The sequence below is a fragment of the Nelumbo lutea genome, chromosome 1 (genome assembly GCF_056320005.1).
Source record: "Nelumbo lutea isolate HS-2025 chromosome 1, American lotus-T2T, whole genome shotgun sequence".
NCBI classification, from domain to species: Eukaryota; Viridiplantae; Streptophyta; class Magnoliopsida; order Proteales; family Nelumbonaceae; genus Nelumbo; species Nelumbo lutea.
Genome location: NC_142684.1, coordinates 213,752,427 through 213,824,515, shown reverse-complemented (window position 1 = coordinate 213,824,515; position 72,089 = coordinate 213,752,427). Strand labels below are relative to the sequence as shown.

Below are 72,089 nucleotides of genomic sequence, written 5' to 3'. Positions count from 1 at the left end.
GGCTGTAGAATTCTCTCTTCTTGATTTCAGCACTAAAGAGGATCTGATGTGTTTCTTGTTGGTCTCTCTCCAGGCTGCCGCCCCCTCCTTCTTTTTTGTTAACATAAAAGATCCGCTCCTAATCCCATTAGGAGGTGCTTATCCAAATCATATTTGGATCAGCCTTCTCTTCTAGTGATAAGGACAAACCCTTATTTTATATGCAGATTAGATTAGCTTTATCCTAATCCCATTAGGAGGTTTCTAGATCTGAATCACATTCAGATCTGGACTCTCTAAGTGGATAGGATTAAGACCCTATCCTATCTGCTAATCGATCTCAGAATTCTCCCCTTTTATTAACTAAATAATTAGCCCAGTTCGAAATGGGTTTTAGGCGCATTAAGCTTATGTGCTCACTCAACCTTCCTAATTGCTGCCCAGTTGGGCTTCTTTGTATGGTGTGGGACCCAAGCATTGATCTGCACATTAGCCACATGGGTTCGGCCCAGCCTTTGTTACAAGGCCTGGTCGAATACACCGTTAAAGACAGTACACCCCCTGAAACCCATCAAATGGGCTCTATGGACCCAACACTTACCCTAAGTGGTCCCTGGGCCAAGTCACCTTGTAACACCTAGGGACTGTGGGCAGATGCAAGATTAGCCCATCAGGTATTATCCTCAATGGTCTTAAACTTAACCTCTCAGCCCTTAATGATCATACACTGCCCGACAAGAGAGGACCTCTCCCTCGGCTACAAGGAACAGTGTTGCACTCTCCACTTATATGGATCCTGGGAATTAAAACCTTTTGCAAACATTTTAGAAATCATAATATATATACTTTTATATCTCATATAAAATATACTTTGCAAAACAAATCTCAACGGTTGAAATCGACTGCCGGTAGTCTTGGTTTCCAACAGTGAGAGCGCATCCCCGATCATTACCTTTGTCCGACAAAGGGGCTGATCCTGTCACTATGATCACCCACTCAAATGAATTCTTGGATTGTCCCAACATACCCAGGTTTTGACCCCTGCTAAGGATCTCACTGATTGGTACATCAAAGACAGATCGATCTGACACCTAGTGCAGTATCATAATCGAGTCTAGGGGTCGGGTGTAACTTTCCAGTTTTACCCATCAATCTCCAAGGTCCAGGGCAATACTGGAAATCTGGTCCAGTTCAAAGATTCAATTAATTCCACACTGTATGTGCCTGGGGTCTCACCCCGGTAGCTGAGACAAGCCACCTCAACCGATTTGATGGCACCACAGTGTGAGCCTTGTTAGGATAGGTCTCCCAAGACCGACCCACTGGCTGTGGACTTTTTAAACTAACACGAGTCTCAATAAGTGTCCAGTTTAAGGGTATTACATAGAAACATACCAAGGGAACATGAATCAAATATGCACTTTTATTCATTTACAATAAACTCATAAAGTACATCAATTTTGATTGAAGCTAAGGGCATACAAAACTGTCTAACAATAGGTACCCAATACTTTGGTGGTAGTGACAAATAGACACCTGAACTTTAAATTTCAACACTTGAGTACCCTGAACACTGAAAATTAGATACTTGGGTCCATCCATTAGTATTTCATCAATTAAACATTAAATAATGCAAAAAATACCCTTCCAATGTATTTTTTGCAATCAATCTATAGTGTAAAATCATCACTACGGAATGTTGTCATTGGAAAATTTGAATATGTTATTTTCTATCTATGTGAGAACATCATCATGGGAAGATGTTCAACTATTTCACAATGTTCTCAGAAAAACATGAGAAGACTATTTTTGGCATTATATAATATTTAACTGATGGAATACCAGGTGAAGGAAAGTGGGTATTTTTTAAAGTTCAAGGTACTTAGTTGTCACTACCCCGATGTAGAGGGTACCTATCTGTAAGTTACCCAATTTTAAAAGAGCAATTGTCACTAAACAAGGTTCTCTCGATGTTCGATGTTGAGACATAGGATCGAATTCTACTTCCACCAGGGTTTGGAGTTATGGGTTTTAGGGACGAGCAAGCCCCTCTCCCAAGTAGCCCCATGCAAATAATAATAATAATAATAATAATAATAATAATAATTGTTGTTGTTGTTGTATGTTGTTAGGACTATTTAGATCAAATGCAATGCAACACTTGTTATAATTAATTATCATAAATTTTTTAATTGTTTACTAGATATAAAGCACCTATTAGTCTATTACATATCAGTTGTTTTGTTGAAGCTTAGGTCTATCTAATTTTGGGTTGATCATACAAAATTTCATTCCTTATAAGAAGTTCTAGACCATTACCAATTTTTCCTTTTTCTTTCTTTGACTCCATGGGGCTACAAAGTGAATAGGGGTAGACCATCCCACAAAACCCATAACTGTTAGACAGTTTTGTATGCCCTTAGCTTCAATCAAGATGATGTACTTTATGAGTTTATTGTAAATGAATAAAAGTGCATATTTGATTCATGTTCCCTTGGTATGTTTCTGTGTAATATCTTTAAACTGGAAACATAATGAGACTCGTGTTAGTTTAGAATGTTCACAGCCAGTGGGTCGGTCTGGGGCGACCTATCCTGACAAGGCCGACACTGTGGTGCCACCAAGTCGGTTGGGGTGGCTTGTCTCAGCTATCGGGGTGAGACCCTAGGCACATACAGTGTAGGATTAATTGAATCTTTGAACGGGCCCAGATTTCCAATATTGCCCTGGACCTTTGAGATTGGTGGGCAAAACTGGAAAGTTACACCCAACTCCTAGACTCGATTATGATACTGCACTAGGTGTCGGATTGGGCTATTTTTGATGTACCAACAGTGAGATCCTTAGCGGGGGTCAAAACCTGGGTATGTTGGGACAGTCTGAGAATTCACCTGAGTGGGTGATCATAGTGACAGGATTAGCCCCTTTGTCGGACAAAAGTAATGATCGGGGATGCACTCTCCCTGTTGGAAACCAAGACTACTGGCAGTCGATTTCAATCATTGAGATTTGTTTTTGCAAAATATATTTTATATGAGATATATAAAAGTATATATATTATGGTTTTGAAATGATTTGCAAAAGGTTTTAATTCCCGGGATCCATATAAGTAGAGAGTGCAACACTGTTCCTTGCAGCCGAGGGAGAAGTCCTCTCTAGTCGGGCAGTGTATGATCATTATGGGCTAAGAGGTTAAGTGTAAGACCATTGAGGATAATACCTGATGGGCTAATTTTGCTTCTGCCCACAGTCCCTGGGTGTTACAAGGTGGCTTGGCCCAGGGACTGCTTAGGGTAAGTGTTGGGCCCATAGAACCCATCTGATGGGTTTCAGGGGGTGCATTGTCCATAATAGTGTATTCGGCCAGGCCTTGTAACAATGGCTGGGAGAAGGCGTTCTACCCAATTTGCGCAGATATGGGTTTTGGGAAATTTGTTCCCAAAATTGATGGGCAAATAATCTGAAATTAATTTTATATAAATCTGATTATTGTTTAAAATAGTTCTATATGATTTTCTTGATTTATGGGCTGTTCGTACAAGAGGAGATCGAATTCTTGGTTTGCGCAGGGAGAACTACAAGATTCGCAGTTTGTTAAATTTATTTATTACATTTGGTCAATAAATAATTTTTTTTTTAATTTTTAGACTCAATGTATTGGCATTCGATCTGATGTAATTATTAAAAGAAATAGGATTTCTATTTAATTTTATTTTGGATCGAAGATGGCATCGCAGAAAGGGAGATTTCGCAGAAAGGGAGATTTCGCCGAGAAGGAGATTTCGCAGATAGGACATTCGCTATCTGCAATTTGCAGTTTATGAAACTGCAATTTGTGATCTAACCTCTGTTTTGCAGGATGGAGTGTGCGAACAACCCTGATTAACTGATTCTTGATTTTGTTTTATCAGTTATTTAATTTCATATTATTTTCTTGAATTAAAGCTTTAATTAAAAATCAAACCCTAGGCCCATTCAAACCAAGATTGGTTCAAACTGTTTGGACCAAATCTAGGGTTTAATCAAGGCTGAAAGTCAGCCTTAATTTTCCCACTAATGGGCCTGAGGATTGATATTTAATTCAATGGTTAATTCGGCCCAACCTGTAAAAATCCAGTTTTAAATAGTTAAAACTGCTAAAAGCCCACTTCAAAGGATAAAGCTATATGGGCCAAACTGGGTAACCCTAATTCAGCCCATATACCTAGATAATATTAATGGTTAATATTATGAATTTTTAATGGGCTTCCAATGGGCCTTATAGATAATTAATTGATTGGATCAATTTATCCCTACATGAGATGTATGGATATATGATGTGCTGCGTACATGGGCCATAAGTGCTTGGCCCATGCTCATTCGACAGTGGCTCTTGCTCACACCATGGCTGAATGCACATCATTGCCATGGTGTCCCTTTTGGTCATTGGATGACCTCCCTCAGTGGTGGTCCCCACACCTCATCTGACTTTAAGGCCCATCGAAATCTGACCTTATGAAAGTCAGTGAGAGCCACTTTGGTTTGACCTAAATCAAACTAGGGCATAATAATTGTTCCCTCCAGCTAATATGAGTGCATGTGATAGGGAGATTCATATAATGAACTCTCTAAAGGCCTTCCATCATTAGCATGATGATGGGTCCTTTAGTAATGAGGAAACGCACCAGAAAATGGGCTATCCATTTGCTGTTGGGCTTGTCTGAGTGTTTCATAAGATGATAGGGGCATCATAGACTGATGTGGGAGGGGCTTCACCAGAAAATGGGAACTCTCTCACGGTACCTTGGCGTTCACGAATATGATGGGTAAGCACTCACTGGACAGAAAGGTTTACCTGAAAATGGCTCTGAACCTTGTCTGACAGAGGCCAAAGGGAAAACTCATATGATGAGTGGATATGATCCTGTACAGAAAGGTGGTGGGGTTATGCAGCTGAAACAGTTGCCTCCATGCATCCTATGTGATTTCCCACATTTCCAGAGACAACTCGTAGTCTCCGTCACTGAGAAAGGAGGGAAATCTCAGAGATGAATAAATGGAAATGGATCATAGATTAAAATCCAAATCTATGAAATGAACATGAATCAAATTAGGTTGTGGACTGATGTTTGCTCTTTTATCAGAAAATGGCAACGGATCATTTGCAAAGCTTGTTGATGACAACAAGCATAAGGGCCCAAACTATGCTGACTGGTACAGGAACCTTATGTTCGTCCTAGCTTCTGAAAGCTAGACAAAGTGGCAAAGAAACCTACCCCGGAGCGTTCGGGTGACATGGCTTCTGAGGCCCGAAGGAGAGACTATCAGGAATGGGAGGAGAAAAACTCCCATGCCCAGTGTTACATCATTGCCTCCTTGGACAACCCAATATAGAGGTAGTTCGATCAGATTGAACTCACCAAGGACATATTGGTCAGTCTCAGGATGATGTATGAAGAGCAGAATCGTTCTACTCAACAGAAGGTCATGAAACAGTTCATGACCGCACAAATGTCCAAGGGCCAACGAGTTCACAACCATTGTCTTCGGATGATGGGATAAATCTATGAATTGGAGGATCTTGGATCCGGTTGGACCTTGCGACCCAGATTGTTGCTATCCTTAATGTTAGACAATTTTGTATGCCCTTAGCTTCAATCAAAATGATGTACTTTATGAGTTTATTGTAAATGAATAAAAGTGCATATTTGATTCATGTTCCCTTGGAATGTTTCTGTGTGATACCCTTAAACTGGATACTATATGAGACTTGTGTTAGTTTAGAATGTTCACAGCTAGTGGGTAGGTCTGGGGAGACCTATCCTGACAAGGCTGACACTGTGGTGCCACCAAGTCGGATAGGGTGGCTTGTCTCAGCTACCAGGGTGAGACCCTAGGCACACACAGTGTGGGATTAATTGAATCTTTGAACTGGACCAGATTTCCAGTATTGCCCTGGACCTTGGAGATTGATGGGCAAAACTGGAAAGTTACACCTGACCCCTAGACTCGATTATGATACTGCACTAGGTGTCGGATTGGGCTGTCTTTGATGTACCAATCAGTGAGATCCTTAGCGGGGGTCAAAACTTGGGTATGTTGGGACAGTCTGAGAAATCATCTGAGTAGGTGATCATAGTGACAGGATTAGCCCCTTTGTCGGACAAAGGTAATGATCAGGGATGCACTCTCACTAATGGAAACCAAGACTGTCGATAGCCGATTTCAATTGTTGTGATTTGTTTTGCAAAATATATTTTATTTGAGATATAAAAGTATATATATTATCATTTTGAAATGTTTGCAAAAAGGTTTGAATTCCCAGGATCCATATATGAGAGAGTGCAACATTATTCCTTGCAGCCGAGGGAGAGGTCCTCTCTTGTTGGGTAGTGTATGATCAATATGGACTGAGAGGTTAAGTGTAAGGCCATTGAGGATAATACCTGATGGGCTAATCTTGTATCTGCCCACAGTCCCTCGGTGTTACAAGGTGACTTGGCCCAGGGACCACTTAGAGTAAGTGTTGGGCCCATAGAGCCCATCTGATGGGTTTCAGGTGGTGCACTGTCCATAACAGTGTATTCGGCTAGGCCTTGTAATAAAGGCTGGGCTGAACCCATGTGGCTGATGTGTAGATCAATGTTTGGGTCCCACGACATACAAGGAAGCCCGACTGGGCAGCAGTTTGGAAGGCTTAATGAATACATAACCCTAAATGGGCCTTAAGCCCATTTCGAACTTGGCTAATTTGATTAGTCTTTAAGGGGCGAATTCTGAGATAAGATCAATTGGTAGGATTGGGCCCACACCCTATCCACTCAGAGAGTCCAATATCTAAATAAGATTTAGATTTGAAAACTTCCTAATTAGATTAGGAGCTGGCTGATCTAATCTATAGATAAGATAAGGATTATCCCTTATCTTAAAGGGACATCTAATCCATATATGATTTGGGTTAGCAACTCCTAATGGGATCATGAGCTGATCCTTTTAAGTCTATAAAAGGAAGAGGGGGCAGCTGCCTTTAGACAACATCCAACAGACTGAAGTCTTGTCTTTGGAGCTGAGATCACAGAGGAGAGAATTCTACACCCTATAAATACTCTCTAGCCGCCTCCTTCCTGCAGCCGCCGCCTATAGCCGTTCGATCTCCATTGCTTGGGAGAAATCAAGATTGGATCTTGATTCCAATCTTTTGGAGAAAAGATTGGTAGGAGTTGTATTCACAAGTCATCCAGGAGATTCTTGGGAAGAATCAAGTTCTTAGGAAGGACACTGTTGATTCTGCTCCACCTTGCATTGCGCCATCTTCAGTGGGAGCAGATTTAGGTTTCTATCTTGGACGTGAACACCTCCATTGAGAGATACTATTTCTCTGTATCAGGTATTATCTCTCTCTCCTCCTTTTGGTTCAGATCTAGTTCAGTTTGTGGTTCAAGAATGATCCTTGAAAATAAGATTTTCTAAATAGGGAATTCAATTCCCAGTTGAAGGGAAAGAAAAATTTTTGAAATTTGCCCCCTTTATTCCATAATCTTGGGCGTCCATATGATGGATTTCCTTTCCCTTCAGTTGTATCAGAGCCATGGTTCAAATCTTGAACCATTCTGTTTCAGATCTGAACCTGCGCAAATAGGGAGAAGGCGTTCTACCCAATTTCCGCAGATATGGGTTTTGGGAAATTTGTTCCCAAAACAGATAGGAAAATAATCTGAAATTAATTTTAAATAAATCTGATTACTATTTAGAATAGTTCTTTATAATTTTCTTGATTTATGGGCTGTTCATACAAGAGGAGGTCGAAATCTTGGTTTGCGTAGGGAGAACTACAAGATTTGCAGTTTATTGAATTTATTTATTACATTTGGTCTGTAATTTTTTTTTTATTTTTAGACTGAATGTATAGGCATTCGATCTGATGTAATAATTAATAGAAATAGAATTTCTATTTATTTTTAATTCAATGCGACCTGTTTTCCTTTCAGATCTAGAAACCTCCTAATAAGATTAGGATAAAGCTAATCTAATCTGCAGATAAGATAAGGGTTTATCCTTATCATTAGAAGAGAAGGCTGATCCAAATATGATTTGGATAAGCACCTCCTAATGGGATTAGGAGCTGATCTTTTCAAGTTAACAAAAGGAAGGAGGAGGCGGCAGCCTTGAGAGAGACCAAGAAACACATTAGATCCTCTTTAGTGCTGAAATCAAGAAGAGAGAATTCTGCACCCTGCGAATACTCTCTTGCCGCCTCCCTGCTCTTGCCGCCCTGTTTGCCAATTCGATCTCTAGCTGTGGGAGAAGTCAAGATTGGATCTTGACATCAGTTCTTTGAGAAAGGATTGGAAAGGGAAGCTGTGCTCATGTTCCATCCTGTTGTTTCTTGTGAAGGACAGAGTTCTTGGGGAAGAACACTGCTGATTCTGCTCCATCCTGCACTGCGCCATCTTCAGTGGGAGCAGTCTTTGGATCCTTCCTTGGGCATGAACACCTTCGTTGGGAGATATTACTTCTCCGTATCAGGTATCTTTCTCTCCCATTCCTTTTGGTTCAAATCTGGTTCAGTTTAAAGGTTCAAAATTTATCATTGAAAATATGATTTTCTAAATAGGGAATGTGATTCCCAGTTGAAGGGAGAGAAAATTTTTGAAATTTGCCCCTTATTCCGCAATCTTTGGGCGTGCATGTGATGGATCTCTCAACCCTTCAGTGAGGTTGAAGGAAGATTCTTCCGTGGTGGTTTTCTCCATGGTTCGGTAAGCCCATAGAACACTAGGTAGCTTGTTTGCCCACAATCCTTTAGCTCGGTCTTGACGTGCCTTCAGTCCGTGGAGGATAGCTCTGTTTGTGACTTCTGCTTGACCATTTGCTTGAGGGTGTGCAACTGAAGTGAAATTCTATCAGATCCCCATGTCTTGGCACCAGTTCTAGAATTTGATGTCCTCGAACTACTTGTCGTTGTTAGAAATTAGTACTTGGGTAGCCTGAAGCGGCACACAATGTTTTTCCAAAAGAAGTTTTGGACGTTCCGAGTTGTGATCGTTACAAGAGGCTCAACTTCTACCCACTCGGTGAAGTAATCCACTGCTACTACTAAGAACTTTCTCTGGCCTGCCGCTGCCGGGAACGGTCCAAGTATGTCGATGCCCCATTGTGCAAAAGGCCACGGGCTAGTGAGATACTTGAGGTTGGCAGCAAGTTGGTGGTGGATATTGACATGCTTCTGGCATTTGTCACATTTTTTTACGAGCTCGATGGCATCTGCCTTCATTGTTGGCAAATAATACCCCTGTCGTAGTGCTTTTTGGGCAAGGGCCCGGCCTTCCAAGTGTCTGCCGCACAAACCCGCATGAGTGTCACGGAGTACGAGCTTGGCTTCGATAGGTCGCAAGCAACATAGGTAGGGGAGCGTGTAGGATCTCTAGTACAACTATTTGTCTATCATGATGTATTTGGCTGCCTGGCGCTCTACCCTTCTGGCCGCATTGCGATCTGTAGGGAGGGTCCCATGTAGCAAGAAGCTCACGAGTGGGTCAATCCAACTCGGCTCTGCTTGAACGACAAGAGCGACCTCCTCTGCCCCCCCGAGAATGCTAGGCCGAGGCAGGTCCTCTATGTACATGGTTGTCATGGTGATATCGCTGGTGCTGGCTAACCGGGACAAGGCATCAGCCTCAGCATTCTCCAACCTCGAGATTTGCCTGATTAAATGTGACTAGAAGTTGAGCAGAGCTTCTCTTACTTTGGCTAAGTAAACAATCATGGTTGGTTCGTGAGCTTCATAATCTCCTGTGACTTGGTTGACTATGAGCTGGGAATCGCTGTAGATGACGATGTGCTTGGCTTTTACTTCTTTGGCTAAAGCTAGTCCAGCTATCAACGCTTCGTATTTCGCTTCGTTGTTGGATGCCGGAAACTTGAAGCGTAGTGCGTACTCTAATTTCATGCCACTTGGGTCATATAGAACTATTCCGGCTCCGTTGCCCTACTGGTTCGAGGAGCCATCTACATGAAGGATCCAGGGCTCCTCATCCCAATTCACGCTTGGCCTAAATAGGAGAGACGCCACACTGGCTGCTACCTCACGAGGCCTAGACTCAACTGGCTTGGGAGCTCCGGGCTCACCCGGACTGGGGGCTTCGTGCTTAATCAGCCTGGGGACTTCGGAGCTGAAAGTGCCTTAATAGCAGTTTGTGGCCTGTATCAGAGATCGTACTCGCTGAGCTCAACTGCCCACTTCGTCAGTCGACCAGAGACCTCGGGCTTAAGTAAGGCTTGCCTCAGAGGTTTGTCGGTGAGGACGATAACAGTATGAGCCTGGAAGTACGGATGGAGCTTTCGAGTTGTGATAACCAGTGCGTAGGCTAGCTTCTCTATCTCTAGATATCACGTCTCTACTCCCTACAATACTTTACTAACAAAATAGATGGGTCGTTGGACCTGATCTACTTCCTTTATTAGTACCGAGCTGACCACTTTGTCACTTGCCGAGAGGTACAGCTCTAAAATATCGCCCTCTTCAGGCTGGGTTAATATTGGCACACTAGCGAGGTATTTCTTGAGCTCATCAAACGCGAGCTGGCAGTCTTGGGTCCATTCGAACCCTTTGCTTTTAATTGCCTTAAAGAAGGGCAGACAGCGGTCCGTCGACTTGGACATAAAGCGGCTTAGGGTGGCTACATGGCCATTCAACCTCTGAACCTCCTTCAACTTTCAGAGTGGTCTCATATCTAAGATGGCCTTAATCTTATTCGGGTTGGCCTCAATGCCGCGCTGGTTAACGATGTACCCTAGGAATTTACCCGAGGTGACAATTTCATGTTAAATTGTCACAGAATTTGAAAGATAGAATGCAAGTCTTGTATTAATTCGGCCGCCGGGTCCATCCTGATTTGGTTATAGCCTGAATAGGCATCTAAAAAACTCAGCAACTCGTGCCCTGAGGTCGCGACCACCAGGCGGTTGATTCTGAAATCAGAATGACAATTGTTTCTTCCATGGGTGCAACTCATTCTTAGCCTTGCTCCGTAGGTCGCTCCAGCTTGAGGCTGTCAATCACCTTGGTCTTTCCCTTGAGGGCGGCGACATAGCACTTGTGAGACTCAAGTTGGTCGCCCCGCGCTACCCCTACTCCGAAGTCTATAGGGAACTTCATTGCCAAATGATAAGTGGAGACCACCGCCCGTAGGACATGGGTGTTCGGCCGACCTATTATGGAGTTGTACGGGGAGGGGGTCGTGACCACCAAGAAATCTTGGTTGAGTCTGACTATGTTGGGCCATGTGCCGACTTCCACAGGTACTGTTATTTTCCCGAAGGGCCTGACTTCTTCTCCGCTGAAGCCCACTAGGGGAGTATTAGCAGGCTTCAAGTGACTTCCTTGCAACTGAAGCTGGTCGAGCACGACTTTGAAGAGGATGTCTGCTGAGCTACCTGAGTCAACGAGGATGCGCCTGAGCTTGAAATCATTGATCCTTACTTTTACGACAAGTGCGTCATCGTGGGGGGAGTGAACCCCGCGCGCATCGTCATCCTTAAAGAAGTTTGGTTCCTCTGTCTTTGGCTGCTTAGGAGGATTCTGCTCTTCTTTGGCAGCTTCGCAAACTGATGTCCAAGCTACCGCCGAGGTACAGCCTGCAATGATCGAGCCTCTAACTATCATGTGGATGGTGCCCCGAACTTGCCTCTCTTCCGGAGACTGCCTTTGTGACTGCTCTGCCGGCTTGCTGTTGGACTCGGGAGCATCTTTACCGTGCTCCCCTTGCCGACCTGTTTTATTATTATTATTATTGTTATTCTGTACAAAATTCCTTAGATATCCGCGACGAATGTGTTCCTTTATCTCGTCGCGGAGATTCTTACAGTTCTCGGTACTATGACCGTGGTCTCTATGAAAACTACAATACAAATTTTTATTCCTTTTATTAGGATTCCCCCTCAAGCGGGGCAGCCACTTCACATACGGGGCATCCTTGATTGCCATCAGGATTTTGGCCCACTTCGCGTTTAGTGGGGTGTAATCAGTTCGGCCTGCTACAGGAGCTCGAAACAACTGACTCAGCTTTGCCCCCCGAGCTACATCCTTCTTCTTTCGGCTGTCCCCTTGGCTGGAAGGTTCTCCTTCTCTCTTTCTCTTCTCGGGTGCGCTCTCGCCCTTCTGGTTGATCTCTTCTTCTGTGGCTATGAACCTGTCCGCAAGCTTGAGGAATTCAGTTATGGTCACCGGCATAATCATTTGGGTTGAACAACCCATCATATTTATCGAGAGGGGGGAGCTTGAAGTCCTTGGGCATTGGAACAGCTAGGAGCTCGGGAGAGAGCGGGGAAGGAACAGAAAGGAGGGGAGCTTTAACTTCACCCGAGCTTACCTCTTCCCTGCCTTTGAGCTCGGGCAGGTTGTGGGTGGTAGTTCGGTGAGCTTGGCGGCGGCGTCTTTGTTTCTTGGCGGGCTCCGCATTGGTGCTGCTCACCTCTGTGCTGTCAAGAATAGTTTGCATAGGAAGCAGCTCGGGCTACTGGTGATGGCTACAGACAGAGGAGTTCTGCTTAGAGTCTGCAGCCAGGATCTCGAACCGGTTCTCTAGAAGAGGGGCTTCAAACTTTGATTGCTGGGGTGATGTAGACCTGGCGAGCTGGGGTCCTCCCGACCTCACTGCCCGTGGCGAGACCGGAGTGACTGGTCTTTCCTTCTGCCGCGGGAGGAGGCTTGGCTCTTAGGGGGGTTCTGGGAAGCTTCTTCTTGGAGAGAAGGGTGTTCATCCTGGTGGTGAGACCTAGCTTGTCGTGAGGCCGGGTGCCGGTGTGGGAGTTGAGGCTGAGGCTGAGGCAGCTGAGGGAACTGCTGCTGATAGTGATATTGAGAGATTTGGTGTAGCACTTGCTACTGGTAGAGCAAGAACTGATGAAACCGCTGCATCTGGGTTTGCATGGCTTGCATGGACTGCACCAGGTTGTCGAGTTGGCTCTGGCTTGTCGTTGGAGGGACAACAGTTGGTTCAGCAAAGGTTGTCTCAATAGAGGGAGGAAGGGGAACACTCACAGGGACTCCGTCCACCAAAAGGGGAATGGTGAACTGCCTAATGTAGACCACGGGAAGTGATTGCATTTACCAAATTTTAGGGCAGGAAACAACAATGGTTAGAAACTTTAGGTGAGGTTTCAGCAATCTACCTTAAATAAAAATCCCATTATTCATTCAATGCGACTAGGGGTGGATTTGAGCCGAGCCAAGCCGAATAGTACCAGGCTCGAGCTCAGCTCAAGACTATTCTACAAGGCTTAAGCTCGAGCTCGAGCTCAGTTTGAGCCAGAACCTTGAGCTCGAGCTTGGCTCGAGTCAAAAGGTTATAAACTCGAGCTTGGCTCAGCTCGGCTCGACTCATTTTATATTTTATAAAAATATTTTATTATAAATTTTATAAATAGTTTATTATAAAAATATATAGAAAAAATATTTTATAAAAATAAAATTATAATATAAAATTTTTTATTTTATATTTAAGAAATTAAGAATTATATTAATTATTAATTATAATCTTTTTATTAGATATATTATATATTAAATATAAAATATATATATATATATATATATATATATATATATATATATATATATATATATTTCGAGTCGGCTTGCGAGCCGAGCTCTAGTAGGCTCGAACTCAGCTGAAACCGAGTTGAGCCAAGGTTTTCAGGAGCCGAGCTCAAGCAACTTGTGAAAAGCTCAACTCGTTACCACCCCTAAATGTGACAACCAATTAATGGAGAACACTTGGGTTTTGATGAGATTATTTTTTTAAGATAAATAAGAAGAAATTTTATAGAATAAACATACGCTAAAAATCCAAAGTGAAACTCCAGGCCTATATGAACCACAACAGCCCAACCAACCCACATCACTTCCTTACCCTAAACCAATAAGCACACACACACACACACACAAAATGACTTTCCAAAATAAACAAACAACATTTCCAACTTAAAACAACCTTCATATCGCTTCTAAACTCCCCTTCCTCTCCTTCCCCTTTCTCTAGTGCTTCTATTTAGGACAATTGTACACAAAATAGGAAGACACATATATACAATATCATTTACTAAATATTAAATATACTTTGGCCTTTGGACACTTTCAATTACCATCCACGTTGAGAAATTGTAGTCATTAATTTCAGTCTTTAATAGTTTTTCTCAATCACGGTATAAAATACTTGCTTTCTCCTTATTTATACTTTAGATAATGTCTAATATGAAAGTGACCAAGTAATTCAGTTACCAACTTAATATTCAATACACATGAAGCAATTATGGTCTTTGATTTAAATCTTTAAATGTTTTATTAAACATGTGAAGAGTAATTGTAGTCTTTAATTTCATTCTTTTTATCTGTTTTCTTAAACATGTGAAATACTTCTTTTACCCTTATTTATACTTGAAAAATATTAATTAAAAGGGAAATTTTTGTCCAACCAAAATTTCAGAAATATTATGTGAACATTTGTACATTTTATATTAGTATAGATTCTCACATGATACAAATCCAGTAAGATAGACCATTGTTTATGTTGATTTTTCTTTGTATGCTTGAATCCAAGCACCAAGGTGTCAAGTGGCATCCTACTTGCATGAACTGGGGCACTTGGGTTTGACTTCACAAGCTAGAAAAAAATGTCTATTGAGCAAGAAGCAACAAAACTACAGAACTACACAAAAATACTACCAAGTAGGAGTGGCATCCTACATCCTACTTAACCTGACTAGTGAGCCTTTTCCATACATTTACATACACAGCTATAAATAATACTACCAAATAGCAACAAAACTAAAGAAAACACATGAGAACAAGTTTGCATTATTGCAGTAGATAATTTAATTCCAACAATAAAGAAAAATAGAGCAGGAAAACACATCAGAATCTCACCAGTCACGAATGCAATGTGTAGCTTAGTTTAGCGGTCTACAGGCCAACACCCACTACTTGATTCCTACCAACACCCGAATTACCCATGTTTCCACGAAAAACTTCAGAAAAAAACCACCTACACTCACAATAAGTATCGTTAACCATTAGAGAGAATGACTGTTCAGCCCATAATCAGAATTTCTAAGCCCAAAATACAATTAAGGTGGATGCTAGCCTCGTAATTGATGCTAAATTAGGGCCGAGCAATATGTATAAAATGGGTTTTTTGACATTAGGATGTTTAATATAGCTCTGGAATCTGCATGTGCATGTCAAAGTTTGTGTCTAGATGTTGCCAATGCCGTTCTTTCAGGCTTGCACTTTTTAATTTGTTTTAAGTGATTTTTTGGCATCTATGGTCATCAATTCCACTCACCTGATTTTTCAAAAACCGGTGATTTGTCAAAAGTCACCCATTTTGGTTATTTGAGTCATTTTACTCTTTGGCAGCCGATATTTTAAAAATCATTTTTGATAATGTTTGGTATTGATTATCAAGAGTGATAATTTTTCTTTGAAATTATTATCTCATGTACTGCACAATCATGATTTAGATAAAATCTAATTGTGTAAACAGTATATCCACCTCTAATAGTTTAAATTACATATAACAGTATTTTTAATTTTATAAAAAAATTTAGTGAGGGAAAGTTGTTTAGATGGACAAAATTGTCCTCTTAATAATGACATTTTGTGATTAAAATCGTCAATGTCTTATTTATCTAAAAAATAAAAAAGCATGAATAAATATTTGGGAAAATTCTCATAGGTACCATGTACTTTAGGCCGAGTGCCAATTTAGTATCCAAACTTTAAAACACGTCAATCTAGTACCCAAAATTTCATTTTGTGACAATTTAGTACCCGGCGTTAATTCACCGTCAGTTAGAAGACAAAAAGATTTAAATACCCTTCAACTATTTTGAGTAATGCATGAATTCTTTATTGAAATTAAAGATATGACTAATATATAATATTAAAGATATGTGTATTAAAAGATCAAGACTATTTAGTAAGTATCCTAGTCAATCATAGTCTACCAAGTTGTTAAATGAAAGATTTTAAGTGCATAAAGACCAAAAGATTCAATTTGAAGCTCCTTGATTTTCAGCCATTTTGGGCTTTGATGTGTGGCTCACTGTGACACTAGCAAGTGCACTAGCCGTTCAAGTAATAAAGTAGTGAGTGAAGTATCGTTTTCACGAGGATTTAGGAAACAAGTATCAATACTAAATTGAGTACTTCTTATCTGATTAACAAATAAATCAAAACTTTAATGAAATATAAAAATCCTAAATTAAAATCTATCTAAATCATTGGTCCAATTGCCTTCAAATCAGGTTAGAAGAGTAACAGTAAATTTCAATCTCAGAATTCAGCAATCTATCAATTTGGATCATTTGAATAAATCATAATTGAGCCTTGGTTGGTGAAACCCCAAGGTCATGAATAGCCTCTCTCAAGCGCATGTTCATCCTATGCATGAGTGACAATTCTTCTATCTCTAACAAGAATCTAATCCCCATGCATGCATTTCTTCAAACACTTCTAAGGCATCAATTCAAAATTGATTTGATCACCAACTGAATTGTGCAAGTTAGCTCTAATCTTGCATCCAATTCAGTTCTTGAATAGTATATCTAAATTCCTAGAGTCTATCTCAAGCACTCTAGGAATTCCAAGCTTTAGATCCATTCGGCCAATCTCAAAATTACAGATCTGAATTCTCTTTCAAGCAATTCAGATCTTGCAATCTCAGATCTGAGTTTTGAAGGTTAGTTGGCCGAATTAATCTACAATAACACCCTTATTCAAGAAACTCCAAATACAATTCATGACCATTCGAATGAATAAAAAAGAATTAGATTGCTAAACTGAAATTTCACAAGCTGAAATACATCAAGGAAGAATGGAAGAAGGAGAAAGAAGAAAGAAAATATAACAAAGAAACAGAATTCAAATTAAAGGAGAATTAAACTACAACTAAGTTATTATAAAGGATCTTTGAATCACAAACCCCCAATTTCAAACTCACCTTCTCTTCTAACTTGCTTGTCTTGAACTTCCTTCAGCCCTTCTTCTTCTTCTTCCTTGCGCCTAACCTTCTTCTCTTCTCTTCTCTCAAGGTGGCCGAACCTCTAAGAGTGGGAGAGCCTTCCTCTCAAGCAATTGAACACCTCTCCCCCCTCCTAGAGGCCTCCTTATATATTTTTCAAGGGGGCTCTTGCCCCTTCTTGAAGCCTCTAGAATGGGGTGTATTACACCCCTTTCTTGAGCTTTCAAGAGCTCTCTTGAAAGCCTCCTAAGGGCTGCTATTTGGGCTGCACTTAGGCTCTCTCTTAGCACATGATAGCTATACATTGAGCTGCTCTTTTGGGTTGAGAATGGGCCTTCCTTGCTGGGCTGAATTCTACTCTTAGCTAGGCTTTCTTTTCTTGGGTTTTCTCAAGGAATCCACTTGCTCTTCTTGGGCCGAAGTGCTCTCTCTTACTTCCACAACCGGGCTGGGCTGGATTTGGTCTTTTTGAACCTTCTTTTCTTGCCTTTTACCATAATTTTCTTGGATTAATTACCCATGAAACTTATTCTTAGCATTAAGCTAAATTAAAGCAAAAATTAATAAAACCGGCATAAAAATCCATGCTAAAGTTCTCAAGTTTTATGGGACATGAGTCTTTTTGGTTTCCCAACTTTCATTGTCAAATATAAAAAGACCCTCTTGTGGTATAGCAATCTTTGAAAAGCTCGAAAGATCTTCTAAAAGGACTTGCCAAATAGACCCTAAGTCTTCATTTATAATTACCCCAAGGGAATCAAATCTATTATGATGTGGACAATGTTTTCGAACCATTGTTAACCCACACGATTAGACCGTTCGGACCGGAAACTATTCAGACGACCAGTTCCGTTTTACTCCAAACCAGTCTTTGGTAAAAAATCATTGAATTAGTCTATGAACCATTGACCTGGATGGTTTGACTATTGAACTATTCAACCTAGAGAACGGTTTGTAGTATATTACATTGACAAGTTAGAGTAAGAATGGAAAGAGAAGAAGGTCTCTCAGATCTGAAATCTTTAGAGAGAGATTAGTTGAGGGATGTGTGAGATAGTAAAAAAGATTTGAGAGATCTCACATTTAGAGATCTGGGAGAGCAGTTTAGAGTCTAGATGAAAGATTTGAGAGAGAGAGAGAGAAAGAGAGTGAAATATCAGACTGAGAGAAATCTCAGATCTACTTTCATTGCCGCCGCTATTGTCGTCGTAGTTCGCCATCGCCATCGCCATTGTTGTCACCACTACAACCTGCAAGTGACCTCCTCCTCCTTTTCATTCTTCTTCTTCTTCTTCTTCTTCTTCTCTCTCTCTCTCTCTCTCTCCCTCTCTCTCTTTTCTCTCTTCTAAACTCTGTTAGCCATCGAGAGCTTCTCACATCTCTCTCATTCTTAAATAGTTAAACCTTTTTTCTCTTGTATTTATATGCATCTTACCCTAATATTCCCATCTAATGAGTAAGATGGCATATCACCAATTACAATATTTAAATCGTTCAAACCATTTGACCCGGATGGTCTAACCATTGACCCGGAAACTAGTGGCCAGTACGGTTCTGTTTCTAGGTCGGTTTTTAAAACCTTGGATGTGGATGGGGTTTTTAGTTCTTTACAAGTATCTTAAGACTTTTTAAAAGCCCTTTAGTGATCCTTTGTAGTGTTTCTTTTATATTTGTTTTGTAAACTAATAAAAGAAGAAAAATGACTTAATTAGGTTTGGATCAAATTATCCTTAATTGGGTTCCCGGTCATGTTTGGATTCAACCAAACCCATGCCTACACAACCCACCAATAGTGATGATCATGAGTCAAGTTAGGTTTCTACAAGTAGTTAATAGCCTTGAGGCCTACCTAGGCCTAACAAAATGTTCGAGATTGGTCCTGGGCCAAGCATCTAGGCTTGCCCATATGAATATACAGGATCTGTATTTTAAAACAAATAAAGTATTAGCCTAATTTTATAATCAAATTACAGAAAATAAGCTTCAAGAAATTCCAAAAAATATATTTAAGTTTATTTTGTTTATAATAATATATTATACTATATATATTCGGTAAAATACTATGCCATATATGAAAGATACTATACAATTACCGCAAAACATTAAGATACTATACAAATAAATAAACATTATAGATATATTATAGTATATATTATAAATACGCATACAACTTCTGGGATGGGTTAGGTTTGTTGGACATAGGGTTTAGTTGGCCTGAGCCCAACATGTATTATGTGCAGGTTTGATATGAGTTTGATCTAGACCAAGCTTGAGAGAAATTTGATTTCCTTGGCCCAAGAATTTGCAAGACAAGAAGGTCGGGCTGATCATTAATGATTATCCCTACCTATCAACATCCTAAACCCACGTTTGTAAATTTAAGCACATCCCTAAAATTAGAGTGAATAGTATGAGTCCCTAAAAACAAATAAAAATTGAAATGGGTCATTGTAATGTATCGTATATAGAAAATGGATACTTTTTTTTTTTTGAAATCTAACCATTAAATGCTTAGCACAACTAATTGAAAAAAGGTAAATTTTTTGTTTGGTAATTGCAATCACCACCCCTGTAACTTTCTAACATAGTTGCAAGTACATCCCCTATTAGAATCCTGTAATAAGAGGCATGAAAATGTCAAAAATACCCATGTAAGTACTTTTTACAAAATGTTTGTTATTCCAATTTTCTATTGATGAACTTACAATTTATCTATAATTTTTGAGGACTTTAGCATGGATTTTTATGCCGGTTTTATTAATTTTTGCCTTAATTTAGCTTAATGCTAAGAATAAGTTCAGGGATAATCAATCCAAGAAAAGGAAGGAAAAAGGCAAGAAAAGAAGGTTCAAAAAGACCAATTTCAGTCTAGCCCGGTCGTGGAAGCAAGAGAGAGCACTTCGGCCCAAAAAGAGCAAGTGAATTCCTTGAGAAAACCCAAGAAAATAAAGCCTAAGCTATGAGGAGAATTCGGCCCAGCAAGGAAGGCCCATTTTTAGCCCAAATAACAGCCTAGAGTGTAGCCCACATGAGCTCAAAAGCAAGCTAAGTTGTAGCCCAAATAGCAGCCCAAAGGGAGCTAGGGGCGGCAACTTCTAGGAGTTTCTTGAAGAGAAGGAGGGAGCACTCTAGAAGGTTCATGAGGGGTGTAATACACCCCATTCTAGAGGCTTCAAGAAGGGGCAAGAGCCCCTTGAAAAACTATATAAGGTGGCCTCTAGGAGGGGAGAAAGTTGTTCAATTGCTTGAGAGAAAGGCTCTCCCACTCTTAGAGGTTCAGCCACCTTGAGAGAAGAGAAGAGAAGAGAAGAAGGCTAGGCGCAAGGAAGAAGAAGAAGAAGGGCTGAAGGAAGTTCAAGACAAGCATGCTAGAAGAAGAAGGTGAGTTCGAATTGAGGGTTTGTGATTCAAAGATTTTTTGTAATAAATCATTTGTAGTTTCATTCTCTTTTGATTTGAATTCAGTTTCTTAGTTATATGTTCTTTCTTCTTTCTCCTTGTTTCCATTCTTCCTTGATGTATTTCAGCTTGTAAAATTTCAGTTCAGCAATCTAATTCTTTTTGATTCATTCAAATGGTCATGCATTGTACTTGAAGTTTCTTGAATAAGGGTGTGATTGTAGAGCAATTCGGCCAACTAACCTTCAAAACTCAGATCTGAATTCTCAGATCTGAGATTGCAAGATCTGAATTGCTTGAAAGAGAATTCAGATCTGCAATTTTCAGATTGGGCGAATTAATCTACAGCTTGGAATTCCTAGAGTGCTTGAGAGAGACTCTAGGAATTCAGATCTACTATTCAAGAACTGATTTGAGTGCAAGGTTAGAGATAACTTGCACAATTCAGTTGGTGATCAATTCAGATTTGAATTGATGCCTTAGAAGTGTTTGAAGAAATGCATGCATGGGGATTAGATTCTTGCTAGAGATAGAAGAACCGTCACTCATGCATAGGATGAACATGCGCTTGAGAGAGGCTGTTCATGACCTTGGGGTTTCACCAAACCAAGGCTCAATCATGATTTATTCGAATGATCCAAATTGATAGATTGCTGAATTCTGAGATTGACATTTACTGCTTACTCTTCTAACCTGAATTGAAGGCAATTGGACCAATGATTTAGATAGATTTTAATTTAGGATTCCTTAGCTTTCATTAGAGTTTTGATTTATTTGTTGATCAGATAAGAAGTGCTCAATTTAGTATTGGTAATTGTTTCCTAAATCCTCGTGGGAACGATACTTCACTCACTACTTTATTACTTGAACGGCTAGTGCACTTGCTAGTGTCACAATGAGCCACACATCATGTTTTTGGCGCCGTTGCCGGGGATTTATAGAAGCAATATTAGGAAACATTGAGCATTCTTAATCTGATCTCATTCAGCATTGCATTCATAGTTGGGTTAATTTGCTAACTTTTTCATTTCAACTTGGACTGCAACTGCTGTACTACTGTAGTTATGTTTCTTCTTTCTTAAGTAGATTACTTTCTTTTTCTGGTTTCAGTTTCATTTTAATTAAGGCATATTTGATTTTTATTCAATCTTGGTGTTGTTCCCTTCAAAATTAAAAAAAAAAAAAAATTCACATAAACATGAGTGTTGCAGATCTGAGTTGCATTCGGCACTCAGATCAGCAGATTTCAGATCTGTAGCACTCAGCCGAAAAGAGTTGCTTGTGTTTCAGATTTTTTTTCCTTTCTTTCATTACAAAAAGAAAAAAAAACAAATGAAAAAAAAAAAAGGGGAGATCTTTTGAACAACCAGAGGAGCAATTGAGAATTCGGATAAGAACTCATATCTGAGTTCAGATCTGAATTCTGCTATTGCAGATCTGCAACAGTTCAGATCTGAGTTCCTCTGAACTCAGACCTGAACTGATGAAATTTTGAGGGGAATTGGGTGTCATCACCACCCCAATTCACCCTAGGGCACTTCTGCTATTCCCCAAAAACAATTTGGTAGCAATAACTGAAGGTAAGGCAATTGAGATTTCAGATCCGAACTCAGACTTGAGTTCAGACCTGAACTCTGCTATAGCAGAACTGCAATACTCAGAAAAAAAAATTATCTGTTCTCAGCCCTTTATTATTCTTTTCTTTCATTGCAAAAAGAAAAAAAAAATATATTTAGATAGTGAAAAAAAAAGAGAGAGAAAGAACCATGGAAACCAAGGATTCGGATCAGAACTCAGATCTGAGTTCAGATCTGAGTTCTGCTGTAGCAGATCTGCAACAGTTCAGATCTGAGTTCTCTTGAACTCAGACCTGAACTGATGTAAATTTAAAGGATAATTGGGGGTTATCTTCACCCCAATACACCCTACAAAAAAAAATCTGCTATCTCCCAAAAACAATTGGATAGTCATGGTCAAAGAAATTCGGATCTGCAATCACCTAGAATTGAACTGGGGTTGTGAACAGAGCAGGATACAGGGCATACTTTGCTGTATTAAATAACTTGTACTCCGATCTATCTAAGCTGATTTGGTTGAAGAAAAGTATATTTAATCTGAGAATTTTTTTTATGCCTCAAGAGATTTCATGAAAAGTGGCACTTCCACACCATTTTTCTATTAGAGTTCAGACCTATAGCAGGGCTACTATAGCAGACCTGCTACAGCAAGACTGAACTAGGGCAGGTTTTGAACAGGTTTGTATTACAATTAACATTACTAAATTGGCATTGTGAATTGTCCTGGGCTGATCTTTGAAATTTTTTTTTTTTTTCAAGATAGATAGCTCTGATTTCAGCTGTGCATGAATAGAAAGTCTAGCAGATCTGAATGGGTGTGTGCAGCCGTGTGTACTACATTCCAATAAGTGTATACTCCATCAAGGGCTACATTGATGGAGCCATGTTTCTTCTCTTGATACTTGATTGTTCCATCCTTAGTTTCAGTTTTAATGTAGCTTATGCAAATCAAATTTCTCTTCTTCTTTTGGTTCTAAAAAAAAAATATATATATATATATAAATAAATAAATAAATAAATCTCAAAATGAGTTCAGATCTGAATTGCATTCATCAATCAAACCTGCACTCATCCAAAAAGATTTTGGTTGCATTGCTGTATTTTGTTTTAGTTTTCTTCCTTTAAAAAAAAAAAAAAGAAAAGAAAAGAAAAATAGAAAAAGAAAAGAAAAAGAAAATAAGATCCCAGCAGCCACACCATGGTGAATACAGGTCTGATTTCAGATCTTTTTACTATTGATTGATTTCGGTTTTGTGCAGATCTGTATACATCATGTTTCATTGCTAATATCAGTAGGTTATCCTGCTGAATTGCTCAGTTTTAGTATGGCTACTCCATCTGGTGTTTGGTGATGCATAGCTCATCAAAACAGTGGGCTCAGATCTGATATTTAGTAGCCTTCCAATATGGAAATCAGACCTGAGCACAATTGTACTGTTATCAGCAGCTGCTATTATATTTATTGTTGTTATCAGTGGCTTCTGAGATTTCAGAGCTGATCTCAATTTTGTGTAGAACTGATGTCTGAATTGCTATCAATCCTTTGTACATTGACTTTAGTTTAGTGTATTGACCTTCAGTAGCACAGAAGAGCCTTTTAATATGAAACTCAGACCTGAACACAATCACTGCTGATCCGCACTTGGCTGTCCTCAGTAGCTGCTAAGATTTCATAACTGTATATTACTGTTCTCAGTAGCTACTGAGATTTCAGCTCTCAGCAGTTTAGATCTGTGTAATTAAATCCCGTCCCTGATTTCAGCAATATAAAGAAGTGGAATTTGTAAACTGTTGTTCTACTCAGAGATTGCTGAATTCAGACCTGTTTGTAAATTGCTACAGAATTTTGTATATTGAATAAGATGTTGATATGCTTTTAGTTAGCTGCATTTATTTATTTTAGGATGTAGGTTTGTATATTCCAATACTTCACTTTACATTTTCAGTTGTAATAGGATTAGTTATTTATTTTCTTTTGTGAATATTGGCCTTTTTATTGCTTTGACCTTTACAGTTTATGACAAGCAGACCTGAACTGGAAGAGATCCTTTACGACCCGGAGATTGAACGGACTCTCCGTGTCCGTTTGAGAGCTGCTAAGCAAGTCAGACAAGAAGCACAAGAAATGGCTGAACAAAGAACTATGATGGATTATGCCAAGCCTACCCTCACCGGGACTGTCTCCAGCATTATCAGGCCAACTATTGCTGCCAATAACTTCAAAATTAAACCGGCCATAATCCAAATGATACAAAATACGGTTCAGTTTTGTGGTATGGCCCATGAGGATCCGAATGCCCATATTGCTAACTTCTTGGAAATCTGTGACACCTTCAAACACAATGGGGTAAGTGATGATGCCATCCGGCTGAGGTTATTCCCATTTTCTTTGAAGGATAAAGCCAAAGCTTGGTTGAACTCATTACCGGCAGGATCTATAGCCACATGGGACGAAATGGCCAGTCGTTTTCTCTCTAAATATTTTCCCCCTTCTAAAACTGCTAAAATGAGGAATGACATCACTATTTTTTTCCAGCAAGAGGGGGAATCTCTCTATGAGTCCTGGGAACGTTACAAGGAGATACTAAGGAGGGTTCCTCACCATGGCCTTCCGATTTGGCTGCAGGTGCAAACATTTTATAATGGTTTGACCGATTCAAACAAGACCATCTTAGATGCAGCAGCTGGGGGCTCCATAAACAATAAGACTCCCGAGGTTGCCCATGCACTCATCGAGGAGATGGCAGCCAATAACTACCAATGGCATTCAGAAAGGACACCAGTTAGAAAGCAGCATGGCCTTCATAATGTGGATACATACACAGCTCTCTCTGCACAAATAGGAGCACTTAGCAAAAAATTTGATGAGATGCAGATGGCAGCTATGCATGTACAGTATGATAAGTGTGGGGGAGGCCATGATAGCACTGAATTCCAAGTTGGCAGTCAGACTTTTCAGTCCACAGAACAAGTAGACTTTGTTGGCAACTTTACAAGACATCTAGGAAATCAGTACCATCATGCCCATAACCCCGGATGGAGAGGCCACCTGAATTAGCATGCACCTAAGCCTTTCCACCAAAACTTCTATCAGCCGGAACCGAAATCTAACTTGGAGGAGCTGATGACCAAGTTCATAGCTAGTGCGGAAAATAGATTTCAGAAAAACGAAACATCGATAAGGAACTTGGAAACTCAGGTTGGGCAGCTGGCACAAATGATTTCAGAAAGGGCTCCGGGTACCTTACCTAGTAACACCATGGTAAACCCAAGGGAACAAGATGCTGTTGGGAGAATTCCCAATTCAGATACTTAGTCATAAACTGTCTTACTTGCTTTTTGTTTTTATTTTTCATAGCATTTAAGTTTAGTTAGTTTTTCTTAGAATTTAATTGAATAAAGATACTGATCTCCTCTTCTAGTTTGCAAGTGATTTCTAGCAGAAGAAGTTTTCCACCGACAACATATTGCAGAATTTAAGAATGATCTTCAGGGAAGTCCTCTAAATACCTTCTATTACTTGATGATGCTCTTGCTAGTTTTATTGTTACTGCCTAACACTACGAACATTGAGGACAATGTTCATCTTAAGTGTGGGGGAGTGAGCCCGAGGCTAGGGTATGGGGGCTGAAACCATGCACCCCAACACACATATGCAGGCAATGACATAACCAAAAAAAAAAAAAAAAAAAAGACTTGAACCCCTCAAGTTCATTACTATTTATTTGATGATTTTTTTTAAGAAGGAATTCAATGAGTTGAGGGAGACTGATGTACTTGTTAAGATTTTATTCTTGTGAATGACCCAATTTGATATATGCATGAGAAAAGGGGAGCTGAATATGCCTTTCAGCATGACTAGCCCTAACTTCCTTCATGTGTATGGAAGCCCTTGATTTCATTGTTAATGGTTAAGAGAGCTAGTGCACATCTGAAGTGCTAATTCTTGAGGTTCAATAATTGCAAAGAAGGACAAAAGCCCAAATTGACTCCGCTATTTTGAGTTGAATAGTAAAACTAGCAGCTCAGAACATGAGTCCTACCTCAAGTAAGTGACCAGTGTGAGATGGAGCATAAGATAAACTCACACCAAAAAAAAAAAAAAAAAAAGAAGAAAAGAAAAGAGAGAGAAAAGTGTGTGAGATGGAGCATAAAATGCACTCACACCAAAAAAAAAAAAAAAAAAAAAAAGAAAGAAAGAAAAGGGTGAGATGGAGCATAAGATGCACTCACCCTTAGAAATAAGTAATTGTGGTGACAACCGAGGTTCAAAGGGGCACTCTAAAGTTGAACTCTCATTGAGATTTAGTTACAGATGTGAAACTTAGTGAAATTTGATTATTAACCTTGACAATTAAGGAGCTGATTTATATATGAATTAGGAGTGAAGGCTAGACTATGATGAAATTCATATTCTCCTTTCCTCGGATCTGATACATATCTCAAATGGTAATTTACAAGAATAAGAGTTGAGCACTTACAAAAGTTCCCCGACTACTCAATGCATTTCTATCTTAAAAAGTTCACTAGGTAAATGGTGAGAACAGAAGGGGGGAATGTTAAGTTATGGCTGATGTCTTTGCTTGAGGACAAGCAAAAGCTTAAGTGTGGGGGTATTTGATGAACTTACAATTTATCTATAATTTTTGAGGACTTTAGCATGGATTTTTATGCCGGTTTTATTAATTTTTGCCTTAATTTAGCTTAATGTGAAGAATAAGTTCAGGGATAATCAATCCAAGAAAAGGAAGGAAAAAGGCAAGAAAAGAAGGTTCAAAAAGACCAATTTCAGTCCAGCCCGGTCGTGGAAGCAAGAGAGAGCACTTCGGCCCAAAAAGAGCAAGTGAATTCCTTGAGAAAACCCAAGAAAATAAAGCCTAAGCTATGAGGAGAATTCGGCCCAGCAAGGAAGGCCCATTTTTAGCCCAAATAACAGCCTAGAGTGTAGCCCACATGAGCTCAAAAGCAAGCTAAGTTGTAGCCCAAATAGCAGCCCAAAGGGAGCTAGGGGCGGCAACTCCTAGATGTTTCTTGAAGAGAAGGAGGGAGCACTCTAGAAGGTTCATGAGGGGTGTAATACACCCCATTCTAGAGGCTTCAAGAAGGGGCAAGAGCCCCCTTGAAAAACTATATAAGGTGGCCTCTAGGAGGGGAGAAAGTTGTTCAATTGCTTGAGAGGAAGGCTCTCCCACTCTTAGAGGTTCGGCCACCTTGAGAGAAGAGAAGAGAAGAAGGCTAGGCGCAAAGAAGAAGAAGAAGAAGGGCTGAAGGAAGTTCAAGACAAGCAAGCTAGAAGAGAAGGTGAGTTCAAATTGAGGGTTTGTGATTCAAAGATCTTTTGTAATAAATCATTTGTAGTTTCATTCTCTTTTGATTTGAATTCAGTTTCTTTGTATATTTTCTTTTTCTTTCTTCTTTCTCCTTGTTTCCATTCTTCCTTGATGTATTTCAGCTTGTAAAATTCCAGTTCAGCAATCTAATTCTTTTTGATTCATTCAAATGGTCATGCATTGTACTTGAAGTTTCTTGAATAAGGGTGTGATTGTAGAGTAATTCGGCCAACTAACCTTCAAAACTCAGATCTGAATTCTCAGATCTGAGATTGCAAGATCTGAATTGCTTGAAAGAGAATTCAGATCTGCAATTTTCAGATTGGGCGAATTAATCTACTGCTTGGAATTCCTAGAGTGCTTGAGAGAGACTCTAGGAATTCAGATCTACTATTCAAGAACTGAATTGAGTGCAAGGTTAGAGATAACTTGCACAATTCAGTTGGTGATCAATTCAGATTTGAATTGATGGCTTAGAAGTGTTTGGAGAAATGCATGCATGGGGATTAGATTCTTGCTAGAGATAGAAGAACCGTCACTCATGCATAGGATGAACATGCGCTTGAGAGAGGCTGTTCATGACCTTGGGGTTTCACCAAACCAAGGCTCAATCATGATTTATTCGAATGATCCAAATTGATAGATTGCTGAATTCTGAGATTGACATTTACTGCTTACTCTTCTAACCTGAATTGAAGGCAATTGGACCAATGATTTAGATAGATTTTAATTTAGGATTTCTTAGCTTTCATTAGAGTTTTGATTTATTTGTTGATCAGATAAGAAGTGCTCAATTTAGTATTGGTAATTGTTTCTTAAATCCTCGTGGGAACGATACTTCACTCACTACTTTATTACTTGAACGGCTAGTGCACTTGCTAGTGTCACAATGAGCCACACATCATCTATCCACATCAATTGCTATTCCAAATTCTTCCAATCTCATTTTAGAAATTGATTTATTTTCCCAATTTTCCCTTCATGTCAATCACTAAAAGGTAAAGCTACAACTTTTTTTGTTCATAAAGTTTTTATACACACACACACACACACACACACACACATATATTCGTAAAATCCATCCTCAATTGTAACTGCATGCATTGGTATTTTGAACATTTTTGTGTCTGTTCTTCGATGGTTCGAACAGGGGATCTACTTACAACTATGTTAGAAAGTTCACGAGAAGTGATTGCATTTACCAACTTTTAGGGCAGGTAACAACAATGGTTAGAAACTTTAGGTGAGGTTTCAGCAATCTACCATAAATAAAAATCCCATTATTCATTCAATGAGACTAGGGGTGGATTCAAGCCGAGCCGAGCCGAATAGTACCAGGCTTGAGCTCAGCTCAAGACTATTCTACAAGGCTTGAGCTCGAGCTCGAGCTCGGTTTGAGCCAGAACCTTGAGCTCGAGCTTGGCTTGAGTCAAAAGTTCATAAGCTCGAGCTTGGCTTAGCTCGACTCGGCTCATTTTATATTTTATTATATATTTTATAAATAGTTTATTATAAAAATATATAGAAAATATATTTTATAAAAATAAAAATTATAATATAATTTTTTTTATTTTATATTTAAGAAATTAAGAATTATATTAATTATTAATTATAATTTTTTATTAGATATATTATATATTAAATATAATATATATATATATCTTCGAGTTGGCTTGCGAGACGAGCTCTTGTAGTCTCGAACTCGACTAAAACCGAGTCGAGCCAAGGTTTTCAGGAGCCGAGCTCAAGCAACTTGTGAAAAGCTCAGCTCGTTACCACCCCTAAATGTGACAACCAATTAATGGAGAACACTTGGGTTTTGATGAGATTATTTTTTTAAGATAAATAAGAAGAAATTTTATAGAATAAACATACCCTAAAAATTAAAAGTGAAACTCCAGGCCCATATGAACCACAACATCCCACCCAACCCACATCACTTCCTTAACCTAAACCAACAAACGCACACACACACACACACACACACAAAATGAAAACAACATTTCCAACTTAAAACAACCTTCATATCGCTTCTAAACTCCCCTTCCTCTCCTTCCCCTTTCTCTAGTGCTTCTATTTTGGACAATTGTACACAAAATAGGAAGACACATATATACAATATCATTTACTAAATATTAAATATACTTTGGTCTTTGGACACTTTCAATTACCATCCACGTTGAGAAATTGTAGTCATTAATTTCAGTCTTTAATAGTTTTTCTCAATCATGGTATAAAATACTTGCTTTCTCCTTATTTATACTTTAGATAATGTCTAATATGAAAGTGACCAAGTAATTCAGTTACCAACTTAATATTCAATACACATGAAGCAATTATGGTCTTTGATTTCAATCTTTAAATGTTTTATTAAACATGTGAAGAGTAATTGCAGTCTTTAATTTCATTCTTTTTATCTGTTTTCTTAAACATGTGAAATACTTCTTTTACCCTTATTTATACTTGAAAAATATTAATTAAAAGGGAAATTTTTGTCCAACCAAAATTTCAGAAATATTATGTGAACATTTGTACATTTTATAGTAGTATAGATTCTCACATGATACAAATCCAGTAAGATAGACCATTGTTTATGTTGATTTTTCTTTGTATGCTTGAACCCAAGCACCAAGGTGTCGAGTGGCATCCTACTTGCATGAACTGGGGCACTTGGGTTTGACTTCACAAGCTAGAAAAAAATGTCTATTGAGCAAGAAGCAACAAAACTACAGAACTACACAAAAATACTACCAAGTAGGAGTGGCATCCTACTTCCTACTTAACCTGACTAGTGAGCCTTTTCCATACATTTACATACACAGCTATAAATAATACTACCAAATAGCAACAAAACTAAAGAAAACACATGAGAACAAGTTTGCATTATTGCAGTAGATAATTTAATTCCAACAATAAAGAAAAATAGAGCAAGAAAACACATCAGAATCTCACCAGTCACAAATGCAATGTGTAGCGTAGTTTAGCGGTCTACAGGCCAACACCCACTACTTGATTCCTACCAACACCTGAATTACCCATGTTTCCACGAAAAACTTTAGAAAAAAACCACCTACACTCACAATAAGTATCGTTAACCATTAGAGAGAATGACTGTTCAGCCCATAATCAGAATTTCTAAGCCCAAAATACAATTAAGGTGGATGCTAGCCTCGGAATTGATGCTAAATTAGGGCCGAGGATTAATGTATAAAATGCGGTTTTTTGATATTAGGATGTTTAATATAGCTCTGGAATCTGCATGTGCATGTCAAAGTTTGTGTCTAGATGTTGCCAATGCCGTTCTTTCAGGCTTGCACTTTTTAATTTGTTTTAAGTGATTTTTTGGCATCTATGATCATCAATTCCACTCACCTGATTTTTCAAAAACCGGTGATTTGTCAAAAGTCACCCATTTTGGTTATTTGAGTCATTTTACTCTTTGGCAGCCGATATTTTAAAAATCATTTTTGATAATGTCTGGTATTGATTATCAAGAGTGATTATTTTTCTTTGAAATCATTATCTCATGTACTGCCCAATCATGATTTAGATAAAATCTAATTGTGTAAACGGTATATCCACCTCTAATAGTTTATATTACATATAACAGTATTTTTAATTTTATAAAAAATTTTAGTGAGGGAAAGTTGTTTAGATGGACAAATTGTCCTCTTAATAATGACATTTTGTGATTAAAATCGTCAATGTCTTATTTATCTAAAAAGTAAGAAAGCATGAATAAATATTTGGAAAAATTCCCATAGGTACCATGTACTTTAGGCCGAGTGCCAATTTAGTACCCAAACTTTAAAACGCGACAATCTAGTATCCAAACTTTTATTTTGTGACAGTTTCGTACTTGGCGTTAATTCACCGTCAGTTAGAAGATAAAAAGATATAAATACGAGTCTGATCTAGACATAGGACTTAGTTGGCCTGAGCCCAACATATATTATGTACAGGCTTGATACGAGTATGATCTAGACAAAACTTGAGAGAAACTTGACTTCCTTAACCCAAGAAATTTGACATCCTTGGCCCAAGACTTTGCAATCCAAGAAGTTCAGGCTTATCATAAATGATCATGAATGTTTATCTGAAATTGCATTTGCCTATCCATCATGGCCTTAGCCATATCAAAAAGATAGACGGCCAAAACAAATAGACTGGTCTGCATCATCGGCAAATGGACCGCCTACAGTACAGAGCAGCCAGCCGGTACAGAACAGGTCATTATTCATTGACGTCCCTATTTGGTTGGAAATTGAACAATTTCTCAATTGAAGTCTTCGGGCTGGTTCTCCTTTGTTGTTATCGCCGCATTCACACGCTATCACAAACCTACCTATACTTTTGGATTTTTTAGTAATTTCATTATCATTTAATCAATGAGAGAAAAAGGAGTCAAACGAATCCGTCGGCTAAGACTTATCCAAAACGTGCTTGAGAGCTGTCAAGTTATTGCATGGTGGGAGTTAGCACAATTCAAACTTTGGTAGACATGCATGCAGAGAATCGTCGAAGCTTCTGAAAGTTAATGCTGTACAAGAGAGACAACAAAATACAAGTCAAAATTAAACAAAGACGAAGATCTATCTCTACATACCATACCTAGAGTAGATATATAAAAAGGCTACTAGCTACAGATCAATCAAACACACCTTACATCCAAAACTTGTTCGAAGAGCTTAGCCTTTAATTTGTTTATTTGCATCAATTTTGAATTAACAAGATGATGACTGCGCGTGTAACTAACGAGATGGAAGTAGGGGTGCCTGCAGATGATGTGTGGGCTGTGTATGGCTCGCCCGATCTGCCCAAACTCTTCGTCCAACTTATGCCCCAAGTTTACAAGAGAAATGATGTTCTTGAGGGTGATGGAACGGTTGGCACTGTCATTCTCATTGAACTCGACGACGGTAATATATATATATATATATATTTCTTGCATTACACTTTAATTTCTTCTTCTTTTCGTCATTTTATTTAATTTATTGCTATATATATTCAAAATATAGTCCAGTCTATATAATCACGAGCCAGGCAATTATTGCATTAATGAATGAATTGAAATATTTCTTATTAATCGATGATGGTTTAATTTGATACTTAAATATAATTACTGTTTCATCGATCAGCGCTTCCTGAGCCACGAACATGGAAGGAGAAGTTCATAAAGATTGATCATCAAGAACGCGAGAAATTGGTCCGAGTGATTGAAGGAGGATTTCTTGATATTGGGTTTCGTTCATTCGATATTATCTTCAAAGTGATAGAGAAAGACGCCTCCTCATGCATCATTCAATCCACCACTGCCTTTGAGCTCGACGACAAGTTTGAAGACAATGCTAACCGTATTACCGCTGGTACTTTGTGGTGGGTGGCCAAAGCAATTTCAAACTATGTCATACAGAACAAATCCAAATCCAAGAACGGCAACAACTAATCTGGTTATTGGGGGAATTTTGTGATTCTTGATTCCTGTAATTTATTTCTTCATTTCTTAGAAACAGTTAATAATTCCACTTTTAGATCTACTCCTCTCTGTTGAGTAGTTTTCGAGTTTGTGTCCGTCAAAAGTGTGTGTTCTCCTCTGTACGTGTTGATCGAGTAATTATCGTGTCTGTGTCTGTTAGATGTTTGTGTACACATGTCGCCATTCACATAAAATGGTACTTTGATTTTGAGGCCAATGCCCTTCTTTTGTGGTTGCAAGTTTTAATTTATTTGTCTAAAATATAAATGTAATTCAATAATTCGTTATGCATGTTTGAAAGCCAGCTGCATGTTCTATTATAGTTAGGAAAATACACAACAAGTAGAAAAGCCAAACTGTTTGAGTACAATAATAATTGGGGAGTTAGATAACATTGAACTCTATCACATAGAGTTTTTCTTGGATTTAAACTCTATCTAATAGAATCTATTTAGTTAGTTGATTTCTATCTCAATCTAGATAGAATTACATCTATAGATGGAAATCTATCTAATGACATGACAGTTCCTGATGATGTGACAGTAGGGTTATCCTCAATAATTGTTCAAATTCACATCGCTCCATCATGAAATTAAGTAAACTAATAAATTTTAATATAGGCATTATACAGGCGGGATGATCTAAAGTTTAGAAAACTAGGTGGTGTTTGATAAATTTCAGAGATTGGAAAACTGATCCAACCCAAACAACTAAAATTTTAAGAGCCTCTTTGAAAAGTTTAAAAACATATATATACTGCTTTTCAGATTTCAAAGGGAAATAATAGCTTTTTATTTTCCCTAAATATATTTATTTACATAAATAATTTTCTAAAAAGCGAACAGCCCAAGTAGAAAATCCACTCACATAATATTGATAGTTTAATCAGAAATTTGAGAAACTAGGGACATCGAAAAGACCGAAATAAGTTCCGGTTCCCGGGTTTTATGATCCGACTATCTAATCCGGGACCAAGTCTTAATTCAATGTATGTACACTTGATGAATGACGCGATCATGTACAAGTTGGGAGCGTCTAATTGTTGGCAGAGATCTGAATTCGGATTTTTTAATAGATTAATACTCACTATTCGCTTTCGTTGTTACTACATCGCAACTGCTTACAAATATATCTTTATTTTTTCGATGAAAAATTCAACAAAGACAAGCCTTATCTCCAACGCGTTTTTTCTTTCCGACAAAATCTGAAAAACGCGAGTCGCCGAAGTTGATCAGACGACAAAACAAAGGAAAATACAAGTCAAAATTAAAAGGGGCGCATCACATATTAATTGCACTATTCGCGTATAAAAGGGGCACATATCAAACGAAACTTTACATTCAAAACTTGAACAATTTTCTTTCTTAATTTGTTTCTTTGTCTGAATTATTGCAATTGCATAGAAAGAAAAAGATGATGATCGGACGTGTAATTAACGAGATGGAGGTAGGCGTGCCTGCTGACGATATTTGGGCTGTGTATAGCTCGCCGGAGCTGCCCAGACTCTTCGTCCAGCTTATGCCCAATGTCTACAAGAAAATTGATATTCTTCAAGGTGATGGAACGGTCGGCACTGTCTTACACATCGAACTCGCCGACGGTATATGTGTTTTATATATTTTTCCTTTCTTCTTGCTTTCAGCAAGCATTATTTGATGAATTGAAGGGATTAATTAGAATCCAGAACCCATTTCAAAAAAGAATATATATATATAAATATTTCTTAATTAACCAAGAGCTCTACCCTTCGTCTTCTTAATTTATATATGATTAATCAATATTTCAGGGTTACCGGAGCCACGTACATGGAAGGAGAAGTTCATAAAGATTGATCATCAACACCGGGAGAAGGTAGTCCGACAAATTGAAGGAGGATTTCTTGATATGGGGTTTCGTGTGTTCGATGTTATCTTCAAAATTCTAGAGAAAGACGCCTGTTCGTGCATCATTCGATCCACCACTGCTTTCGAGCTCGATGAAAAATTCGAAAGCAACGCTAATCTTATTTCTGCTGGTAATTTATGGGGAGCGGCCAAAGCAATTTCAAACTATGTCATTCAGAACAAATGATTCTTGATTGGCGTCCCTTTAATTCTTGGATACTTTCCTCTGTTTTAAGTACTACTTGAGTCGTCAGTGTGTATCAAGTTTTGTATTCGGTAACAGGATGTTGTTTGTCTATATAAAAATAAAACAGTAACTCAGTGTGTATAAAATGTAATTCAATAATTGATCATCACATGCCTGGAATTCTGGAAATCACAAAAATTTCGGTTGCATATTAAAATTTCTAAGTTGAGTGCTTTCTCCGTTAATGCAATTAAATGAGTAGATACATTATTTAAGTTTTTTATTAAATTTGTGCCAATGATTTCACTCTGTCTATTATTGATGACAAAATAAATAAATAAAATAAAATAAAATTCCGTCGATTCTACTCCACCCCTTTCTCTCAAAGACATGGAGAAAATGATAGGACGTCTAATATCAGGCCCATGTACAGCTCATCAAAGCTCAAAGGTAGAGGTAAAACTCAGGTTGAGTTGGATTGTGTTCATGTTAATAACCCAACCCCAATTCGTGAGTCGACCGAGACGGGATATATACCATCCTTAATAATAATATTATCTAGGTGACTAACATGTGATTTAATGGTTTATATATATAAGTTTGATTAGGTTTATGAGTTTCAAGCACTGTTTTCAAAATCGGACCGCACTGGAAAAATAAGGAATCGGTTATTTGATCGGTTCTGTTTTCCTTTAAAACTATTTTTTTCTTCCAAAATTATTGATTTTGGTCAACAAACCGCTGAACCGGCCGGTTAATTGTTCGAACTGTTCAAACAGTTTTGACCATTTTTTTATTTTTTTATTTTTTTATTTTTTTGTCAGAACGAACTGCTTATTCAGGTCGAACAGTCAGACCATTCAAACCGATAACCGTACCCCTGAGTAGTTCGATCACCAATTCATTTTTAAAATCCATGGTTTCAAGAGGGGCACATCATATATTAATTGCATTATTCGCATATCAAAGGGGCACATATCAAGCGAAACTTAACATTCAAAACTTGAACAATTTTCTTTCTTAATTTGTTTCTTTGTCTGAATTATTGCAATTGCATCACCCCAACGAAGAAAAAGATGATGATCGGCCGTGTAGTTACAAATTTCAATCTTAATTTGTTTCTTTGTCTGAATTATTGCAATTGCATCATCCCAACGAAGAAAAAGATGATGATCGGCCGTGTAGTTAACGGGATGGAGGTAGGCGTGCCTGTTGATGATATTTGGGCTGTGTATAGCTCACCGCAGCTGCCCAGACTCTTCGTCCAGCTTATGCCCAATGTCATCAAGAAAATTGATATTCTTCAAGGTGATGGAACGGTCGGCACTGTCTTATAATCGAACTCGCCGACGGTATATATGCGTTTTAATATATTTTTCCCTTTCTTCTTGCTTTCAACAAGCATTATTTGATGAATTGAAGGGATTAATTAGAATCTAGAACCCAATTCAATATATATATATATATATATATATTTCTTAATTAACCAGGAGCGCTACCCCTCGTGTTCTTAATTTATATATGATTAATCAATATTTCAGGGATGCCGGAGCCACGTATATGGAAGGAAAAGTTCATAAAGATTGATCATCAACACCAGGAGAAGGTGGTCCGACAAATTGAAGGAGGATTTCTTGATATGGGGTTCCGTGTGTTCCATGTTATCTTCAAAATCATAGAGAAAGACGCCTGTTCGTGCATCATTTGATAAGGCTAATCACTTCCGCCCGAATCGGATGGGGAGATAATGCTTAGTTGTCACGAGACGTGATCCCATGGAATTCGGGAACCGGTAGAGTGATTATCGGGATTATGTTGAGGGTAGATCAGTATACCCGAGCTGGTTTCTACCTCGAACTAATGTTCTCGAGCTAAGGGTCGTACACCCCAAACTGAATTATGAATTGATGTCGCAACCTGGTACTGAGGTGCCCTTAGCTCGGGATGAGTATCGAGGTGCTCTCAGTGTTGGACAGTTTTGTATGCCCTTAGCTTCAATCTGATTTGATGTACTTTGCATGTTTGATTCATGTTGTTTGGTTTAATTCTGTGTAAAACCCTAAAACTGGACATTTATAGAGACTCATGTTAGTTTTAAATGTTCACAACCGTTGGATAAGTCTGGGGAGATTTATCCTGCCAAGGCTGATATTGGTGTGCCACCAAGTGTTGGGATGGCCTGTCTCAGCCATCAGGGTAAGACCCGAGGCACATGCAGTATGGGATTACTTGAATCCTTGAACCGGACCAGATTTCCAGTATTGCCCTGGACCTTGGAGATAGATGGGCAAAACTGGAAAGTTACACCTGACCCCTAGACTCGATTATGACATTTCACTAGGTGTTGGATCAGGCTGCCTTTTATATGCCATTCAGTGAGACCCTTAGCGGGGATCAAAACCTGGGTATGTTGGGGCAGTTTGAGAATTCATCTGAGTGGGTGATCATAGTGACAGAATCAGCCACTTTGTCGGACAAAGGGTAATGATCGGGAATGCACTCTCTCTGATGGAAACCAAACTGCCGGTAGTTGATTTCAATCGTTGGAATTTTGTTTTGCAAAATTAATATATTTATATATATATGTACGGTTTCGAATTGTTTGCAAATGGTTTTAATTCCCGGGATCCATGTGAGAGGAGAGTGTGGCACTGTTCCTTGTAGCCGAGGGAGAGGTCCTCTCTTGTCGGGCAGTGCTTGATCATTAAGGGCTGAGAGGTTAAGTGTAAGACCATTGAGGATAATACCTGATGGGATAATCTTGCATCTGCCCACAGTCCCTGGGTTTTTATAAGATGGCTTGGCCCAGGGACCACTTAATGTAAGTGTTGGGTCCATAGGGTCCATATGATGGACTCAAGGGGTTCATTGAGTTTTTCAGTGAATTCGGCTGGGCCTTGTATTAAAGGCTGGGCCGAACCCATGTGGCTGGTGTGTAGATCAATGCTTGGGTCCCACGCCATACAAAGAAGCCCAACTGAGCAGTAGATTGGAAAGTAATTAGACACTGAACACTTAATGGGCCAGAAGCCCATTTCGAGGTGGGCTGATATGATCACCCATCCTTGGGGCGAATTTGAGATTAAAGTTAGTAAAAGGATTGGGCCTTTAGCCTTATCCACTCTTAGAGACCAAATTCAAATTAGATTTGAATCTGGTAACCTCCTGATAAGATCAGGAGTAAGCTAACTCTATCTGCAGAAAGGATTAAGATTATCCCCTATCCAAATACTGATTTGGATTGGGATAACTCCTAATAAGGAGGTTTCTTAATCAAGAAGAAAGGAGGAGAAAAAAGAACCAAGAAAAATCGCAAGAAAGGTTCCTGCGAATTGAGATCAGATCTCATACTCTCCAGAAAAGAGAAAAAGCAGTTCAGCCTTTTTCGATTTGGAGATCTCCTCCTGCCGCCGCCTTCTGCCATTGCAAGATTAGATCTTTGCAGAAAAGAAAGTCAAGAAATCTGTTCTTGACATCAGTCTTGCAAGAAAGACTGAAAAAGATTCAGTGTTTAGTACTTCCAGAGGATTCTTGTGAAGGATCCAGTGTGTAGGACGCACCCTGCTGGTTCTGTTCCATTCACAGTTGTGTCATCTTCAGCAGGAACGGATCTTGGAGCATTCTTTGGGTGTGAACACCAACTTTGGGAGATACTGCTTCTCCGGATCAGGTATATTCCTCCCATTTATCTTTTGGTACAGATCTGGTTTGATTATGGTTCAAGTAGGATCCTTGAATATTGTATTCTAAATTTAGGGAATATGATTCCCAGTTGAGAGAAGGTAGGAAATTTTTGAAATTCACCCACCCATTCCGCAACCTTTATGGCGTCCATTAGATGGATCCTACCATTCTTTCACTTAGTTCGGGATGATTTCAGCTCAAAGGATCCCTAGCTCGGGGTAGTGGACTATTACTTTGTAGCGAGCTGGCTATGCCGAGTTGTCACCCATGTCAAGTCACGTCCATGTGTCCCCTTATTACGAGGTCAGGCCAAATCACCCTCCATCAATTGCCTCCCACTCCCCGAGCCAGGGGTCTTGACTTGGTGTGGGGAGTTCACGACATGATGGGTGGATTTGGCTCGAATTCTAGGCCGTCCTGTCAGATACTTCGCCGGTCGGACCAGTTCGCTGCTCGGCTCATGAAGGGATAGAAAATCCTGAAGGGATAGGAAATCCATCACATGGACGCCCAAGATTGCGGAATAAAGGGGGTGAATTTCAAAAATTTTTCTTTCCCTTCAACTGGGAATTGAATTCCCTATTTAGAAAATCATATTTTCAAGGATCGTTCTTGAATCATAAACTGAACCAAATCTGAACCAAAAGGAGGAGAGAGAGATAATACCTGATACAGAGAAACAATATCTCTCAATGGAGGTGTTCACGCCCAAGGTAGAAACCAAAATCTGCTCCCACTGAAGATGGCACAGTGCAAGGTGGAGCAGAATCAATAGTGTCCTTCCTAAGAATTTGATTCTTCCTAAGAATCACCTGGACGGCTTGTGAATACAACTCCTACCAATCTTTTCTCCAAAAGATTGGAATCAGGATCCAATTTTGAATTCTCCCAAGGAATGGAGATCGAACTGCTATAGGCGGCGGCTGCAGCAAAAAGGTGGCTAGAAAGAATTTGCAGGGTGCAAAATTCTCTCCTCTGTGATCTTAGATCTAAAGACAAGACTTGAGTCTGTTGGATGTTGTGTCTAAAGGTTTCCGCCCCCTCTTCCTTTTATAGACTTAAAGGGATCAGTTCCTAATTCCATTAGGAGTTGTTAACCCAAATCATATATGGATTAGAAGTCCCTTTAAGATAATGGATAATCCTTATCTTATCTGTAGATTAGATCAACCAGTTCCTAATCTAATTAAGAAGTTTTCAAATCTAAATCTCATTTAGATCGTGGACTCTCTGAGCGGATAGGGTGTGGGCCCAATCCTATCAGCTGATCTTATCTTAGAATTCGCCCCCTTAAAGATTAATCAAATTAGCCTAGTTTGAAATGGGCTTAAGGCCCATTTAGGTTTATGTATTCATTAAGCCTTCCAAACTGCTGCCCAGTTGGGCTTCCTTGTATGGCATGGGACCCAAACATTGATCTACACATCAGCCACATGGGTTCAGCCCAGCCTTTGTTACAAGGCCTGGCCGAATATACTATTATGGACAGTGCACCCCCTAAAACCCATCAGATGGGCTCTATGGGCCCACTCAGATGAATTCTCAAACTGTCCCAACATACCCAGGTTTTGACCCTCGCTAAGGATCTCGCTGATTGGTACATCCAAGACAGCCCAATCCGACACCTAATGCAGTATCATAATCGAGTCTAGGGGTCGGGTGTAACTTTCCAGTTTTGCCCATCAATCTCCAAGGTCCATGGCAATACTGGAAATCTGGTCCAGTTCAAAGATTCAATTAACCTCACACTGTGTGTACCTAGGGTCTCACCCTGGCAGCTGAGACAAGCCACCCCAACCGACTTGGTGGCACCACAGTGTCAGCCTTGTCAAGATAGGTCTCCCCAGACCGTCCCACTGGTTATGAACATTCTAAACTAACACGAGTCTCATTAAGTGTCCAGTTTAAGGGTATTATATAGAAACATACCAAGGGAACATGAATCAAATATGCATTTTTATTCATTTACAATAAATTCATAAAGTACATCATTTGGATTGAAGCTAAGGGCATACAAAACTATCTAATAGCTCCCACTTGCACTTAGGTCCAATCAGGTACTAGCAAGAGTCCCATGCTTTCCATGTGTTTCTCAAACACTTTTTGTTATAGTGGCTTTGTCAATGGGTCTTCTACATTTTCCGCTGATGCTACCTTCTAAATCAAGACGTCCCCTCTACCAACAATTTCCCTCAGTACATGGTACTTCCTCTCGATGTGCTTCGACTTAGAGTGGGCTCGTGGCTCCTTAGCCTGAGCAGTAGCTCCATTGTTGTCACACAACAATGGAATGGGTGATGTGCTGGATGGAACTACTCCCAACTCGTGAACGAACTTCTTCATCCACACGGCTTCCTTGGCAGCCTCACTTGCGGTAATGTACTCAGCCTCGGTTGTGGAGTCTGTAGTGGACCCCTGTTTGCTGCTTTTCCAGCAAACAACACACGATCCTATCATGAAAACATATCCAGATGTAGACTTTCTATCATCTGGATACGACTGGAAATCAGCATCTGTATACCCTTGGATCTGTAGTAAGCTACCATCGAATACTAGACAAAACTCTTTTATCCTTCGAAGGTATTTGAGTATGTTTTTCACAGCAGTCCAATGCTCCTGCCCTGGGTTGGCCTGAAATCTGCTTACTACACTTACTGCCTGAGCAATGTCAGGGCGAGTGCACAGCATGGCATACTTGATGCTCCCTACGGCAGAGGCATAGGGAACGTCCTTCATGCCATCAATCTCCTCAGAAGTCTTGGGAGACATCTTCTTGGAGAGAGTGACTCTGTGCCTGAAAGGAATATTTCCTTGTTAGACAGTTTTGTATGCCCTTAGCTTCAATCAAAATTGATGTACTTTATGAGTTTTTTGTAAATGAATAAAAGTGCATATTTGATTCATGTTCCCTTGGTATGTTTCTGTGTAATACCCTTAAACTGGACACTTATTGAGACTCGTGTTAGTTTAGAAAGTTCACAGCCAGTGGGTCGGAGTGGGGAGACCTATCCTGACAAGGCTGACACTGTGGTGCCATCAAGACGGTTGAGGTGGCTTGTCTCAGCTACCGGGGTGAGACCCCAGCGATCTGATGTAATTATTAATAGAAATAGGATTTCTATTTATTTTATTTTGGATCAAAGTTGGCGGCGTAGAAAAGGAGATTTCGTAGAGAAGGAGATTTCGCAGATGAGAGAAATGCTATCTGCGATTTGCAGTTTGTGAAACTGCATTCTATGATCTAACCTCTATTTTGCAGGAAGGATTGTGCGAATAGCACTGTTTGACTGATTCTTGTTTTTCCTTTTATCAGTATTTAATTTCAGATTATTTTCTTGAATTAAGGATTTAATTAAAAATCAAACCCTAGACCCATTCGAACTAAGATTGGTTCAAAACTGTTTGGACCAATTCTAGGGTTTAATCAAGGCTGAAAGTCAGCACTAATTTCCCACTAATGGGCCTAAGGATTGATATTTAATTAAATGGTTAATTCGGTCCAGCCTGTAAAGGCCCAGTTTTAAATAGTTAAAACTGCAAAAGCCCATTTTAAAGGATAAAACTATATGGGCCGAACTGGGTAATCCTAATTCAGCCCATATACCTAGATAATATTAATGGTTAATATTATGGAATTTTAACGGGCTTCCAACGAGCCTTACAGATAGTTAATTGATTGGATCAATTTATCCCTACATGTGATGTATGGATGTGTGATGTGCTGCGTACATGGGCCATAAGTACTTGGCCCATGCTCATTCGACAGTGGCTCTTGTGCAAACCATGGCTGAATGCACATCATTGCCATGATGTCCCTTTTGGTCATTGGATGACTTCCCTTAGTGGTGGGCCCCACACCTCATCAAGCGGTTACGTGCGAAACCCTAGCCGATTCAAGGCCCACCGAAATCTGGCTTTATGAAAGTCAGTGGGAGCCACTTTGGTTTGACCTAAATCAAACTAGGGCATAATTTTGTTCCCTCCAGGTAATATGAGTGCATGTGATAGGGAGATTCATATGATGAACTCTCTAAAGGCCTTCCATCATTAGCATGAGGATGGGTCCTTCAGTAATGAGGAAACGCACCAAAAAATGGGCTATCCATTTGCTGTTGGGCTTGTTTGAGTGTTTCATAAGATGATAGGGGCGTCATAGACCGATGTGGGAGGGGCTTCACTAGAAAATGGGAACTCTCTCATGGTACCTTGGTGTTCACGAATATGATGGGTAAGCACTCACTGGACAGAAAGGTTTACCTGAAAACGGCTCTAAACCTTGTTTGACAGAGGCCAAAGGTTAAACTCATATGATGAGTGGATGTGATCCTTCACAGAAAGGTGGTGGGGTTATGCAGTTGAAACAGTTGGCTCCATGCACCCTATGTAATTTCCCACATTTCCAGAGACAACCCGTAGTCTTCGTCACTGAGAAATGAGGGAAATCTCAGAGACGAATAAATGGAAATGGATCGTTGATTAAAGTCCATATCTATGAAATGAACATGAATCAAATTAGGTTGTGGACTGATGTTTGCTCTTTTATCAGAAAATGGCAAACGTATCTTTTGCAAAACTGCTTGATGACAACAAGTTGAAGGGCCCAAAATATGCTGACTGGTATAGGAACCTTATGCTGGTCCTAGCTTCTGAAAAGCTGGACAAAGTGGCAAAGAATCCTGCCCCGGAGCGTCCGGGTGATAGGGCTTCTGAGGCCCGAAGGAGAGACTATCAAGAATGGGAGGAGAAAAACTCCCTTGCCCGGTGTTACATCATTGCCTCCTTAGACAACCCGATACAGAGGCAGTTCGATCAGATTGAACTTGCCAAAGACATATTGGACAGTCTCAGGACAATGTATGAAGAGCATAATCGTTCTACTCGACAAAAGGTCTTGAAACAGTTCATGACTGCACAAATGTCCAAGGGTCAACAAGTTCACGACCATTGTCTTCGATGATGGGATACATCAACGAACTGGAGGCTCTTGGATCCGGGCTGGACCTTGCAACCCAGATAGATGCTATCCTTAACTCTTTGCCTCCTTCCTTTAATCCGTTCATCATGAACTATAACATGAACAAGCTGAATGTCAGCTTACAAGAGCTCAGCAATATGTTGCAAAGAGCTGAAGATCTGATTAGAAAGGATGAGCCTGTAGCCATGCTTGTTGAAGCTGGCAAGACAGGCAAGAGAAAGAGGAAGGCAAAGAAGCCTGAGAAGAAAGCCACTAAGAGCAAGAAGCAGAAGAAAGATAAGGCATCGGATGCCTGTCACTTTTGCAAGAAGACCGGCCACTAGAAAAGGAACTGTCCTGCCTACCTGGAATCCAAGAAAGGTAACTTCGAAACTTGTGTTATAGAAACCAATTTGTTGGTAGCTTCTGCATCCTGGTGTATTGACTCCGGGGCTTTGATCAACAGTCTTGTCTTCAGAGCTGAGATCACAGAGGAGAGAATTTTGCACCCTGCAAATTCTCTCTAGCCGCCTCCTTCCTGCAGTCACCGCCTATAGCAGTTCGATCTCCATTGCATGGGAGAAATCAAGATCAGATCTTGATTCCAACCTTTTGGAGAAAAGATTGGTGGGAGTTGTATTCACTAGCCGCCCATGTGATTCTTGGGAAGAATCAAGTTCTTAGGAAGGACACTGTTGATTCTGCTCCACCCTGCACTATGCCATCTTCAGTGGGAGCAGACTTTGCTTTCTACCTTTGGCGTGAACACCTCCGTTGAGAGATATTATTTCTCTGTATCAGGTATTATCTCTCTCTCATCCTTTTGATTTAGATCTGGTTCAGTTTATGGTTCAAGAATGATCCTTGAAAATATGATTTTCTAAATAGAGAATTCGATTCCCAATTGAAGGGAAAGAAAAATTTTTGAAATTCACCCCCCCTTTATTTCGCAATCTTGGGCGTCCATATGATGGTTTCCTATCCCTTCAGAAGGAGGCGGCAAGAAAGTATTTGCAGGGTGTAGAATTTTCTCTTCTTGTGATTTATGCTCTAAAGACAGGAGTTGTGTGTTGCATGTCAAAAGGCTGCCGTCCCCTCCTCCTTTTATAATCTTAAAGGGATCAGCTCCTAATCCCATTAGGAGTTGCTAATCCAAATCATATTTGGATTAGAAGTTCCTATAAGTGATAAGGGATTACCCTTATCTTATCTACAAATCAGATCAACCATCTCCTAATATAATTAGGAGGTTTCAAGATCTAATTGGACTGTCTTAGTGGATAGGGTCTGGGCCCAATCCTATCAGCTGATCCATCTTAGAATTCGCCCCTTTAAGTGACTAATCAAATTAGCCCAGTTCAAAATGGGCTTAAGGCCCATTTAAGGTTATGTATTTACTTAGCCTTCCAAACTGCTGCCCAATTGGGCTTCCTTGTATGGTCTGGGACCCAACCATTGATCTACACATCAGACACATGGGTTCGGCTCAGCCTTTGTTACAAGGCCTGGTCGAATACACTATTATGGATAGTGCACCCCGTGAAACCCATCTCATGGGCTCTATGGGCCCAACACTTACCCTATGTGGTCCCTGGGCCAAACCACCTTCTAACACATAGGGACTGTGGGCAGATGCAAGATTAGCCCATCAGGTATTATCCTCAATGCTCTTACACTTAACCTCTCAGCCCATGATGATCATACACTGCCTGATAAGAGAGGACCTCTGTTAGACAATTTTGTATTCCCTTAGCTTCAATCAAAATGATGTACTTTATGAGTTTATTGTAAATGAATAAAAGTGCATATTTGATTCATGTTCCCTTGGTATGTTTCTGTGTAATACCCTTAAACTGGACACTTAATGAGACTCAAGTTAGTTTAGAATGTTCACAGCCAGTGGGTCAGTCTGGGGAGACCTATCTTGACAAGGCTGACACTATGGCGCCACCAAGTCGGTAGGGGTGGCTTGTCTTATCCACCGGGGTGAGACCCTAGGCACATACAGTGTAGGATTAATTGAATCTTTGAACTGGACCAGATTTCTAGTATTGCCCTGGACCTTGGAGAATGATGGGCAAAACTGGAAAGTTACACCCGACCGCTAGACTCGATTATGATACTGCACTAGGTGTTGGATTGGGCTGTCTTTGATGTACCAATAGTGAGATCCTTAGCAGGGGTCAAAACCTGGGTATGTTGGGACACTCTGAGAATTCATCTGAGTGGGTGATCATAGTGACAGGATCAGCCCCTTTGTCGGGCAAAGGTAATGATCGGGGATGCACTCTCACTGATGGAAACCAAGACTGCCGGTAGCCAATTTCAATCGTTGAGATTTGTTTTGGAAAATATATTTTATATGAGATATAAAAGTATATATATTATGGTTTCGAAATGTTTGCAAATAGGATTTAATTCCCGGTATCCATACAAGCAGAGAGTGCAACACTGTTCCTTGCAGCCGAGGGCGAGATCCTCTCTTGTCGGGCAGTGTATGATCGTTATGGGCTGAGAGGTTAAGTGTAAGACCATTGAGGATAATACCTGATGGGCTAATCTTGCATCTGCCCACAGTCCCTGGGTGTTATAAACTTAAGCTTATCAAGTATCTTTATCAACATTGCTAATGACTCTTTTCCCATTCTAAGTTGATTATAACAATCAATTTCCTTTGTATGATAAAGGCGTTTTAATAAATCATTATTTGTACATGTCGACTATTGAATGGTTCTTTATTAACATAATTCAAATATTCATCTACTAAGGCAATGCATACTCTAGTACTGTAGCAGTAGAAGAAGCAGCGCCAACAATTGCAATCAGCGTCAGATCATCCAAGCTATCCATCTAAAGTACATTCAATGAGAAAATTTTTAAAATTTTCAATGAAAGATATAAGGATTAACTTATATGGATGAGGTTATATTTGATCATATGACACTTATATGGATGAGGTTAAGCTTTTCATAACTTTTTTTTCCAAAACAAAAATGAAATTTAGGAAGGAAAGTATGTCAATGCTCCATTTTGTCTCTTTTGTTTACATGCATTTATAAGGATAACTAGAAGAGAAGAAGAGAACTAGAAAAAATGAGAATATGTGAGAAAGAATGGAGAAGCAAAAAAAAAAAAAAAATCTATCTGCTACCAATTTCATATCTACTTATATATAAAAAGAAGCAATCAACAACTAAATATCAAAGAATAAACAAGATTCATGGTTATAAACTAGCTAGCAACTCAACTGACGAAATTTATTGTAATCAACACTACCGATTTAAGTTTATGGGAAACCGGAAGAGAGAAAAAGAACTGGAGCTTCTATATGATATATGCAGTAGTGAATAATAAATTGGTTAATTATACCTATATACAACTTTGAGCATTTTTATACAGCTCTTGAGAAGTTGTTGAAAGATTTTTCAAGGCAAATGGGATAAACAACTGAGGGGTGGGAGTTTAACTCATTCCCAAACACCAATTAACCCAAAGGAAGATGGAATTTGATCCAGGTCTCTATTACAATGAACATGTTACATCACCAACTCAGCCAGTTGGCACCTTCATGCATTTAATTTTAAGTTGAAAAAATTACGTTATTAATGCTGCCTTTCCCCCTTCATGAATGACAATTACAAAAAAAGTTATCTGTTGTAAATAAGAAATATGTATCCATATAAAAAAATGTCAAACTCCTAAGAAAGGTTCTATTTATGTCATTGTCTAATTCCACCCCACTATTATGATTCTTATTGATGTTCTTGATCTTCCCCACCCTTCTGTTAAAATTACTTAAGTCCCACCTTTTTGTGACAAATGATAACCTGATGCACCCACTCCCTTTGAGCTTGGGACTGGTAGTGCAAGACAAGCTTCAACACCAATGGAGTAATCTTTCTTTCTAAATACTAGTGAAATTGGTGGCTTCATATGTTTGATCATTCTCAACTATCCATTCATTTTCTTCTATAAATGATGTTTGGTTAGAAATATGTAAAATTTAGGATTTATGAGATGTTAATTTCATGCAACATTTATCAGATTACTTGATGGTGGCTTACACTTAGTTCTAATCAAAGATTCTTTAATGTGCAGGCTAATGTCTTTTTGGCCCCACAGATTTGTGTAGCTGTTATTAGGTTCAATTTTGATATGGTGAAATTCTTATCTCCTTTCTCTTTTCCTGCTCTATTTTTCTTTATTGTTGGAATTAAATTATCTATTGCAATAATGCAAACTTGTTCTGATGTGTTTTCTGTAGTTTTGTTGCTATTTGGAAGTATTATTTATAGCTGTGTAAGTAAATGTATGGAAAAGGCTCAGTAGTCAGGTTAAGTAGGAAGTAGGATGCCACTCCTACTTGGTAGTATTTTTGTGTAGTTCTGTAGTTTCGTTGCTACTTGCTCAATAGACATTTTTTTCTAGCTTGTGGAGTCAAACCCAAGTGCCCCAGTCCATGCTAATAGGATGCCACTCGACCCCCTTGGTGCTTGGATTCAAGCATACAAAAAAAAATCAACCTAAACAATGGTCTATCTTATTGGATTTGTATCATGTGCAAATCTATACTATGATAAAAGGTTGGACAAAAATTTCCCTATTAATTAATACTTTTCAAGTATAAATAAGGGTAAAACAAGTATTTCACGTGTTTAATAAAACATATATAAAGAATGAAATTAAAGACTGCAATTACTCTTCACATGTTTATTAAAACATTTAACGATTGAAATTAAAGACCATAATTGCTTCATGTGTATTGAATATTAAGTTGGTAACTGAATTACTTGGTCACTTTCATATTAGACATTATCTAAAGTATAAATAAGGAGAAGGCAAGTATTTTATAACGTGCTTGAGAAAAACTATTAAAGACTGAAATTAATGACTACAATTTCTCAACGTGAATGGTATTTGAAAGTTTACAAAGACCAAAGTATAGTTAATATTTAGTAAATGATATTGTATATATGTGTCTTCCTATTTCGTGTACAACTGTCCTAAATAGAAGCAATAGAGAAAGGGGAAGGAGAGGAAGGGGAGTTTAGAAGTGATATGAAGGTTGTTTTAAGTTGGAAATGTGGTTTGTGTATTTTGGAAAAACATTTTGTGTGTGTGTGTGTGCTTGCTGGGTTAGGGTAAGGAAGTGATGTGTATTGGGTGGGCTGTTGTGGTTCATATGGGCCTTGAATTTCACTCTGGGTTATTAGGGTATGTCTAACTTCAGTTGGAACCCTTTGCAAATCCTCCTTTTTATTCTATAAAATTTCTTCTTATTTATCTTAAAAAAAATCTCATCAAAACCCAAGTGTTCTCCATTAATTGGTTGTCACATTTAGGGGTGGCAACAAGCCAAGCTTTTCACGAGCTGCTTGATCTCGGCTTGTGAGCCGGCTCGAATATATATATATATATATATTTGGTATTTAATATATAATATATATACATATAATAAAATTATTGAAAATAATATATATAATAAAAATAATAGAATTATTAATTGTTATAATTATTAAAATTTTAAATATAAAATAAATATATATATATATATATATTATTTTTATTTTTATAAAATATTTTTTTCTAAATATTTTTATAATAAAATATTTATGAAATATATAATAAAATATTTTTATAAAATATAAAATGAGCCTAATCGAGCTGAGCCCAGCTCGATCTTATGAACTTTTGACTCGAGCCAAGCTCAAGCTCAAGGTTTTGGCTCAAACTGAGCTCGAGCTCGAGCTCGAGCTCAAGCCTTGTAGAATAGTCATGAGCCGAGCTCAAACCTGGTACTATTCGGCTCGAATCCACCCCTAGTCACATTGAATGAATTATAGGATTTTTATTTAAGGTAGATTGCTAAAACCTCACCTAAAGTTTCTAACCATTGTTGAAACCACCCTTTAAATTTGGTAAATGCAATCACTTCCTGTGAACTTTCTAACATAGTTGTAAGTAGATCCCCTTTTAGAACCATTTAAGAACAAACACAAAAATGTTCAAAATACCAATGCATGCAGTTACTATTGAGGATGGTTTTTATAAATATATTTATATATATACAAACTATATGAACAAAAAAAGTTACAGCTTTACCTTTGATTGATTGATATAAAGGGAAAATTTGGAAAATAAATCAATTTCTAAAATGAGATTGGAAGGATTTGGGATAGCAATTGATGTGAAGAGAAAATTGGAATAATAAACATTTTGTAAAAAGTACTTACATGGGTATTTTTGACATTTTCATGCCTCTTGTTAGAGGATTCTAATAGGGGATATAGTTGCAACTATGTTAGAAAGTTACAGTGAGGTGATTGCAATTACCAAACAAAAAAATTACCTTTTTTTTAATTAGTTGTGCTTTATAGCTATAATTATATAACCCTAGAAAGTGCACTAGTTATCAAGTAGTATAAAAATATCATTCCCACGAGGATTTAACAAAATAAGTATTAGAACTATAGCCTTCCTCTATTATTTGGACAACCAAATTTTTAGATCTAAGAATAAGAACTACTGAAAATTAAGAATAGAAGAAAAAGAAATAAAAATAAGGGCAATCAATGACAGAACTTGCAACGATCTAATTGGAAGCGCTAGGACTATTGGTCCACTTAAACCTTCCAATGGATATCAATTTATTATATTAACCAAGATAATTTATTATTTTCATAAGCTAAAGTTTTTCCAAAGTTATTTAATATTCGCTCTCAGGATATATCAAATCTACCTCTATCAAGTAACCCTTCGATCTCACGACTAGAGTTCTCATGATAGAAATGCATTAAGTTCGATGAAAAACTTATTTCATCAGATGAATCATGTATATATATACATATATATATATATATATATATACCATTCAATTCACACTATGAATTATTCAATCGATTATGTGAATTCCTCTCTCGATTCATTCACATAAACCAAATCAATTAAGAGGTGACCAAGCTCTTAATTGTATGCATAATAACTCATAGACAATATGAAAATAACAATCTTGGATAAATCGGAATAAAAAATAATTCATTGTCGTGGTTAGGCTTCCTACAGCCCTAGCTACAAATAAATTAATTCATGATAAAGGAAATAAAACAAATAAGGGGTAAGAAAGAACTCATGATGTCACCTTTGAAGATGAGATCTTGTCTTCTCCTTGCTGCCACCTCCTTCTTGAAGCCTTCTTGCCTTGTTGATCTCCTTCTTGAAGCTTTCTTGATTGTCTTCTTGATTGCTTCAGAGAGAGCTTCAGTAATTGATAGATGCCAGGTGCTGGTACGCCCAACCCTTTACATAGTTTTAGGGGAGAGGCTGTTACAACTACTTGGAGTTATCTCAAGAATGGATAATCCAGGTTAGTTTTAAACTGATCTTATCCTATCTTATCTTATCTCTTATCTAATGATCTCAATCTTCTTTAACTTTATAGAATTACATTTAAAATTCAAATCTAATAATACTTTGGATTCTTGAATTCGAGTGGGTTGCTTTAATAAGTTGGGCTGCTACAAGGCTTTTCTACGAATTGGGCTTCAGCTGTTAGTTGGGTTTTACTATGGATCCGCTTCAACTTTGGGCTCTTTAGCTTGTTGTCATCCAACAGTTTAGCGAATTGTTCATCTGCCATTTCTAATAAAATGCAAACATTACGCCACAACCTAATTTGATTCATATTATCCACATAGATATGGCTTTTAATCTATGTTCCATTCCCATTTGTTCATCTCTGAGATTTCCCTCTTATCTCAATGATGGAGACTGCGAATTATGCCTCTGGAAATGTGGAAAATCACGTAGGGTGCATGGAGCCAACTGTTTCAGCTACATAACCCCACCACCTTTCTATGAAGAATCATATCCACTCATCTTATGAGCTTTCCCTTTGGCCTCTATCAGACAAGGTTCATTGCCATTTTAGGTTAAACCTTTCTATCCAGTGAGTGCTCACCCATCATATTCGTGAATGCCAAGGTACCGTGAGAGAGTCTTCCATTTTAAGATAGGCCCCTCCCACATAGGTCTATGACGCCCCTATCATCTTATGAAATATTCCAACAGATCCAACAATAAATGGATAACCCAATTTTATAGTGTGTTTCCTCATTACTGAGGGACCCATCTTCATGCTAATGATGGAAGGCCTTTAGAGAGTTCATCATATGAATCTCCCTATCACATGCACTCATATTTTAGGAGGGAACAAAAGTTACTTCCTAATTTAATTTAGGTCAAACCAAAGTGGCTCCCTTTGACTTTCATAAAGCCAGATTTAGGTGGGCCCTGAACAGCAAGGGTTGCGCACAGTTCCTCTTGGGGGGTATGGGGCCCACCACAAAGGGAGATCATCCAATGATCTTAAGGACATCATGGCAATGATGTGCATTCAGCCATGGTGTGCGCAAGAGCCACTATCGTATCGGCATGGGCCAAGTACTTATGGCCCATGAACATTGCGCATCACACATCCATACATCACATGCAGGAATAAAATTTATCCAATCAATTAATATCTGTAAAACCAATAATTAAAGCCCATAATAATCCATAATATTACTGGTTAATATTATCTAGGTATATGGGCTGAATTGCAAAGAGCAGTTCAGCCCATATAGCTTTTGTGCAATTAATGGGCTTAAGCAGTTTTAACACATTAAAACTGGGTTTTACAGGTGGGGTCTGAATTAGGTCTTGCAATTAAAAATCAAATCCTAGAGCGAATGAAAAATTAGGGCTGAGAATAGTCCCCATCGAACCACAGATTCGATCCAACCAGTTTGGTCCAATCTGGTTCGAATGGGTCTAGGGTTTGATTTTTAATTCAACAATTAATTCAATAATTGATTTGAAATTAAATTACTGACAAAAGACATTCAAGAATTAGTACTAGGGCTGTTCATAGACCAGCTAGCCCACAAAACAGAGGTTAGTTCACAGCTTGTAGTTTCTCAAACTGGCAATCGCAGATAGGTGAACCAAAATCTGCGAAAATCCTTCCTTCTGCGCAATCAACTTCGATCTTGATTGAAATAAAATAGAAAATCCCTAATTTTCTATTAATATTACATCAAATCGAATTCCTATACATTCATTCTAAAAAAAAAATTACAGACAAGAATGTAAAAGAACTGCAAAGCGTTGGTTTCTTGCGCCAATCAAGATTATGATCTCCATCGTACGTACAACCCATAAATCAAGAAAAATATAAAGAACCATTCTAAATATAATTCAGATTTGTAAATTTAATTTCAGATCAATAGCCCTTAATCTGGGAACCGATTTCCTAGAAAATATTTTATCTGCGCAAATCGGGTAGAACGCATTCTACCCATTTGCGCAATTCCAAATTTGGCTAATTTTTTGTTCAAGATTCCATCATATTGATGGCCGAACCCTGCAAGTAGGTTGGGAGAAATTTCAAAAATATTTCTCTCTCCCATGTGGGAATCACAATCCTTATTTTAGAAAACTGCATTTTCAATGATCAATCTTGAACCCTAAAGCATACCAGATCTGAAACCAAAAGGTAGGAGAGGGATATACCTGATACAGAGTAGTAGTAGCTTGCAATGAAGGTGTTCACGCCTAAGGATATCACCAAAGACTACTCCCACTAAAGATGACACAGTGTAGGGTGGAGCAGAATCAGTAGAGTGGTTGTTCAGCAAGAACCTGATTCTTCACCAAGAATCTGATAGAGGGCGAGTGAGCACAACTTCATATCAGGTTTTCTCCAAAAATTGATATCAATAACCTTTCTTGATCGCTCCTACAGGTGGAGATCGAACTGGCAATGGCGGCAACAACAGGAGAAGGCAAGAGTAGAAGATGTGTCAGTTCAACTGCTGTTGTCTTCTCTCCTGTATCAGTAATCTGATTGGGTGAATTGTGGTTCTCTCTCCTCTATTTATAGCCTTAAAGAGAGGTTCTCATAATCCCATTAGGAGTTTCCTAATCCAAATCTTATATTTGGATCTGGACTTTCATTAAGAGATAAGGATAATCCATTATCTTATCTGTAGATAAAGATCAGCCCTCCTAATCTAATTAGGAGTTTCCAAATCCAAATTTTTATTTGGATCTGGACTCTTTAAGTGGATAGGGACAATCCCTTATCCTATGTTCTCACTTATCCTCTAAACTGTTGCCCAATTGGGTATTCTTGTATGGCATGAGACCCAAACATTGATCTACACATTAGCCACATGGGTTCTAGCCTCTGTTACAAGGCATGGCCGAATTTACTATAGGGGACAGTGAACCCCTGAGTCCATCACCATGGGCTCTTAATGAGCCCATCATTTACACTAAATGGTCCCTGGGTCAAGCCACCTATAAAAACTCAAGGACTGTGGGCAGATGCAAGATTAGCCCATTAGGTATTACCCTCAATGGTCTTATACTTAACCTCTCAGCCCATAATGATAAAACATGCCTGACAAGACAAGACCTCTCCCTCGGCTACAAGGAACAGTGCTGCACTATTACTCATAAGGATCCCGGGAATTAAGACCTTTTTCAAACATTTTGAAACCATAATATATATATATATATATAATATATATATATATATATATATATATATAATATATATATATATATATATATATATATAATATATATATATATATATATATATATATATATATATGTGTATATCTCTATATAAATAAATTCTGCAAAATAAATTTCAACGGTTGAAATCGGTTGCCGGCAGCTTTGGTTTCCATCTGAGAGAGTGCATCCTTGACCATTCACTTTGTCCAACAAAGGGGCTGATCCTGTCACTATGATCACCCACTCAGATGAATTCTCAGACTGTCCCAACATACCCAGGTCTTGACCCCCTCTAAGGATCTCACTGATTGGCATATCAAAGACAGTCCAATCCGACACCTAGTGCAGTATCATAATTGAGTCTAGGGGTCAGGTGTAACATTCCAGTTTTTCCTATCTATCTCCAAGGTCCAAGGCAATATTGGATTTCTGGTCCATTTTGGGTATCAAGAAAACCCACACTGCATATACCACAGGTCTCACCCTGGCAGTTGAGACAAGCTACCCCAACCAACTTGGCGGCACATCAGTGTCAGCCTTGGCAGGATAAATCTCCCCAGATCTATCGAATGGGTGTGAAGATTCTAAACTAACACGAGTCTCATATGTGTCCAATTCAAGGGTGTATTATACAGAAACACGCCATAATAACATGAATCAAATATGTACTTTATTCATTTACATTAAATGTCATAATGGCATTTACATTAAATGTCATAATGTACTTTATTTATTTACATTAAAGTACCCAAGGTTATTAGGAAGGTTGTACTTGATGAGCAGAGCTTGGAGCTTTTCGTGTGACAGAATTGAAGGACTGAACTTATTTGGACCTTAGGATTTGCTAAATCATTTAGGGGTTGGGCGATGCCTTCCTACCAGATGACTTACTCTCTCGAACTAAAGGGCTATCTTTGGCCAAGATAGAGTCTATAGGGCATGCCAAGGAGGTTAGCTCTGTTGCACTGACCTCATGTTCTTGAGCCGAGGAGGTTGCTTCAGCTGGAACAGACTCATAGTCACGAGCCAAGGTTGTTGCCTCAACTTAGTCAAACTCATTTTCAATAAGGAAGCTAAAGCAACTACTACTCATACTGGAATAAGGAAACAAACTGGAGCAAGAAAGCTTACTTGAAAAGAAGAGAAAATGACCTCAAAGACAAGAGTGGATATCACTGTAATGGAACCTAAAGTGCGAGCCCCAAATCTCTCAAAAGAAAAGTGACAAAAATGGGACCCCAAGGTCCCTATTTATAGCCATGACAACCAATCATAGAAACCGGTTGCATGCCTCTCAAGGCAAAAATAGTTGAGCACACGTTTTGACATCTGCAGGGTTTGGAATCCGTGTGATGTCCGCACGTCCTTGGTACACGATCTGGGTCCTCGATTGAACTGGGCAGGTCATTGAGGTCTAACAATCAAACCGGATATCGACCTGAAGGAAGATGGGCCAAATTGACCCAACCTCATCATGGTCCCCCCACACCAGGTCCAGACCCCTAGCACAGGTAGTGGGGAGCAATTGATGAGGGGTGATTTGGCCCGACCTAGTAAACAGTGGACACGTGGATGGGACCTGGTGACTAGACGAATGACTTAGCATCCTCAACCACCTCGGTAGGTTGGGCCACCTCAGGCATCTCGGCCACATCAGCTATGATCGAAGCCCAGGCAGCTCAGGATGATCAAACCTGCTGAAGTAACCGTAGACCTTATCCTCATCCTGCCCGGATAGGACAAACACGATAAGCCTTATCTGGTTGCATGATGTCCACCTCCTGATGCGGAACGGACTCCTAACAGCATGTGGCATAGATATTGAAAGTGGTCCATGAGACCTACGTCAGCTCAACTATATATGTTACTACCCCATAGCATAAGGTACATGCAATTTGTTGCTTCTAGTTCTCACTCTTAAGTTTTGAGCTCGCTCACAAATCAACTATTGACTTAAGCATCGGAGTGACCACATTGGGTTATCCACCCTGAGTCTCTATGCTTTCTTCTCTTACAGCTTGACTCACTAGCCAAGCAATCGACGTCTGATCTGTCATCCTAGTAGGAGCTCCAGATCGTGCACCATCACTTTTGATTGATTCCATAATGCATATGCGAGGTGCTTATGTCCTGCTTGCATTTGGGTTGGGAGTTTTGGGTTTTGTGGGATGGTCTACCCCTGTTCACTTTGTAGCCCCATGGAGTCAAAGAAACAAAAAGGAAAAAATGGTAATGGTCTAGAACTTCTTATAAGGAATGAATGTATGATCAACCCGAAATTAGATAGACCTAAGCTTCAACAAATCAGCTGATATGTAATAGACTAATAGGTGTTTTATATTTAGTAAACAATTAAAAAATTTATGATAATTAATTATAATGAGTTTTGCATTGCATTTGATCTAAATAGTCCTAACAACATACAACAACAACAACAATTATTATTATTATTATTATTATTGTGGGGCTACTTGAGTGGCGGGTTGCTCTTCCCTAAAACCCATAACTTCCAACCCTAGTTGTTTGGATTGGATAAGCTCTCCAATCTTTGAAATTTGTCAAATGCCACCTTGTTTTCCAAACTTTAGCTCATCCTGTCTGTATAATTCCCATATTAAAGTTTATTAGTTTATTTAACTTCACGATGGAGCGATGTGAACCTGAACAATTATTGAGGATAACCCTACTACTACATCATCTGGAGCTGCCATGTCATCAGATAGATCTCCATCTATAGATGTAACTCTATCTAGATTGAGATAGAACTCAACTAACTAGATAGATCCTATCAGATAGAGTTTAAATCTAAGAAAAATTATATCTAATAGAGTTCAATGTTATCTAACTCTCTCCAACTATTGTTGTACTCAAACTATACTTCTTCACCTGTAAATACACAGGGTTCGAATGATTCAATTATCCCATCGAACCATTCTCAATTTGTTTGGCTTTTTTACTTGTTGTTTATTTCCTAACTATAATAGAACATGTAGCTGGCTTTCAAACATGCATAACAAATTATTGAATTACATTTATATTTTAGACAAATAAATTAAAACTTCCAACCACAAAAGAACAGCATTCGCATCAAAATCAAAGTACCAATTTATGTAAATGGCGACATGTGGACCCAAACATCTGACAGATACAGACCCGAGAACTACTCGATCAACATGTACAGAGGAGAACACAAACTTTTGACAGACACAAAAAAACTACTCAACAGAGAGGAGTAGATCTAATAGAGGAATTATTAACTGTTTCTAAGAAATGAAGAAATAAATTACAAGAATCAACATTCACAAAATTCCGCCAATAAATAGATTAGTTGTTGTCGCTCTTGGATTTGGATTTGTTCTGTATGACATAGTTTGAAATTGCTTTGGCCACCCACCACAAAGTACTAGCGGTAATACAATAAAAATATTATAATTATTAATTATTATAATTCTTAATTTTTTAAATATAAAATAAAAAATTTGTTATAATTTTTATTTTTATAAATATTTTTCTAAATATTTTTATAATAAACTATTTATAAAATATATAATAAAATATTTTTATAAAATATAAAATGAGACGAGTCGAGTTGAGCTAAGCTCGAGCTTATGATCTTTTGACTCGAGCTCAAGGTTCTGGCTCAAACTGAGCTCGAGCTCGAGCTCAAACCTTGTAGAATAGTCATGAGCCGAGCTCAAACCTGGTACTATTCAGCTCGAATCCACCCCTAGTCACATTGAATGAATTATGGGATTTTTATTTAAGGTAGATTGCTGAAACCTCACCTAATGTTTCTAACCATTGTTGTTTCCTGCCCTAAAATTTGGTAAATGCAATCACTTCCCGTGAACTTTCTAACATAGTTGTAAGTAGATCCCCTGTTAGAATCATCTAAGAATAGACACAAAAATGTTCAAAATACCAATTAATGCAGTTACTATTGGAATAATAAACATTTTGTAAAAAGTACTTCCATGGGTATTTTTTACATTTTCATGCCTCTTGTTAGAGGATTCTAATAGGGGATATACTTGCAACTATGTTAGAAAGTTACAGGGGAGGTGATTGCAATTACCATACAAAAAATTTATCTTTTTTTTAATTAGTTGTGCTAATCATTTGATTATTAGATTTCAGAAAAAAAATTATCGATTTTCTATATATGATACACTACAATGACCCATTTCAATTCTTATTTGTTTTTATGGACCGACACTATTGACTCTAATTTTAGGGATGTGCTTAAATTTATGAACATGGGATTAGGATGTTGAAAGGTAGGGATGATCATTTATGATCAGCCCGACCTTCTTGGCTTGCAAATTCTTGGGCCAAGGAAGTCAAGTTTCTCACATTTGTAAATTTATGCACATCCCTAAAATTAGAGTGAATAGTGTCAGTCCATAAAAATAAATAAGAATTGAAATGGGATTAGGATGTTGATAGGTAGGGATGATCATTTATGATCAGCCTGACCTTCTTGGCTTGCAAATTCTTGGGCCAAGGAAGTCAAGTTTCTCTCAAGCTTTGTCTAGATCAGACTTGTATCAAGCCTACACATAATACATGTTGGGCTCAGGCCAACTAAGGCCTATGTCCGGCAAACCTAACCCATCCTAGAAGTTATATGTATGTTTATAATATATACTATAATATATCTATAATGTCTATTTATTTGTATAGTATCTTAATGTTTTGTGGTAATTGTATAGTATCTTTCATATATGGCATAGTATTTTACCGAATATATATAGTATAATATATTAATATACATAAAATAAACTTAAATATATTTTCTACAATTTCTTGAAGCTTATTTTCTATAATTTGATTATAAAATTAAGCTAAAACTTTATTTGTTTTAAAATACAAATCCTGTATATTCTTATGGGCCAGCCAAGATGCTTGGCCCAGGACCAAAATCCAATATGTTTTATTAGGCCTAGGTAGGCCTCAAGGCTATTAACTACTTGTAGAAAACATTGTTAGATAGTTTTTGTATGCCCTTAGCTTCAATCAGAATGATGTACATTATGAGTTTATTGTAAAGTACATATTTGATTCATGTTCCTGTGGTGTGTTTTTGTGTAATACCCTTAAACTGGACACTTAATGAGACTGGGGAGACCTATCCTGATAAGGCTAATATTGATGTGCCACCAAGTCGGTTGGGGTGGCCTGTCGAAGCCGCCAGGGTGAGACTCAAGGCACATGCAGTGTAGGATTAACTGAATCTTTGAATCAGAACAGATTTCCACTATTGCCTTGGACCTTGGAGATTAATGGGCAAAACTGGAAAGTTACACTCGACCCCTAGACTCGATTATGATACTACACTAGGTGTCGAATTAGGCTATTTTTGATGTACCAATCAGTGAGATCCTTAGCGGGGGTCAAAACCTGGGTATGTTGGGACAGTCTGAGAATTCATTTGAGTGGGTGATCATAGTGACAGGATCAACCCCTTTGTCGAACAAAGATAATTATCAGGGATGCACTCTCTCTGATGGAAACCAAGACTGCCGGCAGCTGATTTCAATCGTTGAGATTTGTTTTGCAAAATATATTTTATATGAGATATAAAAGTATATATATTATGGTTTCCAAAATATTTGCGAAAAGTTTTAATTCCTGGGATCCATATAAGAAGAGAGTGCAACACTGTTCCTTGCAGCCGAGGGAGAGGTCCTCTCTTGTCGGGCAGTGTTTGATCATTATTGGCTGAGAGGTTAATTGTAAGACCATTGAGAGTAATACCTGATGGGCTAATCTTGCATCTACCCACAGTCCCTGGGTGTTACAAGGTGGCTTGGCCCAGGGACCTCTTAGGGTAAGTGTTGGGCCCATAGATCCCATGTGATGGGTTTCAGGGTGCACTGCCCATAATAGTGTATTCGGCCAGGCCTTGTAACAAAGGTTTGGCTGAACCCATGTGGCTGATGTGTAGATCAATGTTTGGGTCCCACGCCATACAAGGAAGCCCAACTGGGCAGCAGTTTGTAAGGCTAAGTGAGCGCATATCCTTAATGGGTCTAAAGCCCATTTCGAACTGGGCTAATTTGATCAGTTAAATAAGGGGCAAATTCTGGGATTGGATTAGCTGATAGGATAAGGTCGTAACCCTATCCACTCAGAGAGTCCAGATCTGAACGTGATTCAGATCTGGAAACCTCCTAATGAGATTAGGAGAAGGCTGATCTAATTTGCAGATAAGATAAGGGTTTACCCTTATCACTTAAAGGGAAACCTGTTCCAAATATGATTTGGATCAGCAACTCCTAATGGGATTAGAAGCTGATCCCTTTAAGGTTATAAAAGAAGGAGGGGGCGGCAGCCTTTAGAAGATATATATTCACATCCTCTTCAGAGCTGAAATCACAGAAGGAAGAATTAAGCAACCCTGCAAAATTCTTTCTTGCCGCCTCACCTGTCAGTTCGATCTCTAGTTCAGTGGGAGAAATCAAGATTCGATCTTGACATCAGTTCCTTGTGAAGGGACTGATAGAAAGTTGTGCTCACGTGCCACCTTGCTATTTCATGCGAAGGATTAGGTTATTGAAGAGAACACTGCTGATTCTTCTCAATCTTACACTGCTTCTTCTTCAGTGGGAGCAGTCTTTGGATCCTTCCTTGGGTGTGAAAACCTTCGTTGGGAGATATTATTTCTCCATATCAGGTATAATCCTCTCCTACTACTTTTGTTTAGATCTGGTTTGATTCATGGTTTAAGATTGATCTCTATAAAATATGATTTTTCTAAAATAGGGAATGCAATTCCTAGTTGAGGGGAGAGAAATTTTTGAAATTCGCCCAACTTATTATGCAAAATTTGTGCATTTATACGATGGATCTCTCACTCCCTTCAATGGTATCAGAGCCAGGTTCAAGTCTTGAACCAAATTGGATCAAAATCTGAACCTGCGCAAATGGGCGGAAGGCGTTCTACCCGATTATGCGCAGATATGATTTTTTTTGGAAAATTTGTTTCCAGTTAATGGGAGATTAATCTGAAATTAATTTTTATAAATATGATTATTATTTAGAACTGTTCTTTATAATTTTCTTGATTTATGGATTGTTCATACACTTGGAGATCGAAATCTTGATTGGCGTAGGTAACCTGCGATTTTGCAGTTTCTTGATTATTTTATTATATTTGGTCTATAAAATATATATTTTTTTTATTTTTTAGACTGAATGTATAGGTATTCGATCTGATGTAATTGTTAATAGAAATTAGGTTTTCTATTTATTTTATTTTGGATCGAAGATGGCGGCACAGAGAAGGAGATTTCGTAGATGAGAGAATTGCTATCTGCGATTTGCAGTTTATGAAACTGCAACCTGTGATCTAACCTCTGTTTTGCAGGATGGATTGTGCGAATAACCCTATTTGACCGATTCTTGCCTGTTCTTTTTCAGTAATTAATTTCAGATTAATTCTTGAAATAAATCTTTAATTAAAGATCAAATCCTAAACCCATTTGAACCAGATTGGTTCAAACTGGTTGGATTGAATCTAGGGTTCGATCAAGGTTGAATGTCAGCCCTATTTTTCCCACTAATGGGCTTGAGAATTGATAATTAATTTAATGTTTAATTCGGCCTAACCTGTAAAGGCCCAGTTTTAAGTTGTTAAAACTACTAAAGCCCACTTCGTAGATTAAGCTGTAAGGGCCGAACTAATCAACCCTAATTCAGCCCATATACGTAGATAAAATTAATAGTTAATATAATGGATTAAAAATGGGCTTCAAATGGGCTTTACAGATATTTAATTGATTGGATCAATTTATCCTTGCATGTGATGTACAAATGTGTGATGTACTTCGATCATTAACCATAAGAACTTGGTCCATGCAATTTCGACAGTGGCTCTTGCGCACCCATGGCTGAATGCACATCATTGCCATGGTGTCCCTTTTGGTCATTGGATGACCTCTCTTAGTGGTGGGCCCCACACCACATGGTGAGGATATGTGTAGAACCCTAATCGATATGGACCCACCGAAATCTAGCTTTATGAAAGTCAGTGGGAGCCACTTTGGTTTGACCTAGATAAAACTAGGGCATAATTACTATTCCCTCTAGCTAATATGAGTGTATGTGATAGGGAGATTCATATGATGAACTCTCTAAACACCTTCCATCATTAGCATGAGGATGGATCCTTCAGTAATGAGGAAACACACCAGAAAATGGGCTATCCATTTGCTGTTGGGCGTGTCTGAGGGTTTCATAAGATGATAAGGGCGTCATAGACCGATGTGGGAGGGGCTTCACCAGAAAATGGAAACTCTCTCACGGTACCTTGGCATTCATGAATATGATGGGTAAGAACTCACTGGATAGAAAGGTTTACCTGAAAACAACTCTAAACCTTGTCTGACATAGGTCAAAGGGAAAGCTCATATGATGAGTGGATATGATTCTTCACAGAAAGGTGGTGGCTTATGCAGCTGAAAACAATTGGCTCCATGCACCCTATGTGATTTCCCACATTTCCAGAGACAACTCATAGTCTCCATCACTGAGATGGGAGGGAAATCTCAAAGATGAATAAATGGGAATGGAGTATAGATTAAAAGCCATATCTGTGTAATGAACATGAATCAAATTAGGTTGTGGACTGATGTTTGCTATTTTATCAGAAAATGGTAAACAAACAATTTGCAAAGCTTCTTGATGACAAGAAAAACTCCATTGCCTGGTGTTATAGACAATTTGCAATGCTTCTTGATGGCAAACAGACAATTTACAAAGCTTCTAAAAAGTTAGACAAAGTGGCTAAAAATCCTGCCCCGGAGCGTCCGGGTTATAGGGCTTCTGAGGCCCGTAGGAGTGGCTATCAGGATTGGGAGGAGAAAAACTCCCTTGCCTGGTGTTACATCATTGCCTCCTTGGACAATCCAATACAGAGGCAGTTCGATCAGATTGAACTTGCCAAGGACATATTGGATAGTCTCAAGACGATGTATGAAGAGCAGAATTGTTCTACTCGACAAAAGGTCTTGAAACAGTTCATGACCACTCAAATGTCCAAAGGGCAACAAGTTCATGACCACTCAAATGTCCAAAGGGCAACAAGTTCATGACCATTATCTTCGGATGATGGGCTACATCAATGAGCTTGAAGCTCTTGGATCCGAGCTAGACCTTGCGACCCAGATAGATGCCATCCTTAATTCTTTGCCTCCTTCCTTTAATCTGTTCATCATGAATTATAACATGAACAAGCTAAATGTTAGCTTACAAGAGCTCAATAATATGTTGCAACGAGCGGAAGAACTGATTAAAAAGGATGAGCTTGTAGCTATGCTTGTTGAAGCTAACAAGATAGGCAAGAGAAAAATGAAGGCAAAGAAGCCTTAGAAGAAAGCCACTAAGGGTAAGAAGCATAAGAAAGACAAAGCATCAAATGCCTGTCACTTCTGCAAGAAGACTGGCCATTGGAAAAGGAACTGTCCTGCCTACCTAGAATCCAAGAAAGGTAATTTCAAATCTTGTGTTATAGAAACCAATTTATTGGTAGCTTCTGCATCCTAGTATATTGAATCTAGGGATTCAACTCATGCGTGTAACTCACTACACAGGATCAAAGTGGGTAGAAGGCTGAGTGAAGGAGAAGTTACGATCTACTTGGGGACTTCTGCAAGTGTTGCAGCCATGGCCATAGGAACCGTGGAGTTAATTTTTAGAGAAGGAACAATTGTACTGAAAGATTGCCTTTATGTACAAAATTAAGAAGAAATTTGATTTCTATCTCAAAACTGTGTGCGGATGGTTATTCTGTCTTCTTTAGTAATACGATTACTATTAAGAGAAACAACAGATTCATCGCATATGGGGAACTAGAGAACGGTCTCTATGTTCTACACCTTCTTTAGAAACTAACATAACCAAAACTACGTCGGCTGAAATCCCGAAGAAAAGAATCCATGATACAGTTAATCCCACATGCCTGTGGCATTACCGACTTGGCCACATCGGTGTTGACCGAATCACAAGGTTGGTAAAGGATGGTCCTTTGGATTTTCTAACTGTAGAAGATCTTTCCACTTGTGAGCCTTGCCTACAAGGCAATATGACGAAACGACCATTTAACGGTAAGCCTGAAAGATGTACAGACACACTTGACCTTATACATAGTATTGTATGTGGTCCCCTGAGTGTTAGAACACACAATCAACACGTGTATTTCATCACCTTTACTGATGATTTCTCACGATATGGTTACGTGTACCTAATGAGACATAAGTCTGAATCCTTTGAAAAGTTCAAAGAATACAGACAAGAGGTGGAGAAACAGTTAGGGAGAGAAATTAAAGCCCTTCGATCAGATCGAAGGGGAGAGTATCTCTCCAACGAATTCAGGGACTACTTGAAGGAAAATGGGATAGTATCACAATTGGCTCCTCCTGCTACCCCACAACTTAATGGTGTTTCAGAGAGGAGGAATAGGACCTTATTGGATATGGTTCGGTCACTTCTCATACACTTACCCACTTCCTTTTGAGGTTACGCATTAGAGACTGTGATTTAGGTGCTGAATCGGGTTCCAACCAAACCGGTTCAGAACACTCCATATGAACTTTGGACTGGAAAGAAAACACTTGAAGATTTGGGGTTGTCCAGCACATGTTAAAAGAACGAGTGCAGACAAGTTGGAATCCAAGACCAGCCATTGCATATTCATAGGCTACCCAAAAGATTGATATCAAGATCGAATCTTGATTACTCCTGTAGAGAGGAGGAGATCGAACTGCTGGAGGCGGCGACTGCAGGAAGGAGGTGGCAAGAGAGTATTTGCAGGGTGCATATATCTCTCTTCTTGTGATTTCAGCTCTAAAGACAGGAGTTGTGTGTTGCATGTCTAAAGGTTGCCGCCTCCTCCTTTTATAATCTAAAAGGATCAGCTCCTAATCCCATTAGGAGCTACTGATCCAAATCATATTTGGATTAGAAGTCCCTTTAAGTGATAAGGGATAACCCTTATCTTATCTGCAGATCAGATCAGCCATCTCCTAATCTAATTAGGAGGCTTCCAGATCTAAATCTCATTTAGATCTTGGACTCTCTAAGTGGATAGGGACTGGGCCCAATCCTATCAGTTGATCCATCTTAGAATTCACCCCTTTAAGTGACTAATCAAATTAGCCCAGCTCGAAATGGGCTTAAGGCCCATTTAAGGTTATGTATTCACTAAGCCTTCCAAACTGTTGTCCAGTTGGGCTTCCTTGTATGGCATGGGACCCAAACATTGATCTACACATCAGCCACATGGGTTCAAATCAGCCTTTGTTATAAGGCATGGCCGAATACACTGTTATGGACAGTGCACCCCCTGAAACCCATCTCATGGGCTCTATGGGCCCAACACTTACCGTAAGTGGTCCCTGGGCCAAACCACCTTGTAACACCTAGGGACTTTGGGCAGATGCAAGATTATCCCATCAGGTATTATCCTCAATGGTCTTACACTTAACCTCTCAACCCATAATGATCATACACTGCTCGACAAGAGAGGACCTCTCCCTCGGCTCCAAGGAAAAGTGTTGCGCTCTCTCAAGTATGGATCTTGGGAATTAAAACCTTTTTGCAAACATTTCAAAATCATAATATATATACTTTAAATCTCATATAAAATATATTTTGCAAAACAAATCTCAACGATTGAAATCGACTACCGGTAGTCTTGGTTTCCATCAGTGAGAGTGCAACCCCGATCATTAACTTTGTCTGACAAAGGGGCTGATCCTGTCACTATGATCACCCACTTAGATGAATTCTCAGACTGTCCCAACATGCCTAGGTTTTGATCCCTGCTAAGGATCTCATTGATTGATACATCAAATATAGCCCAATCCGACACCTAGTGCAGTATCATAATCGAGTCTAGGGGTCGGGTGTAACTTTCCAGTTTTGCCCATCAATCTCCGAGGTCCAGGGCAATACTAGAAATCTGGTCCAGTTTAAAGATTTAATTAATCCCACACTATGTGTGCCTAGGGTCTCACCCTGGTAGCTGAGACAACCCACCACAACCGATTTGGTGGCACCACAGTGTCAACCTTGTCAGGATAGGTCTCCCCAGACCGACCCACTGGCTGTGAACATTCTAAACTAACACGAGTCTCATTAAGTGTCCAGTTTAAGGGTATTACACAGAAACATACCAAGGGAACATGAATCAAATATGCACTTTTATTCATTTACAATAAACTCATAAAGTACATTGTTTTGGTTGAAGCTAAGGGCATACAAAACTATCTAACAGCTCCCACTTGCACTTAGGTCCAATCAGGTACTAGCCGGAGTTCCATGCTTTCTACGTGTTTCTCAAACACTTTCTGTGATAGTGGTTTTGTCAATGGGTCTGCTACATTTTCCGCGGATGCTACCTTCTGAATCAGGACATCCCCTTTACCGACAATCTCCCTCAGTACATGGTACTTCTTCTCGATGTGCTTCAACTTCAAGTGGACTCTTGGCTCCTTAGCCTGAGCAATAGCTCCATTGTTGTCACACAACAATGGGATGGGTGATGTGTTGGATGGAACTACTCCCAACTCGTGAACGAACTTCTTCATCCACACGGCTTCCTTGAAAGCCTCACTTGCGGAAATGTACTCGGCCTCGGCCGTGGAGTCTGTAGTGGACCCCTATTTGCTGCTTTTCCAGCAAATAGCAAACGATCCTATCTTGAAAACATATCCAGATGTAGACTTTCTATCATCCAGATTTGACTAGAAATCGGCATCTGTATACCCTTGGATCTGTAGTGAGCTACCATCGAATACTAGACAAAACTCTTTTGTCCTTCGAAGGTACTTAAGTATGTTTTTCACAGCAGTCCAATGCCCCTACCCTGGGTTGGCTTGAAATCTGCTTAGTATACTCACTGCTTGAGGAATGTCAGGGCGAGTGCACAGCATGGCATACATGATGCTTCCTGCGGCAGAGGCATAGGGAACATCCTTCATGCCATCAATCTCCTCAGAAGCTTTGAAGGTCTCAACCTTACCATCGGGGCCCTTCTTCCTCTTGTAAATCCATTTGCAACTGGTTGCTTTTACCCCGGAGAGCGGATCTACTAGAGTTCAGATTCCATTGGTCTCCATTGAGTCAATCTCTGCTCTCAAGGCCTCCACCCACTTCTGGGAATCTATGTCCAACATAGCTTCTGCTTAAGTCACGGGATCCTCCTCACTAGTCAAGGTTTCCACCAGGTAACTATCCTGGTCATAACCATAATGGACTGGTGGCCTGGATACCCGAGTGGATCTTCTAGGTTGGTCACTTCCTGGAACTTGTGGGACATCTCCCACTGCTCCTGAGCTCTCCTCATCAAGAACAATTTCCTGACGATGGGTGTCCAGGATAAAGTCAGCCTCCAAGAACTGGGCATTTCAACTGCAGAACACTTTCTGCTCACTTTGGTCATAGAAAAGGTAACCTACAGAGCCTTTTGGGTAACCTTTAAATAGGCAACGGCTGGTCTTGGATTCCTTGTCTACATTCGTTCTTTTAACGTGTGCTGGACAACCCCAAATCTTCAAGTGTCTGACACTTGGTTTCTTTCTAGTCCAAAATTCTTATGGAGTGTTCGGAACCGATTTGAGTGGAACCCGATTCAGCACGTAAATCGCAGTCTCTAATGCATAACCCCAAAAGGATGTGGGTAGCTCTGAGTGTATGAGAAGTGACCGGACCATATCCAATAAAGTCCTCTTCCTCCTCTCTGAAACACCGTTAAGTTGTGGTGTAGCAGGAGGAGGTAATTGTGTTACAATCCCATTGTCCTTTAAGTAGTCCCTGAACTCGTCAGGGAGATACTCGCCACCTCGATCAGATCGAAGGGCTTTAATTTCTCTCCCCAACTGTTTCTCGACCTCTTGTCTAAACACTTTGAACTTTTCAAAGGATTCAAACTTGTGTCTCATTAGGTACACGTAACCATATCGTGAGAAATCATCTGTGAAGGTAATGAAATACACGTGTTGATTCCGTGTCCTAACACTCAGGGGACCACATACATCAGTATGTATTAGGTCAAGTGTGCCTATACATCTTTCAGGCTTACCGTTAAATGACCGTTTCATCATCTTGCCTTGCAGGCAAGGCTCACAAGTGGGTAGATCTTCTACAGTTAGAAAATCCAAAGGATCATCCTTTACCAACCTTGTGATTCAGTCAACACCGATGTGGCCAAGTCGGTAATGCCACAGACACATGGGATTAACTGTATCATGGGCTCTATTCTTGGGGATTTCAGCCAACGTAGTTTCGGTTATGTTAGTTTCTAGAGAAGGATGTAGAACATAGAGACCGTTCTCCAGTTCCCCGTATGCGATGAATCTGTTGTTTCTTTTAATAGTAATCGTATTACTAAAGAAGACTGAATAACCATCTGCACACAGTGTTGAAACAGAAATCAATTTTTTTCTTAAGTTTTTTACATAAAGACAATCTTTTAGTACAACTTTTCCTTCTCTAAAAAATAACTCCACGGTTCCTATTGCCGCAGCTGCAAAAGTTGCAGTAGTCCCTAAGTGGAGAGTGACTTCTCCTTCACTCAGCCTTCTACTTACCTTGAACCCCTACAGTGAGTTACACGCATGAGTTGAAGCCCCAGAGTCAATACACCAGGATGCAAAAGCTACCAATAAGTTGGTTTCTATAACACAAGTTTTGAAATTACATTTCTTGGATTCTAGGTAGGCAGGACAATTCCGTTTCCAGTGGCCGGTCTTCTTACAGAAGTGACAGGCATCTGATGCTTTGTCTTTCTTCTGCCTTTTGCCCTTGGTGGATTTCTTCTGAGGCTTCTTTGCCTTCCTCTTTTTCTTGCCCATTTTGCTAGCTCCAACAAGCATAGCTACAAGCTCATCCTTTTTAATCAGTTCTTCAGCTCTTTGCAACATATTGCCGAGCTCTTGTAAGCTGACATTCAGTTTGTTCATGTTATAGTTCATGATGAACGGATTAAAGGAAGGAGGCAAAGAATTAAGGATAGCGTCTATCTGGGTTGCGAGGTCCAGCCCGGATCCAAGAGCCTCCAGTTCGTTGATGTAAACCATCATCCGAAGACAATGGTCATGAACTTGTTGGCCCTTGTACATTTGAGTGGTCATGAACTGCTTCAAGACCTTTTGCCAAGTAGAACAATTCTGCTCTTCATACATCATCCTCAGGCTGTCCAATTTGTCCTTGGCAAGTTCGATCTGATCGAACTGCCTCTGTATTGGGTTGTCCAAAGAGGCGATGATGTAACACCGGGCTAGGGAGTTTTTCTCCTCCCATTCTTGATAGTCTCTCCTTCGGGCCTCAGAAGCCCTATCTCCTGGATGCTCCGGGGCAGGATTCTTTGCCACTTTGTCCAGCTTTTCTGAAGCTAGAACCAGCATAAGGTTCCTATACTAGTTGGCGTAGTTTAGGCCCTTAAGCTTGTTGTCACCAAGAAGCTTTGCAAAAGATCTGTTTGTCATTTTCTGATAAAAGAGCAAACATCAGTCCACAACCTAATTTGATTCATGTTCATTTCATAGATATGGCTTTTAATCTATGATCCGTTTCCATTTATTCATCTCTGAGATTTACCTTCTTTCTCAGTGATGGAGACTACGGGTTATCTCTGGAAATGTGGGAAATCACATAGGGTGCATGGAGCCAACTATTTCAACTGCATAACCCCACCACCTTTCTGTGAAGGATCATATCCACTCAACATATGAGTTTTCCCTTTGGCCTCTGTCAGACAAGGTTCAGAGCCATTTTCAGGTAAACCTTTCTGTCCAGTGAGTGCTTACCCATCATATTCGTGAACACCAAGGTACCATGAGAGAGTTCCCATTTTCTAGTGAAGCCCCTCCCACATCGGTCTATGACGCCCCTATCATCTTATGAAACACTCAAACAAGCCCAACAGCAAATGGATAGCCCATTTTTTGGTGCGTTTCCTCATTACTGAAGGACCCATCATCATGCTAATGATGGAAGGCCTTTAGAGAGTTCATCATATGAATCTCCCTATCACATGCACTCATATTACCTGGAGGGAACAAATAATTACGCCCTAGTTTGATTTAGGTCAAACCAAAGTGGCTCCCACTGACTTTCATAAAGCCAGATTTCGGTGGGCCTTAAGTCGGTTAGGGTTCCGCACATAACCTCTTGATGAGGTGTGGGGCCCATCACTGAGGGAGGTCATCCAATGACCAAAAGGGACACCATGGCAATGATGTGCATTCAGCCATGGTGTGTGCCAAAGCCACTATCAAATGAGCATGGGCCAAGTACTTATGGCCCATGTACAAAGTACATCACACATCCATACATCTCATGCAGGGATAAATTGATCCAATCAATTAATTATCTGTAAGGCCCATGGGAAGCTCATTAAAAATTCCATAATATTAACTATTAATATTATCTAGGTATATGGGCTGAATTAGGGTTACCCAATTCGACCCATATAGCTTTATCCTTTAAATGGGCTTTTACCTGTTTTAACTGTTTAAAACTTGGCCTTTACAGGTTGGGCTGAATTAACCATTTAATTAAATATCAATCCTTAGGCCCATTAGTGGGAGAATTAGGGCTGACTTTCAGCCTTGATTAAACCCTAGAATTGGTCCAAACAGTTTGAACCAATCTTGGTTCGAATGAGTCTAGGGTTTGATTTTTAATTAAATCCTTAATTCAAGAAAATAATCTGAAATTAAATAACTGATAAAAGAAAAAACAAAAACCAATTAATTAGGGCTGTTCGCACACTTCATCCTGCAAAACAAAGGTTAGATCACAGATTGCAGTTTCTCAAATTGCAAATCGCAGATAGCGAATCTCCCATCTGCGAAATCTCCTTCTCTACGCCACCATCTTCGATCCAGAATTAAAAATAAATAGAAATCCTATTTCTATTAATTATTACATCAGATCGAATGCCTATATATTGAGTCTAAAAAAAAAATATTTACAGACCAAATGCAATAAATTCAATTCAAAAAACTGCAAATCTTGTAGTTCTTCCTGCGCAAACCAAGATTTCGATCTCCTCTTGTATGAACAGCCCATAAATCAAGAAAATTATAAAGAACTAATCTAAATAATAATCAGATTTATTTAAAATTAATTTCAGATTATTTGCCCATCTGTTTTGGGAACAAATTTCCCAAAACCCATATCTGCGCAAATTAGGTAGAACGCCTTCTCCCTATTTGCGCAGGTTCAGATCTGAAATAGAATGGTTCAAGATTTGAACCATGGCTCTAATACCACTGAAGGGATAGGAAATCCATCACATGGACGCCCAAGATTGTGGAATAAAGTGGGCAAATTTCAAAAATTTTTCTTTTCCCTTCAACTAGGAATCGAATTCCCTAATTAGAAAATCATATTTTCAAGAATCATTCTTGAAACATAAACTGAACCAGATCTGAACCAAAAGGAGGAGAGAGAGATAATACCTGATACAGAGAAATAATATCTCTCAATGGAGGTGTTCACACCCAAGGTAGAAACCAAAATCTGCTCCCACTGAAGATGGCGCAGTGCAAGGTGGAGCAGAATCAGCAATATCCTTCCTGAGAACCTGATTCTTCCCAAGAATCACTGGGACGGCTTGTGGATACAACTCCTACCAATCTTTTCTGCAAAATATTGGAATCAAGATTTAATCTTGATTTCTCCAAACAATGGAGATCGAACTGCTATAGGTGGTGGCTGCAAGAAGGAGGCGGCTAGAGAGATTTTGTAGGGTGTAGAATTCTCTCCTTTGTGATCTCAGCTCTGAAGACTAGACTTGTGTCTATTGGATGTTGTGTTTAAAGACTGCCGCCCCCTCTTCCTTTTATAGACTTAAAGGGATCAGCTCCTAATCCCATTAGGAGTTGCTAACCCAAATCATATATGGATTAGAAGTCCCTTTAAGATAAGGGATAATACTTATCAGTAGATTAGATCAGCCAACTCTTAATCTAATTAGGAAGTTTCCAAATCTAAATCTCATTTAGATCATGGACTCTCTCAGTGGATAGGGTGTGGGCTCAATCCTAT

General features: G+C 39.1%; 2 protein-coding genes and 1 non-coding gene across 3 annotated transcripts; 2 read left to right on the top strand and 1 right to left on the bottom strand.

The window, feature by feature from the left end:
* Positions 1–24,458: 24,458 nt before the first annotated feature.
* On the bottom strand, positions 24,459–24,565 carry LOC148880878 (small nucleolar RNA R71). The gene has a single exon (XR_016106279.1). It is a non-coding gene; the product is annotated as a small nucleolar RNA R71 (small nucleolar RNA).
* A 7,358-nt stretch (positions 24,566–31,923) lies between these two features.
* Positions 31,924–32,978, top strand: LOC148880877 (norbelladine synthase-like). The gene is made up of 2 exons (XM_088962960.1): positions 31,924–32,204; positions 32,424–32,978. Exons 1-2 carry the CDS (start codon positions 32,018–32,020, stop codon positions 32,729–32,731), a joined length of 495 nt encoding a protein of 164 aa, XP_088819086.1. The 5' UTR covers positions 31,924–32,017; the 3' UTR covers positions 32,732–32,978.
* Positions 32,979–34,113: 1,135 nt separating this feature from the next.
* Positions 34,114–36,554, top strand: LOC148880876 (norbelladine synthase-like). The gene is made up of 4 exons (XM_088977457.1): positions 34,114–34,361; positions 34,548–34,828; positions 35,992–36,159; positions 36,384–36,554. Exons 1-4 carry the CDS (start codon positions 34,175–34,177, stop codon positions 36,537–36,539), a joined length of 792 nt encoding a protein of 263 aa, XP_088833583.1. The 5' UTR covers positions 34,114–34,174; the 3' UTR covers positions 36,540–36,554.
* Positions 36,555–72,089: the final 35,535 nt, after the last annotated feature.

Coding starts and splice junctions, on each gene's coding strand:
- LOC148880877 (XM_088962960.1), top strand. CDS start 32,018: ATGATGACTGCGCGTGTAACTAACGAGATGGAAGTAGGGGTGCCTGCA. Junction 32,205..32,423: donor TCTCATTGAACTCGACGACG/GTAATATATATA, acceptor TTCATCGATCAG/CGCTTCCTGAGCCACGAACA.
- LOC148880876 (XM_088977457.1), top strand. CDS start 34,175: ATGATGATCGGACGTGTAATTAACGAGATGGAGGTAGGCGTGCCTGCT. Junction 34,362..34,547: donor ACACATCGAACTCGCCGACG/GTATATGTGTTT, acceptor TCAATATTTCAG/GGTTACCGGAGCCACGTACA. Junction 36,160..36,383: donor GTGATGGAACGGTCGGCACT/GTCTTATAATCG, acceptor GGGATGCCGGAG/CCACGTATATGGAAGGAAAA.